The sequence below is a fragment of the Accipiter gentilis genome, unplaced genomic scaffold, assembly GCF_929443795.1.
Source record: "Accipiter gentilis unplaced genomic scaffold, bAccGen1.1, whole genome shotgun sequence".
Taxonomy (NCBI): domain Eukaryota; kingdom Metazoa; phylum Chordata; class Aves; order Accipitriformes; family Accipitridae; genus Astur; species Astur gentilis.
Genome location: NW_026060956.1, coordinates 122,973 through 183,920, shown reverse-complemented (window position 1 = coordinate 183,920; position 60,948 = coordinate 122,973). Strand labels below are relative to the sequence as shown.

Sequence of the window (60,948 nt, the reverse complement as noted above, 5' to 3'; positions counted from 1 at the left end):
GGGCCATGAGGAGCAGTGTTCAGCCACCCCCAGCAATGGGCGTTCCCCATCTGCCAGGGTGAGCCATGATGGAAAATTCTCAGGTAACCCCTGGTTTGTGCAGGGTCCTGCAGCCACACTCCCAGGGCACACCTACTCCTCCTCCACCTACAGACATCAACTGCTTTCCCTTGCTGGGCTCAGGAGTGGTTGTAAGGATTTGCTAAAGCCCTGAACCATCACTCTGAATCTCAGTGACTTCCCTCCACCCTCTCTCCCCTCACTACACACCTCCAATCACTGCCTAGTCACTACTGAAAAGTTAAGCAGCTCTCAAGGCTTTCCTCAGTTCATGACAATGTTTCTCCATTCACCATGCATGGATCTGAGAACGACCAGTTGTGGAAACACCCCAAGATGTGTTAGGTGAGGACCTCCCTGAGGCACCTCTGCACTCTTGGAGGGCTGAGTGCTTTTGCAAGGCTCCAGGAGTTCATTTAGTGCCATGTATTTGGTGTTCCTTTCTTGAAACACAAAGCCTTTGTGCTGATCCAGACTCCCTCATGGTGTCCGATTGTACCATAGCTCTTCTTCATGTCAGTAAACTTAAGTTCTTTAATTTTATTTACTTCATTCCTGTGATTCACTGTTACTTGACAAGGTAGCTCTCAGTTCCATGGTGTATAACCTCTGGCATGAACTTTTCAGACTGTGGTGGGTTGACCCTGGCTGGATGCCAGGTTCCCACCCAAGCCGCTCTATCACTCCCCCTCCTCAGCTGGACGGGGGGGGAGAAAATATAAGAAGAGGCTCGTGGGTCAAGATAAGGACAGTTTAATAAGGTGATAGCAAAGGTCGCACACGAAAGCAAAGAAAACCAAATGATGTTATTCTCTATTTCCCATCAGCAGGTGATGTCTAACCACTTCCTGGGAAGCAGGGCTTCAGTACGTGTAGTGTTTGCTCCGGAAGACAAAAATGCCCCCCTTCCATCTCCCTTTACTTAGCTTTTATATCTGAGCTGACCTCATATGTTATGGAATATCTGTTTGGTTAGTTTAGGTCAGCTGTCCTGGTTGTGTCCCCTCCCAAGATCTTGCCCTGCCCCAGCCTGCCATTGGGGGTGGGGGGGTTGGGGGAGGGCAAAAATGTTGGAGAGACAGCCTTGATGCTGTGCCAGCACTGCTCAGCAGTAGCCAAAACACTGGTGTGTTATCAACACCTTTCTAGCTACTGATGCAGAGCATAGTGCTATTGTTACTGATTTGGTATTGATTTGTTATTAGTTAGAATTAATCATATTCAATTTTAATAGGAATGTAGAATTATAAGAAATATTTTAGCAAAAACTATACATATCCATTATATTCTACACATTTAACCATGGGAGTGTTAAGTTTGAAATACAGAGTCATAGGAACTTAGGAACTTTAGAAAATGTACTATGTGTAACCATACGAATTCAAGTATTGTCTAAAATCATTTAAGCACAGAAACTTTGACAAAGATCTGTTGATCAGTAGTGTTTTGTTTTAAGAAACTAAGGAAACCGTTATGGACACCAGTTTGCTGCTTGGAAACCCCTTACCCTTCCCACCTCGATCTAATTATCGAGGATTCCAATCAGTAGAGTTAAGTGAGATTAACCAATGAGTGTTTTAACATCAGAATATTAATGATATGCTGTGATGGAAGGACCAATGATTAGAAAGGTTATATTTAAGAACAGACATAGTATGCATTTTTAAGAAAATTAATATAGATGATGGTGAGAATTGTACTATGCAGAATCACCTGAGAGGTCAACTATCGGACAAAGTGAGGAAGACTATGAAAGACCACCAGAGGACTCTAGAAGACCACCAGAGACCTTCACTGCACCTGTGTAGAAGGACATTTGTATATGCTAATAACTTCCCAGAAACCTAATGAATATGCATAACCTTTCTCCGAAACCTAATGAATATGAATGAATAAGTTTAATATAAGGTGTATGATTTTGGTGTTCAGGTGTGCGTGTTTTTTTGAGAGGACTCACCCGCGCACCTGGCCGTCAATAAAGAAGTGTCTGCTTATCTACACTAAATAGGTGTTGATAAATTCTTTATTCCAAATTTTTCGGCCACACCAGGTTCCCATGAAAATGAACTCTATCCCAGCTGAACCCAGGACAGACTGTCCTGGAGGACAAGGGGGCTGTGAGTCCCTCCTGGATCTTCAGGGACAATGTTCTCAAAGCCCAGGAAGAAGCCAGCTCGATGCAGAGAGAGTCAAGCAGGGCCTGGCAAGAGGTCAGCGTGGATGAACAGGGACCCCCCTGACTTAGGAGGTCCAACACCAGAAGGAAGTGCAGGGAGGCTGGAGGGGGAACAGCCTGCCCAGGAGGCAGACAGACACCTGGCCTGTGGGTGCAGGGATGGAGACACTAAAGCCAGAGCTTGGTCGTGGCTGGAAATGGCCACGCATGGGGTGGGGACCCAGAAGGGCTTCTCTAAATGTGTTGTCAGCACAAGGAAGGCAGCTGAGGGAACCCTGGTCCCAGTGGCCAGTGGGGCAGGGGACAGAGTGCCAAAGCCAGTGTAAATACAGCAATTCCTCAGAACCAAGATTCTCCCTGGAGACTGCTGCCACACTGCAGGACTGTGGCCGAGCTGCCAGAGCACTCAGGCCTTGCACGAAGCCAGGGTCTCAGAAGGAGAGTGTGGGAGTGGAAAGAGAGCAGCTCTGGTGCTCCCTTGCAGTGCTGCTGTGCTGAGAACATTTTCCCCTTTCCCTCTTGTCCTGGTTTCAGCTGGGATAGATTTAATTGTCTTCCTGGTAGCTTGTATAGTGCTATGTTTTTGAGTTAGGTATGAGAAGAATGTCAGTAACACTGATGTTTCCAGTTGTTGCTAAGTAGTGTTTAGTCTAAAGTCAAGGAATTTTCAGTTTCTGATGACCAGCCTTTGAGAAAGCTGGAGGGGCACAAGAATTTGGTAGGGGACACAGCCAGGGCAGCAGAGCCAATGGGGTATTCTATACCATGTGATGTCCCATCTAGTATAGAAACTGGGGGGAGTGGGGGCGGGGGATTGCCGCTCGGGCACAGACTGAGCGTCCATCGGCAGGTGGTAGCAGTTGTACTGTGCATCATTTGTATATTCCAATCCTTTTATTATTACTGTTGTCATTTTATTAGTGTTATCATTATGATTATTAGTTTCTTCTTTTCTGTTCTATTAAACCGTTCTTATCTCAACCCAAGAGTTTTACATCCACTCCCAGTTCTCTCCCCCATCCCACTGGGTGGGGGGGGGGGGGCTGAGTGAGCGGCTGTGTGGTGCTTCGTTGCTGGCTGGGGTGAAACGATGACAGCCTGTAATGAGTTACATTATGAATGCTCTGCAAAAGGAAACAGGCAGTTAATTGCTTCTGAGAAGCACCCATTCATCATTTTCCACAGGGCATCCTTGAGCTCCTGATTCCTCATGCTGTAGAGGAGGGGGTTCAATGCTGGAGGCACCACCGAGTACAGAACGGCCAACACCAGATCCAGGGATGGGGAGGAGATGGAGGGAGGCTTCAGGTAGGCAAACACTCCAGTGCTGATAAACAGGGAGACCACGGCCAGGTGAGGGAGGCACGTGGAAAAGGCTTTGTGGCGTCCCTGCTCAGAGGGGATCCTCAGCACGGCCCTGAAGATCTGCACATAGGAGAAAAGAATGAAAACAAAACAACCAAATGCCAAAGAGACACTAAGCACAAGAAGCCCAACTTCCCTGAGGTAGGAGCGTGAGCAGGAGAGCTTGAGGATGTGGGGGATTTCACAGAAGAACTGGCCCACAACATTGCCCTGACAGAGTGCTAGTGAAAATGTATTGGCCGTGTGCAGCACAGCATGGAGAAACCCACTGGCCCAGGCAGCTGCTGCCATGTGGACACAAGCTCTGCTGCCCAGGAGGGTCCCGTAGTGCAGGGGTTGGCAGATGGCAACGTAGCGGTCGTAGGCCATGATGGTGAGGAGAGAATACTCCGATGAGATGAAGAAAAGAAAGAAAAAGACCTGTGCAGCACATCCCCAGTAGGAGATGGCCCTGGTGTCCCACAGGGAACTGGCCATGGCTTTGGGGACAGTGGTAGAGATGGAGCCCAGGTCGAGGAGGGAGAGGTTGAGAAGGAAGAAGTACATGGGGGTGTGGAGGCGATGGTCGCAGGCTATGGTAGTGATGATGAGGCCATTTCCCAGGAGGGCAGCCAGGTAGATGCCCAGGAAGAGCCAGAAGTGCAAGAGCTGCAGCTGTCGCGTGTCTGCAAATGCCAGGAGGAGGAACTCAGTGATGGAGCTGCCGTTGGACATTAGCTTCTTCTGGGCATGGGGCACAGTTCAACAGGGAAAAAGAAGGTGACAAGTTAGAACAGACTTCTCTGAGCAAAACCTAATGCATTTCTCAAAGAAACCCCACCAAAGCTGCCTCTCCTATTTCAGAAAGACCTTTGTCGGGTCCCATTCACGAGCTATGCTTGGTGCTGGCTGAGGCTGCACTGGGAGCAGTAGGCTCTGCTGTGGGCTCCAGGGGACTCAGTCCTGCCCTACAGCAAGAGGTAAATAGGAACGCGGCGTGACCTAATATTGAATCTACTTGTCCTATCACAGAGTTTTTCAGCATTGTCGCTTCCAATTCAACGAAAAGTGGGGAAGAGCCGAGGAGATTTTCTTTGGAGTATTTAGTTCTGGTTTCCCCACCAAACTTACGGAGTGCATTGGGTAGGGAAAAAAGCGAATGTCCTAAAGATGGGGTGTCCTGAAAGGAGACTTTTGTCATTTGTATCCCTGGGAGCCTGGGGATTAGGAGGGGATTGGGATATTTAATTAACATGGACAAATCTCTGCAATGCACCCAAATCCCCTCTCCCCATTCCTCTCCAGGGAAAAGGACAAGAGGAGCAGGGACAGGAGGATGAAAATGGATAAACACTACAGCTGGTGCTGCCAATGGAGGCAGGAGAGGGACAGATGGTAGGGCATTTGATAATTTCTTCTCTTCAGGGCTGAGGCCCCTGAGAGGGTGACGGAGTCCCCCTGGCCGTAAGGGCAGAGGATCTGCTGGGTGGGACAAAAGACCACGGGTTTTCTCCAGTGATGGCAGGGACATGCCTGAATCCCCCTTCCCACAGCATTTCTGGAAGCAGCTCCCTCTCACTGCCTGCCCCTGTCTCTGCTGCATAGAACTGTCCCTGTCAGCAGCTGCTTCTCCCTCCCCTTGGCTGCTCCCTCTCCCTGCTCACAGACCCCATCCCACCCGCTGTGGGCTCAGCTCTGCCCTGCAGACCCCTCCTGGCAGACAAGCACTGCCCAGGGACATCTCTGTGTGTGCAGGGGCTAAGAAGCACCTCAGACAAGTCCAAAGGACAACTGGGGTCTCGGTGCCTTCTCCAGAGGGGAGAATTAAATTCTAGTCTCACACTGCCCACCTGCCCACCAAGATGATAAAAATTTAAAGCAAAACCTCCTTAACTTTCAGGAGAATGCTGCCTTGACGTTCTTCTTGAAAGTCCCCTCGGAAATGCCCAGGACTAAACCTGACCCACGCAGCACCCTCTCGACAGCAGCAGCACCCTGCTCTGCCCTTCCAGGGGTCGTTTCTTTCACCCACACCTTCTCCCCACCCTGTCCTGGGGAGTTCCCCGTGCAGGCTGAGTGCTGACCCTGGCAGGCAGCAAAGTCCCTGCTCCACCACTCAGCCCCTGAAACACCAGGACCCTGCTCTGAAGGACAGCCCTGGGCACCCCTGCATGCACACCCGGCTTCACAGCCCTGCAGCTGGTGCCAGGAGAAGGCAGCCTCATGCCCTGTCCCTCTGACAGGGCAGCAGGGAAGCCCTGCTCTGGAGCACACCCTTCTCCTCTACACCAGAGAAATGAAGAGTCCTCCTGCCAGATCCCATACACTGTCAGCTGTGCCAGTGTTCGGAGATCCCTGCAGGAACTGACGCTCTATTGCCCTGCACCCACAGACTCACCATGCAGAGGGCTGTGAAGAAGATTTCTCCCGCAGTGAGCTCTCAGCATCCTCCCACTCCACACTGCCTTTAAGCTCTCTCTGCCTTGCAGGTCTCCTCTCGATGCCTGCAGGCAGTGCCCCCAGCCCTGCTCCTGGGCAGAGCTGTCTCTCTGCAGCGCTGCCCGCTTGCCAGGAGCTCCCTCTGTCCCAGGAGCCCAGCCCAGCTCAGCAGCAGAGGACCAGCCCACGGTGACACTTTTTCTTCCCTCTCTGGGCTCCCTGCAGATGTGTCCCTGGGCCTCCAGGGGAACCTGCTGGGAAACAGGCTGAAGCAATCACTGATGTTCCCTCCCGCACCTGGGGAGAGACGCTGCTTTCCAGCAGGGTCATTGCTCTGCTGAGAGACAGACTTGGGTCCAAGAAGCAACTTTTCTGAGAATCATAAGAATCGTTGAAGTTGGAAAAAGACCCTTAAGACCACCAAGTCCAATTGTGAACCTAACACTCGCAAGTCCACCAGTAAACCGTGTCGCTAAACACCGTGTCTTTTAAATACCTCCAGTGAGGGTGACTCAGCCCCTTCCCTGGGCAGCCTCTTTCTTGTTCCATCATTGGGCAGGACACCCAGACAGTGACAGGCAGGGATCTCCTTTATCTCTGCTGAGTCCATGGAGGCATCTCATGCTGGGTCTGTAGTCCTAGGGCTGGAAGGGGACTCAGCTCCCTCCCATGCCCTCCACAAACCCACAGGAGGTGGGATCCCTCTTGCCTCAGTGCAGTAAATAGGCACCTGCACGTCAGCTCCTTGTCTCAGCTCCCATGATAAATAATGTTGATAGAGGCCGTGAGTGAGGTGTTCAGATGCAAACGTCTGGTGTCACTGGAGGTGCCAGAGGTGGTCAAAGATGTGTGCAGGTAATAGAGACAGATCTACGATCTGTGCAGGCATATATTGAGACAGGACAACATCTGAGTGCCTCTTAGCAGCTCCTGGGAATTTCCGTTGGCCAACTGAAATGACAGCTGATGCCCAAATTAAGGGCAATGGAACCTGTCCCTCCTCATGATGTTCAGGGTGGCCTATAGAGATATTCCTCCGACAGAATGGAGTCATGTGCCATAGGGAGAGATCAGTCTTTGTCTTCCTCTTCTCCTTCTGTTGGATTTACTAGGTCTTGGCTGACAATATTGGCTGTAGTCTCATGTTCAGCCCCAGAGTGGGTTACAGAATTCAGAGCAGATACTCAATTCCAGGTTCAGATCCAGGCCCACAGAGCTACAGGAAATGTCAGGGCTGGCATGGAAATCACAGTTCCTACACGAAAAGCAATTCTTCAAGGGATGATGTGGAACAAACCACCCAGACGGCATCTCAGAGAGTATGATTTGGTGCCTTTGTGCCATTGATAGTTGCCATCAGTCAGAGGCACCAGTCACCAGATGCCATCAGGGATGCATATTCTGTCCCTTCTTCGACCCGTTAGCTGCTGAAATTGCCTGATCACAAAGCACATCACAAGGGGTCCTTTCTCACTCCCATGATTATCCAACCAAGGAACATCCCAAGCATTTGAACAGTGTTCCTGGGTACATCTTGCCTTCAACGGCAGCACCATCTAGGCACAGCAATGGTTCATAGCAAAACTCAGCTGACACTCAAAAGGCAATTTAAGGCCACCAAGATGAGCTGTTGCTACTTCAGGAAGTTAAAGAAGAAAGAGAAATTCTATGGGACCACTAATACATTAAGTGAGAGTAGGTGTAGAGAGATTTGCAATTGCCTATGTCGTCTTTGGCTCAATTACCACCAGCAAGGTCTCCCAGGCCTTTGTGCTTTCAGGACTCTGGAAGGGAAGGGGGTCAACCAGTGGTGGATGAGGATCATGCCTGGGATTACCTAGCAAACTACACCCTTACCAATCCATGGGACCAGAGGGGTTGTTATCAAAGGTGCTGAGGAGGTGCTGGTCTGTTGTGATCCCAGTAAGGAAGGCACTCAGACTCTGTGAGGCATCATTTAGAATGCTGTGCCTTAGGTCTAGCACTCTAAGGAGAGAATTGTACAGATAATCTTATGTCCCTTTAGATGGCTGGAACCCCAGAAGGTGTAGCAAGGCTACAAGAAGGATGAGGAGGGTGGGTGCCCGGTGTATGAAGTGGTAGCTTGGATTTATGAGGGTACTCTGTGTGACAGGCATCAGGTTGGGTTAGCTTTTGTCACTGAGGATCAGAGGAGTCAGTAAGAGTGACATTGTGCTGGCAGTTACAAACTACCTAATCATGGGAGAGGAAACAGAAAAGGTCTTTTATCAGCAGCCGAGGAATTCCCCAGGTTTATGAGCAGGTGCCTATGGGGGACTGGAAGTGCCCTGGCATTCACTGGCCAGGCAAAGCAACAGGGTGCCAACAGCCTGAAGGACCTTGGGACAACTTCTTAACAGGGCTGCTAGGTGGGCCAACGAGGGTGATGGTCACCTGGACCTGACCCTGGCTCACAAGGAAAAGCTGGTCAGGATGTGATCACCAGCATCTGCCTTGGCTGTCATGACCATGAAACAGTGGGGTCTCAGACCCCAAAGGGCAGTGAGGAAGGCCAGCAGCAGAGCACAGACTCTGGACTCCAGAGGAGAAGTCTTTGTCTTACTTGGGAGACTGATCTGGGTGGTGCCATGGGAAGCAGCTCTGAAGGGTGAAGGAACATGAGCAAATCTGACAGGCCTGACAGGGCAGCCTCCTCCAAGCACAAGAATGATCTCTCCAAGTACCCATGCAAAGAAGCACTCCTCTCAGGAGAGAGCTCTTGCCATTAAATGATAACAGTTAGCAATGAGATAAAAAGCACTGGTGTGAAAACTTCATGACAGAGGTTACACACTGTGAAATTAAGAGCTACCTTGTCAAGAAAAAGGAAATTACAGGAATGAAATTAATTGAATTAAAGAACTTAAGTTTATTGAGGTGAAGAAGTGCTGGGTTACAATAGGCCATGATAACTCAGGCCATCAGGGAAGAGATGCAACATAGAGATGGGCTTGTGATCGAGGGGTGGACTTGACCATGGACACTGTTGCACAGATTATCGATGAATGTGAAACATGTGCTGCAATGAAGCAAGCCAAGCATTTAAAGCCCCTGTGGTATGGAGGGCGATGGCTGAAATAGAAGTTTGGGGAGGCCTGGCAGATTGACTATATCTCACTCCCACAGACTCTCCAAGGCAAGCGCCACGTGCTTACAATGGTGCAAGTAACCACTGGATGGCCGGAAAGATATTCTGTGCCTCATGCCACCACCCAGAACACTATCCTGGGCCTTGAAAACCAAGTCTTATGTTGACACAGTACCCCAGAAAGAACTGAGTCAGACAACGGGACTCATTTCCCAAACAACCTCACAGACACCTGGGGCAAAGAGCATGGCACTGAGTGGGTGTATCACTTCCCCTATCACGCACCAGCCTCTGGGAAAATTGAATGATACAATGGACTGTTAAAGACTACATTGAGAGCAATGGGGGGTGGAACCTTCAAACATTGGGATACACATTTAGCAAGAGCCACCTGGTTAGGCAACACCAGAGGATCTGCCAGTCGGGGTGTGTCGCGTCCCAAAGTTGGAGCTACTCAGGTTCGTGGATTTCCTTTGTCAGAATTAAGGTGAAACGACACCAGGGGAGTTCAAACAACAACCAACATTTATTCAACCCAGCTAACTTTGTCCAAGTACACGTGAATTTGTTAATATGAACCTTGCAACATGTCACTAAGCCGCTATTTGAGAAGAGGAGGGAAGGACAGGAAAATGAAATGGAAAAAGGAACATGAAATGTATCAGAAGGAGAGCCCTCCCGTTGAGTCACGAGGTTCAGAGCACACCCCCTTGCTTTCTGGACTCCTTCTCAAAGAGGAGCTCAGGGGCGGCGAGGTCCACTCTTAGTCTCAGACTTGGTCAACGGTTTATGTTTCAAAGGATGAGGTGTAGGGACTGTGGAAAAGAGAGAAGGAAAAGAGGGGGAGAGTGAGAGAAAGAAAGAAAGAAAGAAAGAAAGAGAGAAGAGAGGGGGTTCACCAGTCCTGGGTCCAGCGTAGAGATCCAGTTCCGGAGGGCGCACACTGAGGATTCGTTCTCTCCTCTTTTATAGCGTGTTAGTTGATGATCTCAACATGCGCAGTTCCCACACCCGGCGTTCACTGGAATCGGTTAGTGAGCTTTGGGGAGGGGTGTTCATTGTGGAGTTGCCTCTCTTTTCCTGCTGGCATGATCACTTAAGATAGAAGCACAGTCCCAACTTCCATGGGGCCTTCTTCCTCCAGGAAGGCATAAATCGTTTTCCTTCTCCTGGTCACTTCAGATAAGGAATTGGGGCTTTGGAGAAGTGCGTTCCCACCCTCCGTGGGGCCCTCTCCTCTGTCCACATTGTCCTGTTCACAAAACTCCAGCATTTTTACAGAGGTCGTTTTGTCCACCAAAGCTCTTTTAGGGGATGCTTGAGACATTGAATTTGTCAGACCGTCACAGGGCGGCCCTGCCCAGTCAGAACTTTTAGGTACTGTAGAAGGGGATAAAGTCCCTGTAGTGCACATAAAACATGTGTTAGGGAAGACAGTCTGTGTTAGTCCTGTCTCAGGCAAAGGCAAGGCCATTGGTGGGATTGCTTTTCATCAAGGGCCTGGGTGCACTTGATGGGTGATGGGAAACGATGGGGAAGTCCAATGTGTGCCTCAAGGGGATTTCATTTTCACCTGCTCACCACACCGCACTGAAGACCAACCCTGCTCTGCCGACGGAGAGGACTTTGCACCATGCCTCCTGCCCAGAAAGGCTGGTATGGCAGATGGAGCCCCGAGTCGGGAACTAAATGAACTCAATGAACTTTCTATGAACTTGACCCATAAACTAAAGGATTGATATCTCTGTGTGTGTATACATGTATATATACACATAATCAGGCAGCAATGAGACCAGCGGCGGCTACAGTATGTCGGCAGCTGAGCGCAAGACTGAGGGGAACGAGGAGGTTCCTGAAGCCCAGGAACCCCGAGGAAGAGAAGAGAGACCCATCCAGAGCCACCAGCTCTCGCAAGAGAGGCTGATGTGGTGTGGGCATTGCCAGGGGCAACCACGGGAGATTTAAACAGCCCTGAGGAGCGCCAGTGACCAGGAGCGTGCTGAACAGGGTGGGCAAACAGGACGTGGCATGTCAGAAAGGGCATGGGCGCAGCAGTTTGTGAGGCAGTTCACGCAGGCAGGGTGTGCAGGCAGGGCCCAGACCCTCTTCCCGGCTCGAGAAGGCTACTCAAGCGGTGGGCATAGGCCTCAGAAGGAGACCCAGGTATGGTTGCCACTCGGGTGAAAGGCATTGTTAGGACAAATGTGGCGATGCAGACAGAGCTCCCAAGCAAACATGCAGCTGTCCAGGTGTCTGGCCGCAGGGAGTGCCTGAGTCTATCCCTGGTGCCGGAGGGCAGCAGGGACATCTCCTCTGTGTGGTGTGACCAGGCGGATGATCTGCTCAGCCTGGTGGCAGAGCTGAAGGAGGAAGTGGAAAGGTTGAGGAGTATCAGGGAGTGTGAGAGGGAGGTAGATTGGTGGACCCACACCCTACCATCCCTGAGGCAGAAGCAGCAGCTGGAGGCTCCACAAGAAGTGGAGGACCCCCTGCCCTCTTGCCACCAGGCAGGATGGGACCTAAGAGATGCAGGGGAATGGATACAGGTCCCTCGTCAGGGAGGCAGATGAATCCCCTCCCAGTCTCCCTCACCTTCCCGGTTGCCCCTACGCAACAGGTATGGGGCTCTGGAACTTGAGGACCAGGCCAATGAAGATCAGGGTGTAGATGAAGGCCTATCCAGGGGGGTGCCCAGGATGAGTCAGGCAGCCCCATGCATTCTCATAGCATCTGAAAAAAGAAAAAAGGAGGGTAATTGTCATAGGCCATCCCCTTGTGATGGGGACAGAGGGGCCAATTTGCAGAGCTGACCCATCCCACAGGGAAGTCTGCTGCCTCCCTGGGGCCTGGGTAAAAGACATTGCTAGGAGACTCCCTGGTGTGGTTCGGCCCTCTGATTATTACCCGCTATTAGTTGTGCAGGTTGGCAGTGATGAGATGCAGGGAGAAATCCAAAGGCAATCAGAAGGGACTTACTTCAGGGCACTGGGACGATTAGTGGAAGGATCGGGAGCACAGGTAGTGTTTTCCTCAATCCCTTCAGTGGCAGGGGAATATTACTGAAAGGAACAGGAAAACACACCTGATTAATACGTGGCTCAGAGGCTGGTGCCATTGGTGGTATTTTGGATCTTTTTTGATCAGGGGGAGGTTTACAGAGCACGGGGCTTGCTGGTAACAGATGGAGTCCAGCTATCTCAAAGGGGGAAAAGGATTCTCGCTCATGAGATGGTGGGGCTCATAGAGAGGCCTTTAAACTAGGTTTGAAGGGGGAAGGGGATAAACCTAGGCACACCAGAGATGAGCCTGGGGGCAGCGTGCCGATGTTGGGGGTGAATTCGATAGCCCAGCTCAAGTGCATCTATGCCACTGCACGCAGCATGGGCAATAAACAGGAGGAGTTGGAAGCCATCATGCAGCAGGGTAGATATGACTTAGTTGCCATCACAGAAACATGGTGGGGTGACCCCCATGACTGGAGTGCTGCAGTGGATAGCTATAAGCTCTTCCGAAGGGATAGACAAGGACGGAGAGGTGGTGGGGTGGCTCGCTCTGTTAGGGAGTGTTTTGACTGTGCAGAGCTACATGATTGAGATGTCAAAGTTGAGTGCTTATGGGTAAGGATGAGGGGGAGGGCCAACAAGGCCGATATTGGGCTGGGAGTCTGTTATAGAGCACTCAACTAGGTTGAAGAGGCAGATGAATCATTCTACAGGCAGCTGGCAGTAGTCTCAGAATCACGCAGCCTTGTTCTCACGGGAGACTTCAACTTTCCAGACGTCTGCTGGAAATGCAACACAGCAGAGAGTAAGCAGTCTAGGAGGTTCCTGGAGTGTGTGGAAGATAACTTCCTGAGACAGATGGTAGGTGAGCCTACCAGGGGAGGAGCCTTGCCAGACCTACTGTTTACAAAGAGGGAAGGACTGGTGGGAGATGTGATGGTCAGAGGCCGTCTCGGGCTTAGTGACCCTGAAATGACAGAATTCACAATTTTTGGTGAGTCAAGGAAGGGGGGCACCAAAACCGCCACTATGAACTTCCGGAGGGCAAACTTTGGCCTTTTCAGGACACTGGTTGAGAGAGTCCCTTGGGAGACAGTCCTGAAGGGCAAAGGGGTCCAGGAGGGATGGACATTCTTTAAGAAGGAAATCTTGATGGCTCAGGACCAGGCTATTCCCATGTGCCGCAGGACGAACCGCCAAGGAAGATGACCAGCCTGGCTGAACAGGGTGCTTTTGCTAGGAATCAAGAAAAAAAGGAGACTTTATCATCTCTGAAGGAAAGGTCGGGCAACTCAGGAGGAGTACAGGGATCTTGTTAGGTCATACAGAGAGAAAATTAGAAAGGCAAAAGCTCAGCTAGAACTCAATCTGGCCACTATTGTAAGAGACAACAGAAATGTTTTTACAACTATGTTAACAATAAAAAGAAATCCAAGGAGAATATCTGTCCTTTAGTGGATACAGAAGGAAACATTGCCACCAGAGATGAGGAAAAGGCTGAGGTACTTAACGCGGCCTTTGCCTCAGTCTTTAATAGAGAGACCAGTTATCCTCAGGGTACTCAGCCCCCTGAGCTGGAAGGCAAGGACGAAGAGCAGAATATGCCCCCCCACCCCCACCCCCTTAATCCAGGAGGAAATAGATAGTGACCTCCTATAAGATCTGGATGCTCACAAATCTATGGGACCAAACAGGATCCATCCAAGAGTACTGAGGAAACAGGCGGAGGTGCTTGCCAAGCCACTCTCCATCACCTATAAGCAATCCTGGTCAACAGGGGAGGTCCCAGAGGACTGGAGGCTTGCCAATGTGATGCCCATCTACAAGGAGGGTTGGAGGGAGGATCTGGGGAACTACAGGCCTGTCAGCTTGACCTCGGTACCAGGGAATGTTATGCAGCAGTTTGTCTTGAGCGTGCTCACATGGCACATGCAGGACAACCAGGGGATCAGGCCCACTCAGCATGGGTTCATGAAAGGCAGGTCCTGCTTGGCCAACCTGATCTCCTTCTATGACCAGGTGACCCGCCTAGTGGATGAGGGAAAGGCTGTGCATGTTGTCTACCTGGACTTCAGCAAGGCCTTTGACTCTCTCTCTCATGGCATACTGCTTGAGAAGCTGGCGTCTCATGGCTTGGACAAGTGTACACTTCACTGGGCGAAAAACTGGCTGGGTGGCCGAGCCCAGAAGGTTGTGGTGAATGGACTTAAATCCAGTTGGTGGCCAGTCACAAGTGGTGTTCCCCAGGGCTCACTATTGGGGCCAGTTCTGTTTAATATCTTTACCAATGATCTGGATGAAGGGATCGAGTGCACCCTCAGTAAGTTCACAGACGACACCAAGTTGGGAGGGAAGGTTGATCTTCTCGAGGGTAGGAAGGCTCTGCAGAGAGATGTGGACAGGCTGGATCAATGGGCAGAGGCCAGTTGTCTGAGGTTCAACAAGGCTCAGTTCCAATTCCTGCACTTGGGTCACAGCAACCCTACGTGGCGCTACAGGCTTGGGGAAGAGCGGCTGGAAAGCTGCCCAGCAGAAAAAGACCTGGGGCCACTGGTTGACAGCCAGCTGAATATGAGCCAGCAGCGTGCCCAGGTGGCCAAGGCGGCCAACAGCGTCCTGGCCTGCATCAGAAATAGTGTGGCCAGCAGGAGCAGGGAAGTGATCATTCCCCTGTACTTGGCACTGGTGAGGCCACACCTCGAGTCCTGTGTTCAGTGTTGGGCCCCTCACTACAGGAAAGACGTGGAGCTGCTGGAGCATGTCCAGAGTAGGGCAACCAAGCTGGTGAAGGGCCTGGAGCACCAGTCTTATGAGGAGCTGGGGTTGTTTAGTCTGGAGAAGAGGAGGCTGAGGGGAGACCTTATTGCTCTCTACAACCACCTGATAGGGGGTTGTAGTGAAGTGGGTGCTGGTCTTGTCTGTAGGTGGCTGGAGATAGGATGATAGGAAATGGACTCAAGTAGGTGGCAGGGGAGGTTTAGCTTGGATATTAGGAAAAAACTTCTTTACTGAAAGGGTTGTCAGGCATTGGAACAGGCTGCCCAGGGAAGTGGTGGAGTCACCATCTTGGGAGGTATAAAAAAAGCGTGTAGAAAAGGCATACACAACATGGTTTAGTGGGCATGATGATGGTTGGACTCGGTGATCTGGATGGCCTTTCTTCAAAATAAATGATTCTATGCTGCTGTGATTCTATGAGCTGAATCCTTGAGCTACAGACTTTAGAGGGAAAAACTTAGATTTGAGAAATCGTGATGCAAGTCCTACATGGCCACTGAGAGAAATGATGAATGGGGGTGGGGGAGCAGGACCAATGATGGTGAAGAGACACAAGGACTAAGATGGCCCATACACGGACTGACAGAAACAATCTTACCTTTCCTACATTTTCGGACTTCATCCTGTGATGCTCTGGCTAGATATGAATTGGAAAAGACTGATATCACTTTTTCTGGTAGCAGAAAGACAAAGAAAATTGGAAAAAAACCCAAGAAATCCTGATTTCTTGTTCCTTATCATTTCAATCTCCTCTGCTTCGCCACAGAAGACTTGAAGAGTTGGGGAAAATGATGCACAGAGACCTGGCTTGTTAGGGCGTTTTGCGTGTTAAGGAGCCCTCTGGTGCCCAGTTCCTGAACTGCAGATACTGAAAGCAGGAACAAGGCTCTGACAAAGTGGAAGGCAGAAGAAAACCCCAAGTTTCTGGGGGCGTTGGAGGCCCCAATGAGGGCCAACACTGACAAAGCCATGAAGGGAATGACTAGTCAGCGTGTCAGTCCTGGGGGGCTAATTATGCAAAAAATTGGAGACAAGAGTTGCAGGTGGCAAAGGCAATGTTCTGGTGGCTCTGATCACAAGTAAGCCTTTGGTGTTTGTTCATCATCAGAATGGCCAAGCCCTGACCCCCAGGGCCTGGTAGAAGAGGTCCTTTCCCTCGTGCATTGCTCAGGCCTCTAATGAGGGTCAGTGTGAGTGCGGCTCTGTGTACATCTTAGTGGTAGATTTTGTTGCTTTATACACAAAGCTGTGGTGTTCTGGGGATTTGGCAATCCCTCTGAGTTCCCCATAACCCATCCAGCCTGTTCATAGTCCTGCTGACATTCCTCAGTCACCTGAGATATCCCAGGCCCAGACTTGTTTGCATCCTCAATTTGGATCCATATCCCAGCACTGCACTGCCATTACTATGGCGGCTGCTGCCGCCCTAAAATCACAGCTTGAACTATTCCACAGTATCATGATCCTTCACGTCGTCTTCTGGCCTGTAACACACTCTCTGCTACACACACCCTGCTTTCTCCCTGCACTCGCACGTGTCTCCCAAAGCCTTCTCACTTCCCCTGCAGTAATGAGACCGCACTCCAGGAGGTTCATGCATTCTCCAGGCCCGTGGATGTTGCCTGAATTCCAGGCAAGTGTGGGTAGTGAAGGAGAGGAAGACAGGAAGGTCGGCTCACAGGCCATGAGGAGCAGTGTTCAGCCACCCCCAGCGACGGGCATTCCCCATCTGCCAGGCCGAGACATGGTCTCAGGACAGAAACTTCTCATGCAACCCCTGGTTTGTGCAGGGTGCTGCAGCCACACTCCCAGGGCACACCTACTCCTCCTCCACCTACAGACATCAACTGCTTTCCCTTGCTGGGCTCAGGCGTGGTTGTAAGGATTTACTAAAGCCCTGAACCATCACTTTGATTCTCACTGACTTCCCTCCACCCTCTCTCACATCACTGCACACCTCTAATCACTGCATAATCACTACTGAAAATTAAGCAGCTTTCCAGGCTTTCCTCAGGTAATGACCATGTTTCTCCATTCATCATTCATGGAGCCGAGAAATAACAGTTGAGGAAGCACCTCAAGACTTGTGAGGGGAAGATATCCCTGAGGGACCTCTGTGCTCATGGGGATCTGAGTGCTTTTGCAAGGCTCCAGGAGTTCATTTGGTGCCATGTATTTGGTGTTCCTTTCTGGAAACACAAAGCCTTGAGCTGATCCAGACTCCCTCAGGGTGGCCTATTGTACCACAGGACTTCTTGATGTGATAAGTTTATTCATTTCATTCCTGTCATTCAGTCTTACTTGACAAGGTAGCTCTTAATTTCACAGTTTGTAACATCTGGCATGAGGTTTTCAGAGCAATGATTTTTCTCTCATTCCTGACTGTTATCATTTAATGGGAAGAGCTCTCTCCTGAGGGGAGTGCTTCTTTGCATGGGTACTTGGAGGGATGTTTCTTGTGCTTGGAGGAGGCTGCCCTGTCAGGCCTGTCAGAGTTGTTCATGTTCCTTCACCCTTCAGAGCTGCTTCCCATGGCACCACCTGGATCAGTCTCCCAAGTAAGTCAAAGACTTCTCCTCTGGAGTCCAGAGACTGTGCTCTGCTGCTGGCCTTCCTCACTGCCCTTTGGGGTCTGAGACCCCACTGTTTCACGGTCATGACAGCCAAGGCTGACGCTGGTGATCACATCCTGACCAGCTTTTCCTTGTGAGCCAGGGTCAGGTCTAGGTGACCATCACTCTCGTTGGCCCACCTAGCAGCTCTATTAAGAATTTGTCCCAAGGTCCTTCAGGCTGTTGGCACCCTGTTGCTTTGCCTGGCCAGTGAATGCCAGGGCACTTCCAGTCCCCCATAGGCACCTGATCATTAACCTGGGGAATTCCTCGGCTGCTGATAAAAGACCTTTTCTGTTTCCTCTCCCATGATCAAGTGGTTTGTAACTGCCAGCACAGTGTCACTCTTACAGACTCCTCTGATCCTCAGTGACAGAACCTAACCCAACCTCTTGCCCATCACAAGGAGAACCTCCATAACTCCAAGCTTCCTCTTCGTACAGGGGGCATCCATCCTCCTCATTCTTCTACCTCCATGCTACACTTCTGGGGTTCCAGCCATCTAAAGGGACATAAGATTATCTGTACAATTCTATCTTTAGAGCGCTAGATGTAAGGAAGAGCATTTTAAATGATGCCTCACATTGTCTGAGTGCCTTCCTTACTGGGATCACAACAGACCAGCACCTCCTCAGAACCCTTGATAGCAACCCCTCTGGTCCCATGGATTGGTAAGGGTGTAGTTTGCTTGCTAAGCCCAGGCGTGATCCTCATCCACCACTGGTTGTTCCCCTTTCCCTTCCAGAGTCCTGAAAGCGCAAAGGCCTTGGAGACCTTGCTGGTGGTAACTGAGCCAAAGACGACATAGGCAGTCTCAGATCTATCTACACCTGTTATCAACTAATTTAATAGTGGTCCCATAGTATCTCTCTTTCTTCTTTAACTGTTCCTGATGTAGCAACAGCTCATCTTGGTGCCCTTGCATTCCTTTTTGAGTTTCAGCAGAGTTTTGATATGAACCATGGCTGTGCTTGGAGGATGCTGTTTTTGAAGGGAAGATGTACCCAGGAACACTGGTAAATGCCTTGGGCTGTTCCTTGGTTGGATCATCAAGGGAGTGAGAAAGGACCCCAGTGTGACAGGCTTTGTGATCATGCAATGCCTGCAGCTAGTGGGTAGAAGAAGGGACAGAATTTGCCTCTCTGATGGCATCTGATGACAGTGCCTCTGACCGATGGCAATCGTCAATGGCATGAAGGCACCAACTCATACTCTCCGAGATGCCATGTGGGGTGTCTGTCGCACACCCTCCCTGAAGGAGAACTGCTTTTCGTATAGGTCCTGTGATTCCCAGGCCAGCCCTGGCATCTCCTGTAGCTCTGTGGGCCTGCATCTGCACCTGGAATTGAGTAGCTCATCGGAATTCTGTAACCCAAGGTGGGGCTGAACATGAGACAACTGCCAATACATTCAGTCAAGGTCTCTTAAATCCAACAGATGGAGAAGAGGAAGAGAAAGACTGAGCTCTCCCTATGGCACATGACTCCATTCTATTGGAGGAATACCTCTGTATAGCTCCATATGCCACATTGAACATCTTAAGGAGGGACAGGTTCCATTGTTCTTAATTTGTGCTTGTACAAGCGTGTCTCCACCCTCACTGGCTGTTCGTTGAAACACAAAGCCGTGGGCTTATGCAGACTCCTTCTGGGTAACCTCTTGCACCACACCACTACCGTTCAAGTGACATTTCCTCCTCCTGACATCCAGGCTCCATCTGCCAAGTTCCACTTTGTGGCATTCTTTTTCTCTCTCCTGCTTTTACCTGCTACCAAGGAAATCTCGACCATCTCAGAAACTACCCTTCAAGCAGGGAACCCAACCCATTCGCCTTCTTGTGGTCTTTCACCTGGCCAGAGAGAAGTAACCTCACCACGATCTTCTAAATCACATGACTGCTGCTGGCCTTTCAGCTTCTCGGATAGACACAATGTGTGCCTGCTGCTGTCCCATCATGTACTCAGGTGTATCGCCCTGCTCTGCACTCCTCTGAGGTGCTCCGTTGTCATGAGGAGTGGACACAGGGACCTCAGTTCAAGAAAGCACATGGCACCCAGTGCTGCATTCAGGCAGTTTCCCATGGGATGTTACTCCCAATGTGAAGTGACCTTGAGGCACTGCCTGTGCCACAAGCCTTCATGGAACCCCCAGGTATAGCTGATGGCGTTTGTGCTCGCTTGGGTTCATCGCACTTCAAATACATGATGCGCATGCTTACATCTCCTCTGGACAATGCAAACGTGGACTTTTGACCTACTCATTCAGTGTCCTTCCATGGAGGGACAAAGAACCTCTCCAAGCTGGAGTGAAAGGCCAGTGCTGGAAATGGTGGTTGTGAGGGGCTAGTGGAGGATGATTGCCCAGGGACAGCTTTCCCAGCATGTCCAGCAAACATTGGCAGAGAACAGACCCTGCTCTGCTGGTCCTTCAGATCTCTTGCAGGAGGCCTGGCTGTACGAGGACACTGCTGTTTGCCCCAACCCTGCACACTCACACTGTTGAGCTATACACTTGTGTTTTCATCTGGGAGCCACTTTGTTGGGCATGCTCGTGAGAGAAACTTTGGAAGAAGACCTAAGCCTTCAGGCACTGCCCTAAGGAGATCACGTTTCTTTACAGAAATGCTGCTATGGAGGCCAGCTCTGTCACAGAAGTGTCCATTGCCTGTTCCTGCCTGTGGTCACAGGACTACCACACAGCAGGAGGTTGATTAATCTGCCAGAGCACTCAAACCTTACACCAACACAAGGGATCAAAGAGGGTGTGGAAGTGCTCGTGCTCCCTGGCAGTGGTGCCATGCTGAGACTCTTTTTCCCTCCACCTATACACACAGGAACTGTCCCTGCAGGTCCAAAAAGTCTTTGGAGGAAGGATCTCGGGGAAAAATAACAACTTGCTGCAGGGCCCTTTATTTTGTTTAAGCACACAGGGAGCACAGATCCTCATTTACAGAGCCACTCGGTCAGAAATGTAAAGCAGACAGTGAATTAGAAAGGGAATGACAATATTATCGCAAGTAAAAAGCATGACCAACAACAAAAAATACAGAAGGCAGGCTGGGCTTGCAATGACTCATAGAATCTTAGGATCACAGAATGTTTTGGGTTGGAAGGGACCTTAAAGATCACCTAGTTCCAACCCTACTGCCATGGGCAGGGGCACTTTCCACTAGACCAGGTTGCTCAAAGCCCCGTCCAACCTGGCCTTCATCACTTCCAGGGATGGCACATCCAAAAACCTCTCTGGGCAACTTCTTCCAGTGCCTCAAGACCCTCACAGTGAAGAACTTCCTTACATCTAATCTAAGTCTACCTGCTTTCAGTTTAAAGACTACTATCTTCTACACTTCTATCACTACATGCCCTTGGAAAAAGTCCCTCTCCGCCTTTCTTGTAGGCCCCCTTTCAGTACTGGGAGGCCGCTCGAAGGTGTCCCCAGACCCTCTCTTTTCCAGGCTGAACAACCTCAACTCTCTCAGCCTGTCTTCATAGGAGAGGTGCTCCAGCCCTCTGATCATCCTCGTGGCCCTTCTCTGGACTCTCTCCAACAGGTCCATGTCCTACTTATGCTGGGAGCTGCAGAGCTGGACGCAGCAGTCCAGGTGGGGTCTTACAAACGCAGAGTAGAGGGGGAGAGTCACCTCCCTTGACTTGCTGGTCATGCTTCTTTTGATGCAGCCATAGATATGGTTGGCTTTCTGGGCTACGAGCGCATATTGTTGCATCACGTTGAGCTTCTTGTCAACACCCAAGTCCTTCTCTTCAGGGCTGCTCTCAATCCACTCATTGCCCAGCCTGTATTTGTGCTTGGGATTACCATGACCCACGTGCAGGACCTTGCACTTGGCCTTATTGAACTTCAGGAGGTTCGCACGGGCCCACCTCTCAAGCCTGTCAAGGGATGCTCTGGATGGCATCCCTTCCCTCCAGCATGTCAACCGCACCACACAGCTTGGTGTCCTTGGTAAACTTGCAGAGGGTGCGCTCAATCCCGCTGTCCATGTCACCGACAAAGATGTTAAACAGTGCCAGTCCCAATACCAGCCCCTGAGGAACACCCCTCATCACTGCTGTCTACTTGGACATCAAGCCTTTGACCACAACTCTTTGAGTGTGACCATCCAGCTAATTCCTTATGCACCGAGTGCTCCATCCGTCAAATCCATGTCCTTCCAATTGAGACACAAGGATGTTGTGCTGGACAGTGTCAAATGTTTTGCACAATCCAGGTAGATGACATCCGATGTTCTTCCCTTATCCACCGATGTCTTAAGGTAGTTGTAGAAGGCCACCAGATTTGTCAGGCACAACTTTCCCTTGTTGGCTGTCACCAATCACCTCTTTATTTCCCATGTGCCCTAGCATAGTTTCCAGGAGGATCAGCTCCGTGATCTTGGTGGGCACAGAGGTGAGACTGACTGGCCTGTAGTTCCCTGGGTCTTCCTTTTTCCCTTTTTAAAAATGGGGGTTATGATTCCCCTTCTCGAGTCAGTGGGAACTTCCCTGGACTGCCACAACTTCTCAAATAGGATGGATAGTGGCTTAGCCACTTCATCTGCCAGTTCCCTCAGGACCTCTGGATGCATCTCATCAGCGCCCATGGACTTGTGCAACCTCAGGTTCCTTAGATGGCCTTGATCCTGATTTTCTCCTACTGTGGGTGGTTCTTCATTCTCCCAGGCGCTGCCTTTGCCTTCTGTGACTTGCATGGTGTGGCTGGAGCACTTGCCGCTGAAACCTGAGGCAAAGATGTCACTGCATACCTCAGCTTTTTCCATATCCTGGGAAACCCGCTCTCCTGTTTCCTTCCAGAGAGGTCCAACATTTTCCCTGGTCTTCTTTTTATCACCGACGTACCTACAGAAGCTTTTCTTATTGCCCTTGACATCCCTTTCTGGATTTCATTCTGTCAGGGCTTTAGCTTTCCTAACCTCATGCCTGGCTGCTCAGGCAATTTCTCTGTATACCTCCCAGGCTACCTGTCCTTACTTCCACACTCTGTAGGCTTCCTTTTTGTGTTTGATTTTCTCCAGGAGCTCCTTGTTCATCCGTGTAGGCCTCCTGACATTTTTACCTGACTTTCTCTTTCTTGGGATGCATGGCTCCTGAGCTTGGAGGAGCTGATCCTCAAATATTAAGCAGCCCTGTTCCCTCCAGGGCTTCATCCCATGGTACTCTACCAAGCAGATCCCTGAAGAGGCCAAAGCCTGCTCTCCTGAAGTCCAGGGTAGCCAGCCTGCTGTGCACCCTCCTCGCTGCCCTAAGGACCTTGAACACCACCATTTCACAGTCGCTGCAGCCAAGGCTGCCCTTGAGCTTCACATTCCCCACCAGCCCCTCCTTGTTGGTGAGAACAAGGTCCAGCATAGCGCCTCTCCTCATTGGCTTCTCTATCACTTGGAGAAGGCAGTTATCATCAACGCATTCCAGGAACCTCCTGGATTGCTTATGCCCTGCTGTGTTGTCCCACCAACAGGTAGCAGGGTGGTTGAAGTCCCCCATGAGGACTGGGGCTTGTAAACGTGAGGCTGCTCCCATCTGTCCATAGAGGGCCTCATCTGCTCGATCTTCCTCGTAGCAGACCCCCACAAGAATGTCACCTGTCCCTCCCCTCCCTTTATTCCTGACCCATAAGCTCTCTGTCAATCCCTCATCCATCCCCAGGTGGACCTCCACGCATGCGAACTAGTCACTGGCATTGAGGGCGACACGCCCTCCTTGTCTCCTCTGACTCACCTTCCTAAAAAGCCTTTACCCATCCATTCCAACACTCCAGCCACAGATGCCATCCCACCATGTCTCCATGATGCCAGTAAGATGTCATGTTGTGATAACGCGTTGTCTGTCACATCCCACATCCCACAATTTCTCCTGCCATGTCCCATAGGTTCCCAGATCACATACAGGTGGCTTCACCTCAGGGCAGGGCCTCACCAGGGGCCCAGCCATCTGTCTGCAGCCTTCACAGCTGGTGTCCTCCATGACCTCATGATGCCAACCCATGTAGGCAATCACATTGCTATCATTAGATAACCTCACAAGCAACAGCCCAACCATGTTGCCTTTGCCTACATCTACCCCTCTCCACTGCATGAGCTGTCATCTGTGTCTTACTGTGGTTTGTGATGAGCTTGATGATATCACAGCATCTGCCTGCCTGCCACAAGTCAGTCGTGTTACTCCAACAGAAATGGCCTCACACTCCACCTCCCAGCCCTGCCATCTTCACCTTCCTCTGCATCTCCCCTCTCCCAAGATCTCAGCACTGCTGCGTGGGTTTTCCAACACTCCAGGTGACATCACTGGGCCTGCCTCAGCACCTGGCCAATTGGGCTGCTTCCAAAGGAGTGACTTCAAAATCCACCTCCCACCTCCCATGCCTCTCCTTGCATCATCCTCTTCTGGCAACAGGAGTCACCTCCCAGACAACCTCCCACAACCCTTCCCCTTTACCTGCCTCTCCTCTCTCCAGCACTAACATTTCTGCCGGGCAGGCAGCAAGGTGGTCCCCCACAGCACAGGTACTGCAGAGCCCTGGTGGGACAGCTGGAGTGGTGGGAGGGCAGCCATGGGTGCCAAGGGCTCCTCAAGAAGGCAGGTGGAGGGTGAGGAGGTGGAGGGGAGCTCTGTGCAAAGGGGAGGCTGGCGTGCACAGAGCCTTGCCTTGGGGGAAGCCTCGTGGTCACAGGTCCTCGATGACATGGAGAGTTGAAGCACCCCACAGTCTGCTGGGAGAGCAGAAGGGCTGGGCACAAGCAAACCAGGAGATTCCTGTAGGATGCAAAATATAGCGTTTTGACAGACACACTTGTTGAGCTGTCTAGGGCTGGTCTCTTCCTGACAGACAGGGTGGATCTGGCTGGGGATGGGTGTGATGGGTTGACCCTGGCTCAACACCAGGTGCCCACCAAAGCCTTCTATCACTCCCCCATCCTCAGCTGGATAGGGGAGAGAAAATATAACAAAAGGCTCGCGGGTCGAGATAAGGACAGGAGAGATCATTCACTATTACCGTCACGGGCAAAACAGACTCAATTTGCAAAATTAACTCAATTTATTACAAATCAACCAGAGCAAGGTAATGAGAAGTAAAATGAAATCTCAGAACACCTTCCCACCACCCCTCCCTTCTTCCCGGGCACAACTACCCTCCCGGATTGCACCACCAAGCCCCCCCAGCAGCACAGGGGGACAGGGATGGGGTTTATGGTCATCACAGGTTATTTTCTGCCGCTTCACCTCCTCAGGACGAGGGCTGATCACAATCTTCCCCTGCTCCAGCGTGGGGTCCCACCCACGGGAGACAGTCCTCCACGAACTCCTCCAACGTGGGCCATTCCCACGGGCTGCAGTTCTTCACGAACTGCTCCAGCATGGGTCCATTCCACGGTGTGCAGTCCTTCAGGAGCACACTGCTCCAGCGCGGGTCCCCCACGGGGTCACAAGTCCTGCCAGAAAACCTGCTCCGTGGGCTCCTCTCTCCACAGATCCGCAGGTCCTGCCAGGAGCCTGCTCCAGCGCGGGGCTCCCACGGGGTCACAGCCTCCTTCGGGAACCCACCTGCTCCGGCGTGGGGTCCTCCACGGGCTACAGGTGGAGATCTGCTCCACCGTGGACCTCCCTGGACTGCAGGGGGACAGCCTGCCTCACCAGGGTCTTCACCACGGGCTGCAGGGGAATCTTCGCTCCGGCGCCTGGAGCATCTCCTCCCCCTCCTTCTTCACTGACCTTGGTGTCCGCAGGCTTGTTTCTCTTACATGTTCTCACTCCTCACTCCGGTGGCAGTTTCTCTCCGTCCCAACTTTTTTTTCCTTCTTAAAAATGTTATCACAGAGGCGTTACCACTATCACTGATTGGCTCGGCCTTGGCCAGCGGCGGGTCCGTCTTAGAGCCAGCTAGTATGGGCTCGCTCTCTCTCGAACACAGGGGAAGCTTCCAGCAGCTTCTTACAGAAGCCACCCCTGTAACCCCACCCCCCCCCCCCCGCTACCAAAACCTTGCCAAACAAAAACCAATACAATGGGAAGGAGGAGGGCAGCCATGGCTGCTACCATGATGAGATGGTGGAGAAGTAGGACAACCAGCAGAATGGCAGTGTGGGACTGCAGGAGAGCTGATTTCCATTAGCCGAGGCTCTGCTTGGACAGTCCTGGAGGACAAAGGGGCTGTGAGTCCCTCCTGGATCTTCAGAGACAAGGTTCTATAACCCAGAAAGATGCCTGCCTGATGTGCAGGGAGTCGAGCAGGGCCTGGCAAGAGGTCAGCAAGGATGAACAGGGAACCCCCTGACGTAGGAGGTCCAACACCAGAAGGAAGTGCAGGGAGGCTGGAGGGGGAACAGCCTGCCCAGGAGGCAGACAGACACCTGGCCTGTGGGTGCAGGGATGGAGACACTAAAGCCAGAGCTTGGTCGTGGCTGGAAATGGCCATGCATGGGGTGGGGACCCAGAAGGGCTTCTCTAAATGTGTTGTCAGCACAAGGAAGGCAGCTGAGGGAACCCTGGTCCCAGTGGCCAGTGGGGCAGGGGACAGAGTGCCAAAGCCAGTGTAAATACAGCAATTCCTCAGAACCAAGATTCTCCCTGGAGACTGCTGCCACACTGCAGGACTGTGGCCGAGCTGCCAGAGCACTCAGGCCTTGCACGAAGCCAGGGTCTCAGAAGGAGAGTGTGGGAGTGGAAAGAGAGCAGCTCTGGTGCTCCCTTGCAGTGCTGCTGTGCTGAGAACATTTTCCCCTTTCCCTCTTGTCCTGGTTTCAGCTGGGATAGATTTAATTGTCTTCCTGGTAGCTTGTATAGTGCTATGTTTTTGAGTTAGGTATGAGAAGAATGTCAGTAACACTGATGTTTCCAGTTGTTGCTAAGTAGTGTTTAGTCTAAAGTCAAGGAATTTTCAGTTTCTGATGACCAGCCTTTGAGAAAGCTGGAGGGGCACAAGAATTTGGTAGGGGACACAACCAGGGCAGCGGAGCCAATGGGGTATTCTATACCATGTGATGTCCCATCTAGTATAGAAACTGGGGGGAGTGGGGGCGGGGGATTGCCGCTCGGGCACAGACTGAGCGTCCATCGGCAGGTGGTGAGCAGTTGTACTGTGCATCATTTGTATATTCCAATCCTTTTATTATTACTGTTGTCATTTTATTAGTGTTATCATTATGATTATTAGTTTCTTCTTTTCTGTTCTATTAAACCGTTCTTATCTCAACCCAAGAGTTTTACATCTACTCCCACTTCTCTCCCCCATCCCACTGGGTGGGGGGGGGGCTGAGTGAGCGGCTGTGTGGTGCTTCGTTGCTGGCTGGGGTGAAACGATGACAGCCTGTAATGAGTTACATTATGAATGCTCTGCAAAAGGAAACAGGCAGTTAATTGCTTCTGAGAAGCACCCCTTCATCATTTTCCACAGGGCATCCTTGAGCTCCTGGTTCCTCATGCTGTAGAGGAGGGGGTTCACTGCTGGAGGCACCACCGAGTACAGAACTGCCAACACCAGATCCAGGGATGGGGAGGAGATGGAGGGGGGCTTCAGGTAGGCAAACACTCCAGTGATGACAAACAGGGAGACCACGGCCAGGTGAGGGAGGCACATGGAAAAGGCTTTGTGGCGTCCCTGCTCAGAGGGGATCCTCAGCACGGCCCTGAAGATCTGCACGTAGGAGAAAAGAATGAAAACAAAACAACCAAATGCCAAACAGGCACCTAGCACAAGAAGGCCAACTTCCCTGAGGTAGGAGCGTGAGCAGGAGAGCTTGAGGATCTGGGGGATTTCACAGAAGAACTGGCCCACAACATTGCCCTGACAGAGTGCTAGTGAAAATGTATTGGCCGTGTGCAGCACAGCATGGAGAAACCCACTGGCCCAGGCAGCTGCTGCCATGTGGACACAAGCTCTGCTGCCCAGGAGGGTCCCGTAGTGCAGGGGTTGGCAGATGGCAACGTAGCGGTCGTAGGCCATGATGGTGAGGAGAGAATACTCCACTGCGAACAAGAAGGCAAAGAAAAAGACCTGTGCAGCACATCCCCTGTAGGAGATGGCCCTGGTGTCCCACAGGGAACTGGCCATGGCTTTGGGGACAGTGGTAGAGATGGAGCCCAGGTCGAGGAGGGAGAGGTTGAGGAGGAAGAAGTACATGGGGGTGTGGAGGCGGTGGTCGCAGGCTACCGCGGTGATGATGAGGCCATTTCCCAGGAGGGCAGCCAGGTAGATGCCCAGGAAGAGCCAGAAGTGCAAGAGCTGCAGCTGTCGCGTGTCTGCAAATGCCAGGAGGAGGAACTCAGTGATGGAGCTGCTGTTGGACATTAGCTTCTTCTGGGCATGGGGCACAGTTCAACAGGGAAAAAGAAGGTGACAAGTTAGAAGAGACTTCTCTGAGCAAAACCTAATGCATTTCTCAAAGAAACCCCACCAAAGCTGCCTCTCCTATTTCAGAAAGACCTTTGTCGGGTCCCTTTCACGAGCTATGCTTGGTGCTAGATGAGGCTGCACTGGGAGCAGTAGGCTCTGCTGTGGGCTCCAGGGGACTCAGTCCTGCCCTACAGCAAGAGGTAAATAGGAACGCGGCGTGACCTAATATTGAATCTACTTGTCCTATCACAGAGTTTTTCAGCATTGTCGCTCCCAATGCAACGAAAATTGGGGAAGAGCCGAGGAGATTTTCTTTGGAGTATTTAGTTCTGGTTTCCCCACCAAACTTACGGAGTGCATTGGGTAGGGAAAGAAGCGAATGTCCTAAAGATGGGGTGTCCTGAAAGGAGACTTTTGTCATTTGTATCCCTGGGAGCCTGGGGATTAGGAGGGGATTGGGATATTTTACTCACATGGACAAATCTCTGCAATGCACCCAAATCCCCTCTCCCCATTCCTCTCCAGGGAAAAGGACAAGAGGAGCAGGGACAGGAGGATGAAAATGGATAAACACTACAGCTGGTGCTGCCAATGGAGGCAGGAGAGGGACAGATGGTAGGGCGTTTGATAATTTCTTCTCTTCAGGGCTGAGGCCACTGAGAGGGTGACGGAGTCCCCCTGGCCGTAAGGGCAGAGGATCTGCTGGGTGGGACAAAAGACCACGGGTTTTCTCCAGTGATGGCAGGGACATGCCTGAATCCCCCTTCCCACAGCATTTCTGGAAGCAGCTCCCTCTCACTGCCTGCCCCTGTCTCTGCTGCATAGAACTGTCCCTGTCAGCAGCTGCTTCTCCCTCCCCTTGGCTGCTCCCTCTCCCTGCTCACAGACCCCATCCCACCCGCTGTGGGCTCAGCTCTGCCCTGCAGACCCCTCCTGGCAGACAAGCACTGCCCAGGGACATCTCTGTGTGTGCAGGGGCTAAGAAGCACCTCAGACAAGTCCAAAGGACAACTGGGGTCTCGGTGTCTTCTCCAGAGGGGAGAATTAAATTCTAGTCTCACACTGCCCACCTGCCCACCAAGATGATAAAAATTTAAAGCAAAACCTCCTTAACTTTCAGGAGAATGCTGCCTTGACGTTCTTCTTGAAAGTCCCCTCGGAAATGCCCAGGACTGAACCTGACCCACGCAGCACCCTCTCGACAGCAGCAGCACCCTGCTCTGCCCTTCCAGGGGTCGTTTCTTTCACCCACACCTTCTCCCCACCCTGTCCTGGGGAGTTCCCCGTGCAGGTTGAGTGCTGACCCTGGCAGGCAGCAAAGTCCCTGCTCCACCACTCAGCCCCTGAAACACCAGGACCCTGCTCTGAAGGACAGCCCTGGGCACCCCTGCATGCACACCCGGCTTCACAGCCCTGCAGCTGGTGCCAGCAGAAGGCAGCCTCATGCCCTGTCCCTCTGACAGGGCAGCAGGGAAGCCCTGCTCTGGAGCACATCCTTCTCCTCTACACCAGAGAAATGAAGAGTCCTCCTGCCAGATCCCATACACTGTCAGCTGTGCCAGTGTTCGGAGATCCCTGCAGCAACTGACGCTCTATTGCCCTGCACCCACAGACTCACCATGCAGAGGGCTGTGAAGATTTCTCCCGCAGTGAGCTCTCAGCATCCTCCCACTCCACACTGCCTTTAAGCTCTCTCTGCCTTGCAGGTCTCCTCTCGATGCCTGCAGGCAGTGCCCCCAGCCCTGCTCCTGGGCAGAGCTGTCTCTCTGCAGCGCTGCCCGCTTGCCAGGAGCTCCCTCTGTCCCAGGAGCCCAGCCCAGCTCAGCAGCAGAGGACCAGCCCACGGTGACACTTTTTCTTCCCTCTCTGGGCTCCCTGCAGATGTGTCCCTGGGCCTCCAGGGGAACCTGCTGGGAAACAGGCTGAAGCAATCACTGATGTTCCCTCCCGCACCTGGGGAGAGACACTGCTTTCCAGCAGGGTCATTGCTCTGCTGAGAGACAGACTTGGGTCCAAGAATCAACTTTTCTGAGAATCATAAGAATCGTTGAAGTTGGAAAAAGACCCTTAAGACCACCAAGTCCAATTGTGAACCTAACACTCGCAAGTCCACCAGTAAACCGTGTCGCTAAACACCGTGTCTTTTAAATACCTCCAGTGAGGGTGACTCAGCCCCTTCCCTGGGCAGCCTCTTTCTTGTTCCATCATTGGGCAGGACACCCAGACAGTGACAGGCAGGGATCTCCTTTATCTCTGCTGAGTCCATGGAGGCATCTCATGCTGGGTCTGTAGTCCTAGGGCTGGAAGGGGACTCAGCTCCCTCCCATGCCCTCCACAAACCCACAGGAGGTGGGATCCCTCTTGCCTCAGTGCAGTAAATAGGCACCTGCACGTCAGCTCCTTGTCTCAGCTCCCATGATAAATAATGTTGATAGAGGCCGTGAGTGAGGTGTTCAGATGCAAACGTCTGGTGTCACTGGAGGTGCCAGAGGTGGTCAAAGATGTGTGCAGGTAATAGAGACAGATCTACGATCTGTGCAGGCATATATTGAGACAGGACAACATCTGAGTGCCTCTTAGCAGCTCCTGGGAATTTCCGTTGGCCAACTGAAATGACAGCTGATGCCCAAATTAAGGGCAATGGAACCTGTCCCTCCTCATGATGTTCAGGGTGGCCTATAGAGATATTCCTCCGACAGAATGGAGTCATGTGCCATAGGGAGAGATCAGTCTGTGTCTTCCTCTTCTCCTTCTGTTGGATTTACTAGGTCTTGGCTGACAATATTGGCTGTAGTCTCATGTTCAGCCCCAGAGTGGGTTACAGAATTCAGAGCAGATACTCAATTCCAGGTTCAGATCCAGGCCCACAGAGCTACAGGAAATGTCAGGGCTGGCATGGAAATCACAGTTCCTACACGAAAAGCAATTCTTCAAGGGATGATGTGGAACAAACCACCCAGACGGCATCTCAGAGAGTATGATTTGGTGCCTTTGTGCCATTGATAGTTGCCATCAGTCAGAGGCACCAGTCACCAGATGCCATCAGGGATGCATATTCTGTCCCTTCTTCGACCCGTTAGCTGCTGAAATTGCCTGATCACAAAGCACATCACAAGGGGTCCTTTCTCACTCCCATGATTATCCAACCAAGGAACATCCCAAGCATTTGAACAGTGTTCCTGGGTACATCTTGCCTTCAACGGCAGCACCATCTAGGCACAGCAATGGTTCATAGCAAAACTCAGCTGACACTCAAAAGGCAATTTAAGGCCACCAAGATGAGCTGTTGCTACTTCAGGAAGTTAAAGAAGAAAGAGAAATTCTATGGGACCACTAATACATTAAGTGAGAGTAGGTGTAGAGAGATTTGCAATTGCCTATGTCGTCTTTGGCTCAATTACCACCAGCAAGGTCTCCCAGGCCTTTGTGCTTTCAGGACTCTGGAAGGGAAGGGGGTCAACCAGTGGTGGATGAGGATCATGCCTGGGATTACCTAGCAAACTACACCCTTACCAATCCATGGGACCAGAGGGGTTGCTATCAAAGGTGCTGAGGAGGTGCTGGTCTGTTGTGATCCCAGTAAGGAAGGCACTCAGACTCTGTGAGGCATCATTTAGAATGCTGTGCCTTAGGTCTAGCACTCTAAGGAGAGAATTGTACAGATAATCTTATGTCCCTTTAGATGGCTGGAACCCCAGAAGGTGTAGCAAGGCTACAAGAAGGATGAGGAGGGTGGATGCCCGGTGTATGAAGTGGTAGCTTGGATTTATGAGGGTACTCTGTGTGACAGGCATCAGGTTGGGTTAGCTTTTGTCACTGAGGATCAGAGGAGTCAGTAAGAGTGACATTGTGCTGGCAGTTACAAACTACCTAATCATGGGAGAGGAAACAGAAAAGGTCTTTTATCAGCAGCCGAGGAATTCCCCAGGTTTATGAGCAGGTGCCTATGGGGGACTGGAAGTGCCCTGGCATTCACTGGCCAGGCAAAGCAACAGGGTGCCAACAGCCTGAAGGACCTTGGGACAACTTCTTAACAGGGCTGCTAGGTGGGCCAACGAGGGTGATGGTCACCTGGACCTGACCCTGGCTCACAAGGAAAAGCTGGTCAGGATGTGATCACCAGCATCTGCCTTGGCTGTCATGACCATGAAACAGTGGGGTCTCAGACCCCAAAGGGCAGTGAGGAAGGCCAGCAGCAGAGCACAGACTCTGGACTCCAGAGGAGAAGTCTTTGTCTTACTTGGGAGACTGATCTGGGTGGTGCCATGGGAAGCAGCTCTGAAGGGTGAAGATGCATGAGCAAATCTGACAGGCCTGACAGGGCAGCCTCCTCCAAGCACAAGAATGATCTCTCCAAGTACCCATGCAAAGAAGCACTCCTCTCAGGAGAGAGCTCTTGCCATTAAATGATAACAGTTAGCAATGAGATAAAAAGCACTGGTGTGAAAACTTCATGCCAGAGGTTACACACTGTGAAATTAAGAGCTACCTTGTCAAGAAAAAGGAAATTACAGGAATGAAATTAATTGAATTAAAGAACTTAAGTTTATTGAGGTGAAGAAGTGCTGGGTTACAATAGGCCATGATAACTCAGGCCATCAGGGAAGAGATGCAACATAGAGATGGGCTTGTGATCGAGGGGTGGACTTGACCATGGACACTGTTGCACAGATTATCGATGAATGTGAAACATGTGCTGCAATGAAGCAAGCCAAGCATTTAAAGCCCCTGTGGTATGGAGGGCGATGGCTGAAATAGAAGTTTGGGGAGGCCTGGCAGATTGACTATATCTCACTCCCACAGACTCTCCAAGGCAAGCGCCACGTGCTTACAATGGTGCAAGTAACCACTGGATGGCCGGAAAGATATTCTGTGCCTCATGCCACCACCCAGAACACTATCCTGGGCCTTGAAAACCAAGTCTTATGTTGACACAGTACCCCAGAAAGAACTGAGTCAGACAACGGGACTCATTTCCCAAACAACCTCACAGACACCTGGGGCAAAGAGCATGGCACTGAGTGGGTGTATCACTTCCCCTATCACGCACCAGCCTCTGGGAAAATTGAATGATACAATGGACTGTTAAAGACTACATTGAGAGCAATGGGGGGTGGAACCTTCAAACATTGGGATACACATTTAGCAAGAGCCACCTGGTTAGGCAACACCAGAGGATCTGCCAGTCGGGGTGTGTCGCGTCCCAAAGTTGGAGCGACTGAGGTTCGTGGATTTCCTTTGTCAGAATTAAGGTGAAACGACACCAGGGGAGTTCAAACAACAACCAACATTTATTCAACCCAGCTAACTTTGTCCAAGTACACGTGAATTTGTTAATATGAACCTTGCAACATGTCACTAAGCCGCTATTTGAGAAGAGGAGGGAAGGACAGGAAAATGAAATGGAAAAAGGAACATGAAATGTATCAGAAGGAGAGCCCTCCCGTTGAGACACGAGGTTCAGAGCACACCCCCTTGCTTTCTGGACTCCTTCTCAAAGAGGAGCTCAGGGGCGGCGAGGTCCACTCTTAGTCTCAGACTTGGTCAACGGTTTATGTTTCAAAGGATGAGGTGTAGGGACTGTGGAAAAGAGAGAAGGAAAAGAGGGGGAGAGTGAGAAAGAGAAAGAAAGAAAGAAAGAGAGAAGAGAGGGGTTTCACCAGTCCTGGGTCCAGCGTTGGTCCAGCCAGCGTAGAGATCCAGTTCCGGAGGGCGCGCGCTGAGGATTCGTTCTCTCCCCTCTTTTATAGCGTGTTAGTTGATGATCTCAACATGCGCAGTTCCCACACCCGGGGTTCACTGGAATCGGTTAGTGAGCTTTGGGGAGGGGTGTTCATTGTGGAGTTGCCTCTCTTTTCCTGCTGGCATGACCACTTAAGATAGAAGCACAGCCCCAACTTCCATGGGGCCTTCTTCCTCCAGGAAGGCATAAATTGTTTTCCTTCTCCTGGTCACTTCAGATAAGGAATTGGGGCTTTGGAGAAGTGCGTTCCCACCCTCCGTGGGGCCCTCTCCTCTGTCCACGTTGTCCTGTTCACAAAACTCCAGCATTTTTACAGAGGTCGTTTTGTCCACCAAAGCTCTTTTAGTGGATGTTTGAGACATTGAATTTGTCAGACGATCACAGGGCGGCCCTGCCCAGTCAGAACTTTTAGGTACTGTAGAAGGGGTTAAAGTCTCTGTAGTGCACATAAAACATACGTTAGGGAAGACAGTCTGTGTTAGTCCTGTCTCAGGCAAAGGCAAGGCCATTGGTGGGATTGCTTTTGCTCAAGGGCCTGGGTGCGCTTGTTGGGTGATGGGAAAAGATGGGGAAGTCCGATGTGTGCCTCAAGGGGATTTCATTTTCACCTGCTCGCCACACCGCACTGAAGCCCAACCCTGCTCTGCCGACGGAGAGGACTTTGCACCATTCCTCCTGCCCAGAAAGACGGGTATGGCAGATGGAGCCCCGAGTCGGGAACTAAATGAACTCAATGAACTTTCTATGAACTTGACCCATAAACTAAAGCAATGATAACTGTGTGTATATACATGTATATCTACACATAATCAGGCGGCAATGAGACCAGCAGCAGCAACACTAGTCGGCAGCTAAGCGTGAGACTGAGGGGAACGAGGAGGTTCCTGAAGACCAGGAACCCCGAGGAAGAGAAGAGAGACCCATCCAGAGCCACCAGCTCTCACGAGAGAGGCTGATGTGGTGTGGGCATTGCCAGGGGCAACCACGGGAGATTTAAACAGCCCTGAGGAGCGCCAGTGACCAGGAGCATGTTGAACAGGGTGGGCAAACAGGACGTGGCATGTCAGAAAGGGCATGGGCGCAGCAGTTTGTGTGGCAGTTCACGCAGGCAGGGTGTGCAGGCAGGGCCCAGACCCTCTTCCCGGCTCGAGAAGGCTACTCAAGCGGTGGGCATAGGCCTCAGAAGGAGACCCAGGTATGGTTGCCACTCGGGTGAAAGGCATTGTTAGGACAAATGTGGCGATGCAGACAGAGCTCCCAAGCAAACATGCAGCTGTCCAGGTGTCTGGCCGCAGGGAGTGCCTGAGTCTATCCCTGGTGCCGGAGGGCAGCAGGGACATCTCCTCTGTGTGGTGTGACCAGGCGGATGATCTGCTCAGCCTGGTGGCAGAGCTGAAGGAGGAAGTGGAAAGGTTGAGGAGTATCAGGGAGTGTGAGAGGGAGGTAGATTGGTGGACCCACACCCTACCATCCCTGAGGCAGAGGCAGCAGCTGGAGGCTCCACAAGAAGTGGAGGACCCCCTGCCCTCTTGCCACCAGGCAGGATGGGACCTAAGAGATGCAGGGGAATGGATACAGGTCCCTGGTCAGGGAGGCAGATGAATCCCCTCCCAGTCTCCCTCATCTTCCCGGTTGCCCCATACAACAGGTATGGGGCTCTGGAACTTGAGGACCAGGCCAATGAAGATCAGGGTGTAGATGAAGGCCTATCCAGGGGGGTGCCTAGGATGAGTCAGGCAGCCCCATGCATTCTCATAGCATCTGAAAAAAGAAAAAAGGAGGGTAATTGTCATAGGCCATCCCCTTGTGATGGGGACAGAGGGGCCAATTTTCAGAGCTGACCCATCCCACAGGGAAGTCTGCTGCCTCCCTGGGGCCTGGGTAAAAGACATTGCTAGGAGACTCCCTGGTGTGGTTCGGCCCTCTGATTATTACCCGCTATTAGTTGTGCAGGTTGGCAGTGATGAGATGCAGGGAGAAATCCAAAGGCAATCAAAAGGGACTTACTTCAGGGCACTGGGACGATTAGTGGAAGGATCGGGAGCACAGGTAGTGTTTTCCTCAATCCCTTCAGTGGCAGGGGAATATTACTGAAAGGAACAGGAAAACACACCTGATTAATACGTGGCTCAGAGGCTGGTGCCATTGGTGGTATTTTGGTTTTTTTTGATCAGGGGGAGGTTTACAGAGCACGGGGCTTGCTGGTAACAGATGGAGTCCAGCTATCTCAAAGGGGGAAAAGGATTCTCGCTCATGAGATGGTGGGGCTCATAGAGAGGCCTTTAAACTAGGTTTGAAGGGGAAAGGGGATAAACCTAGGCACACCAGAGATGAGCCTGGGAGCAACGTGCCGATGTTGGGGGTGGATTCGATAGCCCAGCTCAAGTGCATCTATGCCACTGCACGCAGCATGGGCTATAAACAGGAGGAGTTGGAAGCCATCATGCAGCAGGGTAGATATGACTTAGTTGCCATCACAGAAACATGGTGGGGTGACCCCCATGACTGGAGTGCTGCAGTGGATAGCTATAAGCTCTTCCGAAGGGATAGACAAGGATGGAGAGGTGGTGGGGTGGCTCGCTCTGTTAGGGAGTGTTTTGACTGTGCAGAGCTACACGATTGAGATGTCAAAGTTGAGTGCTTATGGCTAAGGATGAGGGGGAGGGCCAACAAGGCAGATATTGTGCTGGGAGTCTGTTATAGAGCACTCAACTAGGTTGAAGAGGCAGATGAATCATTCTACAGGCAGCTGGCAGTAGTCTCAGAATCACGCAGCCTTGTTCTCACGGGAGACTTCAACTTTCCAGACGTCTGCTGGAAATGCAACACAGCAGAGAGTAAGCAGTCTAGGAGGTTCCTGGAGTGTGTGGAAGATAACTTCCTGAGACAGATGGTAGGTGAGCCTACCAGGGGAGGAGCCTTGCCAGACCTACTGTTTACAAAGAGGGAAGGACTGGTGGGAGATCTGATGGTCAGAGGCCGTCTCGGGCTTAGTGACCCTGAAATGACAGAATTCACAATTTTTGGTGAGTCAAGGAAGGAGGGCACCAAAACTGCCACTATGAACTTCCGGAGGGCAAACTTTGGCCTTTTCAGGACACTGGTTGAGAGAGTCCCTTGGGAGACAGTCCTGAAGGGCAAAGGGGTCCAGGAGAGATGGACATTCTTTAAGAAGGAAATCTTGATGGCTCAGGACCATGCGCCACAGGACGAACCGCCAAGGAAGACGACCAGCCTGGCTGAACAGGGAGCTTTTGCTAGGAGTCAAGAAAAAAAGGAGACTTTATCATCTCTGAAGGAAAGGTCGGGCAACTCAGGAGGAGTACAGGGATCTTGTTAGGTCATACAGAGAGAAAATTAGAAAGGCAAAAGCTCAGCTAGAACTCAATCTGGCCACTATTGTAAGAGACAACAGAAATGTTTTTACAACTATGTTAACAATAAAAAGAAATCCAAGGAGAATATCTGTCCTTTAGTGGATACAGAAGGAAACATTGCCACCAGAGATGAGGAAAAGGCTGAGGTACTTAATGCGGCCTTTGCCTCAGTCTTTAATAGAGAGACCAGTTATCCTCAGGGTACTCAGCCCCCTGAGCTGGAAGGCAAGGACGAAGAGCAGAATATCCCCCCCCACCCCCACCCCCTTAATCCAGGAGGAAATAGATAGTGACCTCCTATAAGATCTGGATGCTCACAAATCTATGGGACCAAACAGGATCCATCCAAGAGTACTGAGGAAACAGGCAGAGGTGCTTGCCAAGCCACTCTCCATCACCTATAAGCAATCCTGGTCAACAGGGGAGGTCCCAGAGGACTGGAGGCTTGCCAATGTGATGCCCATCTACAAGGAGGGTTGGAGGGAGGATCTGGGGAACTACAGGCCTGTCAGCTTGACCTCGGTACCAGGGAAGATTATGCAGCAGTTTCTCTTGAGTGTGCTCACATGGCACATGCAGGACAACCAGGGGATCAGGCCCACTCAGCATGGGTTCATGAAAGGCAGGTCCTGCTTGGCCAACCTGATCTCCTTCTATGACCAGGTGACCCGCCTAGTGGATGAGGGAAAGGCTGTGCATGTTGTCTACCTGGACTTCAGCAAGGCCTTTGACTCTCTCTCTCATGGCATACTGCTTGAGAAGCTGGCGTCTCATGGCTTGGACAAGTGTATACTTCACTGGGCGAAAAACTGGCTGGGTGGCCGAGCCCAGAAGGTTGTGGTGAATGGACTTAAATCCAGTTGGTGGCCAGTCACAAGTGGTGTTCCCCAGGGCTCACTATTGGGGCCAGTTCTGTTTAATATCTTTACCAATGATCTGGATGAAGGGATCGAGTGCACCCTCAGTAAGTTCACAGACGACACCAAGTTGGGAGGGAAGGTTGATCTTCTCGAGGGTAGGCAGGCTCTGCAGAGAGATGTGGACAGGCTGGATCAATGGGCAGAGGCCAGTTGTCTGAGGTTCAACAAGGCTCAGTTCCAATTCCTGCACGTGGGTCACAGCAACCCCACGTGGCGCTACAGGCTTGGGGAAGAGCGGCTGGAAAGCTGCCCAGCAGAAAAAGACCTGGGGCCACTGGTTGACAGCCAGCTGAATATGAGCCAGCAGCGTGCCCAGGTGGCCAAGGCGGCCAACAGCGTCCTGGCCTGCATCAGAAATAGTGTGGCCAGCAGGAGCAGGGAAGTGATCATTCCCCTGTACTTGGCACTGGTGAGGCCACACCTCGAGTCCTGTGTTCAGTGTTGGGCCCCTCACTACAGGAAAGACGTGGAGCTGCTGGAGCATGTCCAGAGTAGGGCAACCAAGCTGGTGAAGGGCCTGGAGCACCAGTCTTATGAGGAGCTGGGGTTGTTTAGTCTGGAGAAGAGGAGGCTGAGGGGAGACCTTATTGCTCTCTACAACCACCTGACAGGGGGTTGTAGTGAAGTGGGTGCTGGTCTTGTCTGTAGGTGGCTGGAGACAGGACGATAGGAAAGGGCCTCAAGTAGGTGGCAGGGGAGGTTTAGCTTGGATATTAGGAAAAAACTTCTTTACTGAAAGGGTTGTCAGGCATTGGAACAGGCTGCCCAGGGAAGTGGTGGAGTCACCATCTTGGGAGGTATAAAAAAAGCGTGTAGAAAAGGCATACAGAACATGGTTTAGTGGGCATGATGATGGTTGGACGCGGTGATCTGGAAGGTCTTTCTTCAAAATAAATGATTCTATGCTGCTGTGATTCTATGAGCTGAATCCTTGAGCTACAGACTTTAGAGGGAAAAACTTAGATTTGAGAAATCATGATGCAAGCCCTACATGGCCACTGAGAGAAATGATGAATGGGGGTGGGGGAGCAGGACCAATGATGGTGAAGAGACACAAGGACTAAGATGGCCCATACACGGACTGACAGAAACAATCTTACCTTTCCTACATTTTCGGACTTCATCCTGTGATGCTCTGGCTAGATATGAATTGGAAAAGACTGATATCACTTTTTCTGGTAGCAGAAAGACAAAGAAAATTGGAAAAAACCCCAAGAAATCCTGATTTCTTGTTCCTTATCATTTCAATCTCCTCTGCTTCGCCACAGAAGACTTGAAGAGTTGGGGAAAATGATGCACAGAGACCTGGCTTGTTAGGGCGTTTTGCGTGTTAAGGAGCCCTCTGGTGCCCAGTTCCTGAACTGCAGATACTGAAAGCAGGAACAAGGCTCTGACAAAGTGGAAGGCAGAAGAAAACCCCAAGTTTCTGGGGGCGTTGGAGGCCCCAATGAGGGCCAACACTGACAAAGCCATGAAGGGAATGACTAGTCAGCGTGTCAGTCCTGGGGGGCTAATTATGCAAAAAATTGGAGACAAGAGTTGCAGGTGGCAAAGGCAATGTTCTGGTGGCTCTGATCACAAGTAAGCCTTTGGTGTTTGTTCATCATCAGAATGGCCAAGCCCTGACCCCCAGGGCCTGGTAGAAGAGGTCCTTTCCCTCGTGCATTGCTCAGGCCTCTAATGAGGGTCAGTGTGAGTGCGGCTCTGTGTACATCTTAGTGGTAGATTTTGTTGCTTTATACACAAAGCTGTGGTGTTCTGGGGATTTGGCAATCCCTCTGAGTTCCCCATAACCCATCCAGCCTGTTCATAGTCCTGCTGACATTCCTCAGTCACCTGAGATATCCCAGGCCCAGACTTGTTTGCATCCTCAATTTGGATCCATATCCCAGCACTGCACTGCCATTACTATGGCGGCTGCTGCCGCCCTAAAATCACAGCTTGAACTATTCCACAGTATCATGATCCTTCACGTCGTCTTCTGGCCTGTAACACACTCTCTGCTACACACACCCTGCTTTCTCCCTGCACTCGCACGTGTCTCCCAAAGCCTTCTCACTTCCCCTGCAGTAATGAGACCGCACTCCAGGAGGTTCATGCATTCTCCAGGCCCGTGGATGTTGCCTGAATTCCAGGCAAGTGTGGGTAGTGAAGGAGAGGAAGACAGGAAGGTCGGCTCACAGGCCATGAGGAGCAGTGTTCAGCCACCCCCAGCGACGGGCATTCCCCATCTGCCAGGCCGAGACATGGTCTCAGGACAGAAACTTCTCATGCAACCCCTGGTTTGTGCAGGGTGCTGCAGCCACACTCCCAGGGCACACCTACTCCTCCTCCACCTACAGACATCAACTGCTTTCCCTTGCTGGGCTCAGGCGTGGTTGTAAGGATTTACTAAAGCCCTGAACCATCACTCTGATTGTCACTGACTTCCCTCCACCCTTTCTCACATCACTGCACACCTCTAATCACTGCATAATCACTACTGAAAGTTAAGCAGCTCTCCAGGCTTTCCTCAGGTAATGACCATGTTTCTCAATTCATCATTCATGGATCCGAGAAATATCAGTTGAGGAAACACCTCAAGATGTGTGCGGGGAGGATATCCCTGAGGCACCTCTGTGCTCATGGGGATCTGAGTGCTTTTGCAAGGCTCCAGGAGTTCATTTGGTGCCATGTATTTGGTGTTCCTTTCTGGAAACACAAAGCCTTGAGCTGATCCTGACTCCCTCAGGGTGGCCTATTGTACCACAGGACTTCTTGATGTGATAAATTTATTCATTTCATTCCTGTCATTCAGCCTTACTTGACAAGGTAGCTCTTAATTTCACCGTGTGTAACCTCTGTCATGAAGTTTTCAGAGCAATGATTTTTCTCTCATTCCTGACTGTTATCATTTAATGGGAAGAGCTCTCTCCTGAGGGGAGTGCTTCTTTGCATGGGTACTTGGAGAGATGATTCTTGTGCTTGGAGGAGGCTGCCCTGTCAGGCCTGTCAGATTTGCTCATGCTTCTTCACCCTTCAGAGCTGCTCCCCATGGCACCACCTGGATCAATCTCCCAAGTAAGTCAAAGACTTCTCCTCTGGAGTGCAGAGTCCGTGCTCTGCTGCTGGCCTTCCTCACTGCCCTTTGGGGTCTGTGACCCCACTGTTACACGGTCATGGCAGCCAAGGCTGTCGCTGGTGATCACATCCTGACCAGATTTTCCTTGTGAGCCAGGGTCAGGTCTAGGTGAGCATCAGCCTCGTTGACCCACCTAGCAGCTGTGTTATGAAGTTGTCCCAAGGTCCTTCAGGCTGTTGGCACCCTGTTGCTTTGCCAGGCCAGTGAATGCCAGGGCACTTCCAGTCCCCCATAGGCACCTGCTCATTAACCTGGGGAATTCCTCAGCTGCTGATAAAAGACATTTTCTCTTTCCTCTCCCATCATCAAGTAGTTTGTAAGTGCCAGCACCGTGTCACTCTTACTGACTCCTCTGATCCTCACTGACAAAAGCTAACCCAACCTCTTGCCTGTCACAAGGAGGACCCCCATAACTCCAAGCTTCCCCTTCATACAGGGGGCATCCACCCTCCTCCTCCTTCTTGCCTTCATGCTACACTTCCTGGGGTTCCAGCCATCTAAAGGGACATAAGATTATCTGTACAATTCTCTCCTTATATTGCTAGATCTAAGGAAGAGCATTTTAAATGATGCCTTACAGAGGCTGAGTGCCTTCCTTACTGGGATCACAACAGACCAGCACCTCCTCAGCACCCTTAATTGCAGCCCCTCTGCTCCCATGGGTGTCGTTTTCTGAGTAAGCCCTGGCGTGATCCTTGTCCACCACTGGCTGTTCCCCTTTCCCTTCCAGAGTCCTGCCTCAAAGCCCAAAGACCAGGGAGACCTTGCTGGCAGTAACTGAGGCAAAGGCAGTCTCAGATCTCTCTACACCTGTTATCAATTAATTTAATAGTGGTCCCATAGTATCTCTCTTTCTTCTTTAACTGTTCCTGACATAGCAACAGATCATCTTGGTGCCCTTGCATTCCTTTTTGAATTTCAGCAGAGTTTTGATATGAACCATGGCTGTGCTTGGAGGATGCTGTTTTTGAAGGGAAGATGTACCCAGGAACACTGGTAAATGGCTTGGGCTGTTCCTTGGTTGGATATTCAAGGGAGTGAGAAAGGACCCCGGTGTGATGTGCTTTGTGATCACGCAATGTCAGCAGCTAATGGGTAGAAGAAGGGACAGAATTTGCCTCTGTGATGGCATCTGATGACTGGTGCCTCTGACTGATGGCAACTGCCAATGGCACAAAGGCACCATATCATAGTTTCTGAGATGCCATCTGGGGGGTCTGTCACACACCTTCCCTGAAGGAGAATTGCGTTTTGTGTAGGCCCTGTGATTCCCATGCCAGCCCTGACATCTCCTGTAGTTTTGTGGGCCTACTCTGAACACTGAATTGACTAGCTGCTCTGAATTCCGTAACCCACTCTGGGGCTGAACATGAGACTACAGCCAATGTTGTCAGCCAAGACCTAGTAAATCCAGCAGACGGAGAAGAGGAAGACAAAGACTGAGCTGTCCCTATGGTACATAACTCTATTCCAGCGGAGGAATACCTCTATAGGCCACCCTGAACATCATGAGGAGGGACGGGTTCCATTGCCCTTAATTTGGGCACCAGCTGTCATTTCAGTTGACCAAAGGAAATTCCCAGAAGCCACGAAGAAGAGGTGCTCAGATGTTGTCCTGTCTCTATATCAGCCTGCACCCAGTTCTCCTTAGGACTTGTCTGCTCACACAGAGATGTCCCTCAGCAGTGCTTGTCTGTCAGGAGGCATCTGCAGAGCAGAGCTGAGCACACAGCGGGTGGGATGGGGTCTTTGAGCAGAGATAGGGAGGAGACAAGCACATGGAGAAGCAGCTGCTGACAGGGACAGTTCTATGCAGCAGAGACAGGGGCAGGGAGTGAGAGGGAGCTGCTCCCAGAAATTCCATGGGAGGGGGGATTCAGGCACGTCCCTGCTAACACTGGGGAAAACCCATGGTCTTTGCTCCCACCCAGCAGATCTTCTGCCCTTACAGCCATGGGGACTTAGTCACCTTCTCAGTGGCTTAGCCCTGAAGAGAAGAAATTATCAAATTCCCTACCATCTGTCCCTCTCCTGCCTCCTGCAGCAGCAGCACTGTAGCATTTGCGCATTTTCTTCCTCTTGCTGCTGCTGCTCCTCTTTTTATTATCACTGGACTGGGGGGGGGAGGGGGGGGGGGCGTGGGATTCAGGTGCACTTCACAGACCAAGCCTGTTGTCTTGCCATGCAGATTTGTCCATGGGATTAAAGTGTCCCCATCCCCTCCTAATACCCAGGCTCCCAGTGATACAAATGACAAAAGTCTCCTTTCAGCACACGCCATCTTTAGGACATGTGCTTCTTTCCCTGCCAAAAGCACTCCTTAAGTGAGGGTGGGAAACTAGAACAAAATACACAAAACAAAATCTCCTCAGCTCTTCTCTGTTGTTGCCTGAATTGGGAGCCAAAATGCTGAAAAGCTCTTTGATATAACAAGTGGATTTTATCTGTATATCAGCCAATGTCCCCATTTACCTTCTGCTGTAGGTCAGGACTGACTCCTCAGGAGCTCAGAGCAGAGCGCGCTGCTCCCAGTGGTGCCCTCAGCCAGCACCACCAACTACCCATGGAATGGACTGACAAAGGTCTTCTGAAATACAAGAGGCAGCTTCAGTGGATTATTTTTTGCGAAATGCATTAGGTATAGCTCAGAGAAGTCTCTTCTAACTTGTCACCTTCTTTCCCTGTTGAACAGTGCCCCATGCCTGGAAGAAGCTAATGTCCAACGGCAGCTCCATCACTGAGTTCCTCCTCCTGGCATTTGCAGACACACGACAGCTGCAGCTCTTGCACTTCTGGCTCTTCCTGGGCATCTACCTGGCTGCCCTCCTGGGAAATGGCCTCATCATTACTACCATAGCCTGCGACCACCACCTCCACAGCCCCATGTACTTCTTCCTCCTCAACCTCTCCCTCCTCAACCTGGGCTCCATTTCCACCACTGTTCCCCAATCCATGGCCAGGTCCCTGTGGGACACCAGGGCCATCTCCTGCTGAGGATGTGATGCACAGGTCTTTTTCTTTTTCTCCATCAGCCCACCGCCCGTCCACCCACGACATCTGCCGCAGCGTAGTTGGAGAAGTGGTTGGCCAAGAGCTTGAGGGCCGACTTCTGGTACAGCCCCACCACCATCTTGTTGAGGGGGTCCTTGTTCTTCTCCAGCCACCCCAGGATGTTGTAGCCTACCGTGCCGGCCTAGTGGACGAGCGAGAAGTGGGTCTTTGGCTTCCCCTTTATGTTGCGCAGTTTCCCAAAGTTGGCCGACTTGCCCGGGTGGTTGTTGTAGAGCTTGGCCTTGAAGGTCATGTCTTAGGCCTTGGGGAACATGCCCTCCTCCTCCAGGATGGACATGATCCCCATGCGCTTGGGAGGAGACAACCTCGTCGGCCACGGAGGATGGCGAGCGCCACCCAGCCGGCCGCCGTCGGGGTCCCTGGTGAGCTCCGACAGGAAGGATCCTTCTCCGGGAGCCCCCTCCGCCCCCAGGAGGCCCCAGGGGAGGTGGTACCTTCTCGATGAGGTCGATGCAGGCCTGGAGGTCCATGCTGAAGTCAATGGACTCCCACTCGATCCCCTCCTTCTTGTACTCCTCCTGCTCCAGCACAAACATGTGATGGTTGAAGAGCTGCTGCAGCTTCTCGTTGGTGAAGTTGATGCAGAGCTGCTCGAAGCTGTTGAACTGGAAGGAGGGAGCAGTCCAGAGTCTCAACGTATCGCCCAATGGGATCAACAGGGTCATCGCAACAGCCAATGGGATCAAGGCAACACCCAGTGGGATAAATGGGGCTACCACAACACCCAACAGGGTCAACTGAACACCCAGTGGAGTCAACCAAACGCCCAATGGGGTCAACAGGATGAACTCAAATCCCAACGGGGTGAACACAACACTCAACGGGGTCAACCGAACTCCCAACAGGGTCAATGGGATCAACTTAAAACCCAACGGGGTGAACACAACACCCAGTGGGGTCAACCAAATGCCCAACGGGGTCAACGGGATCAACTCAACACCCAACGGGGTGAACACAACACGCAATGTGGTCAACCAATTGCCCAATGGGATCAATGGGGTCACACCAACACCCAACGGGGTCAATTGAACACCCAGTGGGGTCAACAGCATCAACTCAACACCCTACAGGGTGAACACAACGCCCAAAGAGGCCAAGTTTCCACCAGAGGTCAACGGGAAGCTTAAGGAGATGGCCTCAACAGCCAAGCAGAAGAAGCCAACCCCCAAGAAGAGCGACCCAAATACCCCGTGGCCCCCTCAAGCCTCACGTCAAAGATCTCAAAGCTGGCGATGTCCAGCACGCTGATGAAGTACTGATGCGGCTGCTTGGTCTCCAGCGAGTTGTTGATCCTCACCACCATCCAGTTGAACATCTTCTCGTAGACGGCCTCGGCCAACGCTCCGATGGAGTAGTACACCTGCTGGACATTCTGCCTCTTGGTGACGTACTCATTGCCCACCTTCACCCGAGGGTGGCACAACCCCTTGAGGAGATCGGCCGAGTTCAGCCCCATCAGGTAGGCCGACTTGTCGGCATCTGCAGAGCACAGAGAAGACAAGTCGCGGTCAGGTCCCACCTTGCACCCAGCTCGGAGGAAGCCCAGGGACCCCAAAACCCACGTGTCCTTTCTGCCCCACCTTCGGTGCCATCTGGCTCCGCCTGCTCCTCCTGTTGCTTCTGCTTGAACTTCATGTTGCCGAAGTGCATGATGGCGCCCGTCAGCTTGCAGACGCCGGCCTTCTCCTCGGCGGTGAAGCTCAGGACATCGAAAGCGCTCTGCGGGGTGGGTGGAGGGGGCTCGGGAGAGGGCCCGGCCGCCCCCACAGCCGAGCCCAGGGGACGTCCGTCTGCTGTCTGCTGTCTGTGTGTCCTTCCCATCTTCCTGCTCATCAGCCTGTCCAGCCATCCACTTAAAGGACTCATCCATGGACACATCCATCCATCTTAGGACTCCTCCATCCATCCATCCATCCATGGACTCATCTACCCATGGACTCCTCCATCCATCCACGGACTCCTCCATCCATCTATCCATCCTTATGAGGACTCCTCTATCCATCCATGGACTCATCCATCCATCCATCCATCCTTTTTGGAACTCCTCCATCCATCAAAGGACTTCTCTATTCATCCATCCATGGACTCCTCCTTCCATCCATCCATGGACTCATCTACCCATGGACTCCTCCATCTTTCCGTAGATGCATCTGTCCATCCATGGAGTCATCCATCCATCCACCCATCCTTCCAATGACTCCTCCATCCATCCATGGACTTCTTCATCCATCCATCCACAGACTCTTCCATCGATCCATCCATGGACTCATCTACCCATGGATTCCTCCATCCATCCATGGATACATCTGTCCATCCATGGACTAATCCATCCATCTATGCATCCTTCTAAGGACTCCTCCATCCATCCACGGCCTTCTCCAACCATCCATCCATGGACTCATCTACCCACAGACTCTTCCATCCATCCAGGAACTCCTCCATCCACCCAAGGACTCACCCACCCAAGGACTCATCCATCTACCTCCAACTCCACCCAACCCCCCTCCTCACATCCTACCTACTGTCCCTCACCCACCTCCTCCCCTCCCGTCCACCCTTCCCACCCTTCCCTTCCTCCTCTCCTCCACCCCCCCGCCTTCTGCCAGCTCAACTCTCCACCCGGCCCTTTGCCTTCTCCTCATCCGGGGGACGTCCACCTGCCCACCCCACCGCTTACGTTGGTTGCCAACAGCTCTTCCGAGTCGTCGATGGAGGCCACGGTCACCTCTCCTTGGGAGGTGGGGCAATGACCTTCAGACACTGCAGCTGTGAGCTCCAGCCCAATCAGGCAGATCTTGTCCTGGGACCAACTCTCTCACTTGCTGCTTGGTAATGGTGCTCCCCAACCATCTGCAATACAAATGTGGGTGCCAAATGAGCTCCATCCTCAGGTTTGCACAAGGTCTTGGGACTCACAAAGTGCAGACGTGCCTTGGGGAGGTCTTCCCCTCACCAAAATGTGTTTCCTCAACTGGTAGCTTGGGGTCCCTGAATGTGGAATGGAGAGACATGGTCAATACCCAGGGAGGAAAGGGCAAGTGCTGCTGAGAAACACGGCTGCTGCCTGGTGCAGGCCCAGGGAATCACCCTCCGGGGATGCAGGTGTTGCTAAGGAAGCTGTCCCAAACAAGGTCCCTTGCCCCCAGAGCATGGGGTACCTTGCACCCAAGGACCCATCCTTTTCCTTTGGCTTCTTCCAGGAAGTTCTCAATCCAGACCATTGGCATTCCCCATTGCTCTCCCATGCTGCTTGGTTTTCTATATGGATGGCATCACCCATTCATCTAGAAGCCTCATTTAGATGGTCTTGCTCATTCTGTGGGACTTGTCCTGTAGGTCTAAGACATCCTTAGCAGCATGTCACAGAATGACGGAATGGTTGAGGTTAGGAGGGACCTCTGGGGTCATCTGGTCCAAACCCCTCCTCAGGCAGGGCCACCTAGAGCTGCTCACCCAGGGCAGTGTTCAGATGGCTTTTGAATAGCTCCAAGGATGGAGACTCCACAACCTCTCTGGGCAACCTCTGCCAGTGCTTGGACAACCTCACAGTCAGAAAGTCTTTCCTGATGATCAGAGGGGACCTTCTGAGTTTCACTTTGTGCCCATGGCCTCTTGTCCTGTCACCGGGCACTACTGAAAAGAGCCTGGCTCGATCTTCTTTGCACCCTCCCTTCAGGTATTTTTACAGACTGATTAGATTCCCCTGAGCCTTCCCTTCTCCTGGCTGAACAGTCCCAGCTCTCACAGACTTTCCTGCCAGGAGAGATGCTCTGGTCCCTTCATCATTATCTTAGTGGCCTTTTGTTGGACTCTCTCCAGTATGTCCATGTCCCTCTAGTCCTGGGGAGCCCAGAACTGACCACAGTGCTCCAGGTGCGGCCTCACCAGTGCTGAGTAAAGGGGAAGGATCCCCACCACCAGCCTGCTGGCAACACTTCTCCTAATGCAACCCGGGATACCCTCAGCCTTCTTTGCAGCAAGGGCACATTGCTGGCTCATGGTCAACTTGGTGCCCACCAGGACATTTTCTCCAAAACTCTGTTCCAGCTTTGCAGGTAGCTGGGTTGCCCCCAGCACAGAGTGGTGCCTGCAGTTATTGCCCCCGTCCCAGGGGCAGGACTTTACACTTTCCCTGGTTGTATTTCATGAGGTTCCACTCTCCCCATTTCTGTTTGGCCCTTCCTTTGTTTCTAAACAACAACATTAGCTCACAACCCTACCCCTAAATGGCACCCCCTAAATGGCACCACTCACCCTGTTGGGAATCCACTACTCTAATCCTTTACCTCAAGACTTACCTCTGAGCTAAATCTTACTCTTACCCTCTGAATGTTACCCTATCGCTCCAGCCACTCCCTGACCCTTATAGCTAGCATTAAAAAGTTGCCCTTAAGCCTAGCCCTCACCCCTGCCCTGAAGAACCCTGAGTCCACAAAGTGAGCCCACACCCTAAACACTAACCAGACAGCCAAAGCAGAACACCAGACCATCACCTTAAACCTTTGCCTAATCCCTAACCCTGAAAGGCAAGCTCTAATCCCTAAACCCTAACATGAACACTTAACACCTGAAGCCCTCATTCCCATGCTCTAAGCCACTCCCTTTGAACCCCTCTCCTACCCTAATTTAGGTTGTTTTGTCCCTGGGGGCAGGCCAGGGATGGTGAGTTCCCAAAGCGGAGTCATGGTGTTGGAAGAGGAATGTGAGGTGACCTTTATCTGATCAGATCCTAGGCAAGAAGACATGGGTGGCAATGCTGTGATGAGGTGAGCTGTGCCTCAGGATCTCATGGGCCAGCAGGAGACACATGGCTGGGAAGGTGGCTGTGAGGGCACCTCTGCTGGCATCCCTGATAGGCCCGCAGCAGACTTGTGTGTTGTTTTGCATCAGGAGGTGCTTTTGATCATTGTGCAGCAAGCTGTGTAGATCCCACCCATGTAAGGGTTATTCTGGTTTGGTCCTGGGAGCTCTTTCAGTGTTTTCTTATAAGAAAACAATTCTCATCATCTTTCCGACTATCCCAGAAGGGGATGTTTGTTTCTGCAGTTTTAGATGCCCTTTAGATGTCCTTAACATGCAGGTGGCCTAATTGCTGGTACCAGCTGGGAGCTTCCTGCAGGTTTCTCTGCGACAGTCAAGTTTATCCTGCATTGAGATATGCTTAGCACAACACAGCCTGAAGGCCAAGCTGTACATGGAGCCCAGCCCAGGCCAGGCCTGGGTCTGCTCAGGTTTACTGTTACATGGATCACTAACTCCTCCAGGTACCATGGTCTTCTGGTCAGGACCCCTGAACTGCCTGATGAAGGCTGCGAAGAGGATGAGGTCTCCCTCAGCTGGAGGAAGGGACACAATTTTAGGCCCTCTTAGTCACTGAGGACTTGGGAGACCATGGACCCCTGCTAGAAGGCATCTGTTGAAGGGAAGGTCTGAGGTCTCTGGGACCACAGATCTGTATCTGGGGCAAGAGCGAAGTGATTACTGTTGATGACGGAAATGCCCCTAGCCAAGGTGTAGCCGCCTCCTCAAAACTGACCTTCCAGTCCATGAGTCTTGCAGAGAGAGGCAGGTGGCACACAGCCCAGTACTGATTGTAGGATGTGGCCACCAGCAGGAAACACTCCCTACATGCAAAAGGTACAGAAAGTAGTACTAGCACTGCTGTGAGCAGCGATGGTGCTGTCCCCAGTCAGGCCAGCAGTTGGGACAGGGTGGTGGAGCTGAAGCAGGTCTTCCAGTTGTACACCACCAGCACAATGAAGAGGGGGTTGCCAAGCCCAGTCATGGGGCAGGTCATGAAAGAGAGGAGGTATTCTCTAAGGGTTGGGGACATTCCCAACTCGCAGTTCGGGAAACTCCATCCATGCTGTTTGATTGTCCCATTCCCCTTTCTCCACTGAAGGCTTGAGGTCCTTCTTGTCTGCTCTCTCCTGGTAGGACACCTAGGAGGAAAAACATTTGTTTCTCTGCTAGTGGCTTAAAGAAATCGTGAAGGAAGTTGAGAGGTGAAACATGGAGATGTGTGTGCCTCTGAGGATATTCACACTCCATAGACATGCTCTGTGCTTTGTGAAAGCTGAGAAATGCCCCCGTCTAGAGAGCAATGCTGCTCATGCTTGCCAAACTCCTCCTAACTGCGGAGGTGAGAGACTCCACAGGCAAGCTACTTTCATGCTGTGTATTTGAGGGCACAGGCGAAAAAGTCATGAGAGGGCGATGCAGCAGGCAGGAGTATTTGCAAGGAACGTGTCCAAGGCAGGGGAGATGCATCTCACTGGGACAGTGGGGGTAGTTCCTGGAGTAACAGGGAAATTTCAGGGCTCTGTCAGGCATGCACATGTAAGCTGGCCTTGTGCATTCCTCATCCACAGAGGGGCGTTCAGAAAGAGGTGTCCTTCCTTTGCAGCTGTAGAGGCAGTGCATTGCAGCAGCTGTAGTGTCTCTCTGGCCTCCTGTTGCCACTCCCAGAGGGTGAGAAGCACCTAAGCCCTGTGGTGTAGTGTCCTGTTTTGCACGCCTTTGAGATGCCCCAAGGCACGAGGGATGGGCACGGAAGCTCAGTTCAAGGAAGCACATCTCAATGTGGCATTCAGGTGGTTTCCCCAGGGACATTACTCTCAGTGTGAAGTGACCTCAAGACACCATATGTCCCACAGGCCCTCACGACACCCCCAAGGACAGCTGACGGCATTTGTGCTCACTTAGGTTCATCTCATCACATGCACAAGTGGTCTTCCATCTCATAGAATCATAGAACAGTTTGGATGAGAAGGCACCTTTGAAGACCATCTAGTCCAACTCCCCTGTGATGGGCAGAGACATCTTTCACTAGATCAGAGAGCTCAAAGCCTCACCCAACCTGACTCTGAAGGCTTCCAGTGATGGGGCATCCACAACTTCTCTGTGCAACCTGCTGCAGTGTCTCACCACCCTCATTATAAAAAAAACCCAAACATTTCTTCCTTATGTCCAATCTAAAATTAACCTTTTTTGGTTTAAATCTGTTGACCTGTCTCCTTTCACTACAGGCCTTGGTCAAAAGTCTCTCTCCATCTTTCTTATATGCTGAAAGGCTGCAAGGAAGTCTCCCTGGAGCCTTCTCTTCTCCAGGCTGAACAATCCCAACTCTCCCAGCCTTTCCTCATAGGAGAGGTGTAGCAGCCCTGGCATCATTGTCGTGGCCCTCCTCTGACCCGCTCTAACAGGTCCATGTCTTCCTTGTACTTGGGGAACCCAGAGCTGGACAGAGTGCTCCAGGTGGGCTCTCACCAGAGTGGAGTAGCGGGAGACAATCACCTCCTTTGACCTGCTGGATGTGCTTTTTTTTTAGGCAGCCCAGGATATGGCTGGCTTTCTGGGCTGCCAGCGCACATTGCCGGCCCATGTCCAAGTTTTCACTCACCAATATCCCCAAGGCTTTCTCTGCAGGGCTGCTCTCAAACCACTCATCTCCCTGTCTTTATTGTCAGTGGGGATTTCTCCAACCCACGTGCAGGGCTTTGCACTTGGCCTTGTTGAACTTCATGAGGTTTGCGTGGACCTACTGCTCAAGCCTGTCAAGATCCCTGTGGATGTCATCCCTCCCCTCAAGCAAATCAACTGTCCCACTCAGCTTGGTACCACCTGCAAACTTGCTGAGGGGGCACTCAATCCCACTGATTGCATCATTGATGCAGATATTAAATAGGACTGGTCCCAGAATGGGCCCATGAGGGATACCCCTTGTTACTGGTTTCCACTCAGACATTGAGCCACTGACTGTAACTCTCTGGAGGCACCCAGCCAGCCAGTTCCTTATCCACCTAAGAGTTCATCTGTCAAGTCTGTCTCTTTCCAATTTAGCAGCAAGAATGTTGTGGGGGACCATGTCAAAGGAGTTACGGAAGTCTAGGTAGATGACATCAGCAGCTCTTCCCTTGTCCACTGATGCAGTTACTCTGTGGTAGAAGGCCACTAGGCTAGGCAGGCACAAGTTGCCCTTTGTGAAGCCATGTTGGTTATCTCTAATCACCTCCCTGTCTTCCATACATTTTGACAGCTCTTCCAGGAATATCTCCTCTGTGATCTTACATCTGTACAGCAGAAACATGGACTTCTGGCCTAGGCATTCAGTGTCCCACTGTGGAGGGATAAACCACCTGTATGAGCTGGGAAGACAGTCCAGTGCTGGAAATGGTGATTGTTCTTGGCTCGTCTGTGACCGTTGCCTTGGGGCAGCTTCCCTGGAGTGTACAGCAAACCTGGGCTCAGACCAGAGCCTGCTCTGCTGGTCCCTCCTGTCTCCCTCAGGAGGCCTGGCTGTGCAAAGACACTGCCACATGCTCCCACTCTGAATACCCAAACAGTTTAGCTGTTCAGTCATGTTTTCCTCTCAACAGCACTTTCTTGGGCTTGTTCTTGGGAGAAACGTTGGAAGAAAAAAGGGCCTTTCTTATAGGAAAGATGGGGACAAACTTTTTAGCAGGGCCTGTTGCAATAGGACAAGGGGTAATGGTTTTAAACTAAACCAGAGTAGATTTAGGCTAGATCTAAGGAAGAAAGTTTTTACAGTGAGGGTGGTGAAACACTGGCACAGGCTGCCCAAAGGGGTGGTAGATGCCACATCCCTTGAAACTTTCAAGTTGAGGTTGGATGAGGCTCTGAGCAACTTGATGTAGTTGAGGATGTCCCTGCTCATTGCAGGGGGGGTTGTTCTAGATGACCTTTAAAGGTGCCTTCCAACCCAAAGTATTCTATCATCCTATGATAAGAAGACCTAAGCTTTCAGGTTCTGCCCTCAGGTCATCCCTTTGTGCTTTCTGTTACTGAGGTGTCCTGGTTTTAGCTGGGATACAGTTATTCTTCCTAGTAGCTGGTACTGTGTGTTTTGTATTTAGTGTGAGAATAATGCTGATAACACACTGATGTTTCAGTTGTTGCTAAGTAGCGCTTATCCTAATTTAAGGATTTTTCAGTTTCCCATGCTCTACCAACAAGCAGAGGTACAAGAAGCTGGAAGGGAACATGGCGAGGACAGCTGACCTGAACTAGCCAAAGGGATATTCCATACCAAAGAACGTCATGCTCAGTATATAACCTGGGGGGAGTTGGCCAGGACAGGTGGATTTCTGCTTGAGCATCAGGAGGTGAGCAATTGCATTGTCCATTACTTGTCTTTTCTTGTATTTGTTTTTTTTTTTTTTCCCTTTTTTTTAAAAAAAATTTATTTTATTGAATTCCTTTTCATTACAATGATTAGTATTATTATGTTTTATTATTATTATTGTTAGTGTTCTATTACTTTTACTGCAGTTATGAAAGCATTCTTATCTCAACCCACAGGTTTTACTTATTTTCCGATTCTCCTCCCCACTGGCAGAGGGAAGTGAAACAGTGTCTGTGTAGTGCCTAGTTGCTGGCTGGGGTTAAACCACGACAGTTGATTTTGATGCCCAACATGGGGTCCAAAGGCTTGAGATAATGACAAACCTAACCAGAGCGTGTTAAAACAAATGTGTTATAAGCATTAATTATATTAGCTTAATAGTTGCTGGTCACGGTGTCAATTTATTGGCTCTTTCAGTTGTTGTGCTCATTCTTAGAGTTGTGTTATGTATCACCTTACTTGCCATCTATAGTCCCTGTGCTGCTGCTTATTACCCATAAGCTGAGGTGGATCAAGATTTTCGCTCTGCTGTACTATAGAACACTGGTTTATGGCATGATAAAATTATCATTAGTGGGACGAATCTGGTATTTGTACTGCGGGAGCCCTCTTGCGGAAACTGTTAATAATGACACTTTTTACCTTTTCTCCTTGGAGAGCCAACCTATGGGCAAGGCACCTTTCTTCCCCTTTCCCCTCTCCTCCAGTCTAGTTACAATGGCATTTGAGAATTTTGAAAAATGTGAATCCCTTGGGATGTCGAGACCGGCATGGTCCTATTGCTAGGAACGAGCATGTTCCTGAACGTCGTTCAGGTCTTATTTAGGTTTAAACAACTATTAAGAAGATCACCCAGAGATCAACCCCCACAACACATACTGCAGCTTCTCAGACCCTGGTGGCAGACATGGTGGCCACTCAGATGAGGGCAACAAGCCCTGTAGCCACTCAAACCCTGGCAACAAGCACTGCAGCTACTCCCACCCTGGCGACAAACACTGAGGCTACTCAAACCCCAGGGATGGGTGAGGCAGCTGAACCAGAGCATCAACCTGTGCCAGTATCAGTCGCCCCTATACAGAAGAAGAAATTAAAAAAATTCATTGATGTAGTGAGGGGTGAAGATGAACCAGGGTCATCACAAGAAGAGGAGGAAGAGGCAGAACCAGAGGTAATCAACCGATCCCTATCCCTGAGTGAACTGTGGGATATGCAATAAGATTTCAGCTGTCGTCCAGGTGAGCACCTTATCACCTGGCTGCTCCGATGCTGGGATAACAGAACCAGTAGCTTGGAATTGGAGGGTAGGGAAACCAAGCAACTGGGATCCCTTTCTAGGGAAGGGGGCATTGACAAAATGACTGGAAAAAAGACACACGCCCTCAGCCTCTGGAGGCGACTTCTGTCAGGCGTGAAGGAAAGGTATCCCTTCAAGGAAGATGTTGTATGTCATCCAAGCAAGTGGATTACCAGGGAGAAAGGTATCCAGTACCTGAGGGAATTAGCCATGTGGGAGATGGTTTATAATGAGCCAGACAATGTGCAGTTGCCCACGGGTCCAGATGAAGTCCACTGCACATGACCCATGTGGCAGCAGTTTCCACGGAAAGCACCATCATCATAGGCCAACTCATTGGCAGTAATGGACTGGAAAGATGAAGAGGGACCAACAGTGGATGAATTGCCTGCGCAACTCCTCTGGCAACACAAAGAAAGTCTCTCTTCCTCTCTCATCTGGGCTGTGGAGAAACAGCCAGACATACAAGCTAAGAAACTGTTCCAAGAGTTCTGGTGACTTGAGGATAACTTCTGCCTCCCACCTGTACAGACCAATAGCTCAGCAATTAGGAATAAGCGTCCCTCTGCTCAAGAGAGTGGAGAAAGTATGTACGCACCACGGGATACCCTGTGGTCTTACCTGCATGACCATGGAGAGGATATGATTACGTGGGATGGAAAACCTACCTTAGTCCTAGAAGCATGGATAGATGAATTGCAAGGAAAACCAATCACAAATGGGGTTTCTTCCAGGCAGATTGCTGCTCCAGTCTGCAGTGGGCAGTGTGAGCAGTGTGCCAGACAGAGTGAAAGGACTGATCTTCCTCCTGATCCTATGAGAATGAATTCTAACCAGTTTTTAGAAAAAGCAAGTGGAGAATCCTAGGACCAAGACTAAAGGGGCCCTGCCTCCAGCCAAGTGGAGGAGAGGGATAACTGGGTTTACTGGACTGTGAGGAGTCAATGGCCTGGCACGTCAGACCTACGAGAATATAAGGCTCTAGTGGACACCAGTGCACCGTGTACCATAATGCCATCAAGCTAGGAAGGGGTAGAACCCCTCTGTATTTCTGGGGGGACAATGGAATCCCAACAGTTAACTGTCCTGGAGGCTGAAGCAAGCCTAACTGTGAATGAGTGGCAAAACCACCCCATTGTTGCTGGCCCAGAGGCTCTGTGCATGCTTGGCATAGCTTATCTCAGGAGAGGGTATTTCAAGAACCCAAGAGGGCACCAGTGGGCCTTTGCTATAGCTGCCTTGGAGATGGAAGGAATTGAGCAGCTGTCTACCTTGCATGCTCTCTTGGAGGACCCTTCTGTTGAAGGGTTGCTGGAGGCTGAAGAACAACAGGTGTCAGTCGCTACAACAACAGTGCATCAACGGCAATATTGCACCAACCGAGACTCCCTGATTCCCAGGCATAAGTGGATTCATCAGCTGGACAGCTAGGGGGTGATCACTAGGACTCGCTCACCCTTTTAACAGCCCCATATGGGCAGTGCAAAAATCTAATGGAGAGTGGAGACTACCAGTTGACTATTGTGGCCTGAATGAAGTCACGCTGCCGCTGAGTGCTGCCATGCCAGACATGCTAGAACTTCAATACGAACTGGAGTCAAAGGCAGCCCAGGGGTACGCCACAACTGATATCACTAATGCGTTTTTCTCAATCCCTTTGGCAGCAGAGTGCCGGCCACAGTTTGCTTTCCTTTGGAGGGGCACCTGGAATCGACTGCCCCAGGGGAGGAAACGCAGCCCCACCATTTGTCATGGACTGATCCAGGCTGCACTGGAGAAGCGGGCAGCTCTGGAACACCTGCAATACATTGGTGACATCATTGTATGGGGCAACACAGCAGAAGAAGTTTTTGAGAAAGGGAAGACAGCAATCTAAATTCTTCTGGAAGCAATAACACAAAATAAGGTCAAGGGACCTGCATAGGAGATCCAGTTGTTAGGAACAAAATGGCAAGATGGACGTCATCAGATCCCGATGGACGTGATCAACAAAATAGCAGCTATGTCTCCTTTGACTAATGACAAGGAAACCCAGGATTTCTTATGTTTTGTGGGGTTTTGGAGAATGCATATGCCAAATTGCAGTCTGATTTTTAGCCTGCTCTATCAAGTAACCCAGAATAAGAACGGTTTTAAGTAGGGCCCTGAACTACAAGCTTTTGAAGAAATTAAATGGGAGATAGTTCATGCAGTAGCCCTTGGGCCAGACCGTGCAGGGCAAGATGTTAAAAATGGTCTTTAGATAACAGCCAGGGAGAATGGCCCCACCTGGAGCCTCTAGCAGAATGCACTGGGGGAGACCTGAGGTTGACCCCTGGGGTTTTGGAGTCTGGTATAGAAAGGATCAGAGGCTCGCTGTACTCCAACGGATAAAGAGATATTGGCAGCATATGAAGGAGTCTGAGCTGCCTCAGAAGTGGTTGGTACTGAAACACAGCTCCTCTTAGCACCCTGACTGCTGGTGCTGGGCTGGATGTTCAAAGGGAGGGTCTCCTCTACACATCATGCAACTGATGCCACGTGGAGTAAGTGGGTTGCACAGACAACACAACGGGCTCGCACAGGAAAACCCAGTAGCCCAGCAATCTTGCAAGCTATCATGGACTGGCCAGAAGGCAAAGATCCTGCTCAAAACAGGGTTGCTCTCCCGTGTCAGCTGCCCCTCGGCCCAGGGCTGCTCAACAAGGCACTGATGTACACAGTCCGGGCAGTTTGCCTGTTGACCACTGGGACAGCTGCCCCAGGGGAATGGGGAAATGGCTCTGCTGCATCCTGCTGCAGGAGCTGGGCTCAGCCTTGGTGTTGAGGGCTGGGAGCGAGTGATCTCCAGACAGCTAAAGACAGGACTGGCTGTGAGTCTCCCTTGCTGCTCTCCAGCTCCTCTGTGACCAGGAATGGGAAGTATGCAGCTCCAGCACATGCCACCTGTGGATGTCACAGGTCAAACACGGAGTTCATGCCTGCACCAAGTGAGTAACGAGTCTCCAGCCATTCATTCAGGCAAGGCGAGCACGCTTTCTTTTTGGCCTTTGTTAGTGGGGTCCAAAGTGCTCAGCCCACCCCTTGAGGGAGCTGTGCCTGCTTTCAGGCTGCTGGCACTTCTGCAGCTGTTCAGGAGAGCCCCTCCAGGTGAAATTGCCTCCTCGGCTTGAAAAACAAGCCAGAACTTCATTGCTTCTGCGCTCTTGTCCTCTGCCCGAGGTGATGACTGCCCTGGCCAGTCCAAGAGACACATCTGTAAAGGCCCACCTGTGCAGTGCATGTCCTTCTGTCCCGGGGCCATCAAAGAAGACCTCCCTCCAGGTAAGTGAATGCTGGGAAATGCATACTTTTGCAGCCCGAGTGTCTTCTATTGACCATCTGCTGGTCAGCTTCTTCACCAGGGCTAGTTCAAAGCCTATGCAGCAGCATGCAACTGCTGCCCGACAAGTTTTCTTCCTGTCCTGTAAATGCTCAGCGCTGCTAATGCCATTTCTAGCTGGGCTGGGAGACAAGAGGGAAGCAAAGCTCTTGTACCATCCTTCATCTCAAAGATGAGGCGAGGGGAGGTTACCTTTTATTAGATTTTTTGACAATGAAGTCTTTGTGGGTCACTGACCAGACAATCATGGAGGTGGCGGCTGAGATTCTCTAATGCAAATTCTGCTGTTCTGGAACTGAAGCCTGAATCACCCTCTAACAGTCTTAGTCAGACTAGTGAATGTCAAAGTAGATGGTTTCTTTTCTCAAAAGTGAAGATAATGTAATTAGAGGGAGAGCCTGCTTGGGAGTTTTGGTAGTTTTGGGACAGAGGCCAGTTGGGGGCTGAGGCCCTCAGGGGAGGGGGCGATTCCTGCTCCAGTCCCTCGGCCTGGCACTCACAGCTGGGAACGGGCTTTCCAAAATCCTGCTGAAAGGAGTCAGAGGTGGGACCTGTGGCCACAGTGGGGGACAGGGAGCCCCCCTGGAGCAGCCTCAGCACCTGCTGCCAACCTGCCTTCAACTCAGCTCTTCCCAGCAGGGCACTGCCCAGGAGTAGCTTTGAGTGTTGCTGTTCTCCTTCAGGAAGCGTGGTACGCACCGAGCACACCCAGAGCTGCGCCTGTGCCAGGAGAAGACTTCAAGCACAGCTGGGGCTGATGGTGACAGTTCCCACCAGATGTCCAGCTCCAGAAGATGCAAGTGTGATGCCACAGAGGTGATACCGACTGATTGTCACTTCTTTTGCAGGAACAGGATTTAACAGCAGAAGGGAGGTGGGACAAAGGGTCTTTGAGGTCAGAAAGCACATCTGACAGGTGGCACAGTCACGAAGACAGCAGAGGGAGATGAGAAGGAGATGCAGGTGACCTGGCTGGGATGATGCTTCCGAGGTAACGTCTGCCAGACAAACACAGGGAGAGACAGAGGCATTGGGAGGTGCTGGAGTGGGTGAGAAAGGTGCCTGGAAGGGAGAAGAGCATGGGGAGGTGGGAGACCAGAGATGGAGATGGAGGGGAAGAAGCTGGGGTGTTGGCAGTGGGGACACTCCTGCTGTGCAGGTGCTTATGATGTCACTAGTGGCTGCGTAGCTTATAGAGCTGGAGCATGTAACTTGTTCATGCAGATGCTTGTGATGTCACTGGTGGCTCTGTAGATTTTTGGACAGGATAATGCAGATACTGAAAGCATGAACAAGCCCCTAAAGAAGTGGAAGGCAGATGAAAATGCCAAGATTCTGGGGGTGTTGGAGGCCACACTGAGGGCCAAGACTGACAAAGCCATCTCTCACCCTGCACTCGCTCATGTCTCCCAAAAGTTTCTTACTTCCCCTGCAGTAATGAGACCTCACTCCAGGAGGTTCATGCATTCTCCAGGCTCATGGATTTTGCCTGAATTCCAGGCAAGTGTGGGTAGTGAAGGAGACGAAGACAGGAAAGTCATCTCACGGGCCATGAGGAGCAGTGTTCAGCCACCCCCAGCAATGGGCGTTCCCCATCTGCCAGGGTGAGCCATGATGGAAAATTCTCAGGTAACCCCTGGTTTGTGCAGGGTCCTGCAGCCACACTCCCAGGGCACACCTACTCCTCCTCCACCTACAGACATCAACTGCTTTCCCTTGCTGGGCTCAGGAGTGGTTGTAAGGATTTGCTAAAGCCCTGAACCATCACTCTGAATCTCAGTGACTTCCCTCCACCCTCTCTCCCCTCACTACACACCTCCAATCACTGCCTAGTCACTACTGAAAAGTTAAGCAGCTCTCAAGGCTTTCCTCAGTTCATGACAATGTTTCTCCATTCACCATGCATGGATCTGAGAACGACCAGTTGTGGAAACACCCCAAGATGTGTTAGGTGAGGACCTCCCTGAGGCACCTCTGCACTCTTGGAGGGCTGAGTGCTTTTGCAAGGCTCCAGGAGTTCATTTAGTGCCATGTATTTGGTGTTCCTTTCTTGAAACACAAAGCCTTTGTGCTGATCCAGACTCCCTCATGGTGTCCGATTGTACCATAGCTCTTCTTCATGTCAGTAAACTTAAGTTCTTTAATTTTATTTACTTCATTCCTGTGATTCACTGTTACTTGACAAGGTAGCTCTCAGTTCCATGGTGTATAACCTCTGGCATGAACTTTTCAGACTGTGGTGGGTTGACCCTGGCTGAATGCCAGGTTCCCACCCAAGCCGCTCTATCACTCCCCCTCCTCAGCTGGGGGGGGGGGGGGGGGGGGGGGAGAAAATATAAGAAGAGGCTCGTGGGTCAAGATAAGGACAGTTTAATAAGGTGATAGCAAAGGTCGCACACGAAAGCAAAGAAAACCAAATGATGTTATTCTCTATTTCCCATCAGCAGGTGATGTCTAACCACTTCCTGGGAAGCAGGGCTTCAGTACGTGTAGTGTTTGCTCCGGAAGACAAAAATGCCCCCCTTCCATCTCCCTTTACTTAGCTTTTATATCTGAGCTGACCTCATATGGTATGGAATATCTGTTTGGTTAGTTTAGGTCAACTGTCCTGGTTGTGTCCCCTCCCAAGATCTTGCCCTGCCCCAGCCTGCCATTGGGGGGGGGGGGGTTGGGGGGGGGCAAAAATGTTGGAGAGACAGCCTTGATGCTGTGCCAGCACTGCTCAGCAGTAGCCAAAACACTGGTGTGTTATCAACACCTTTCTAGCTACTGATGCAGAGCATAGTGCTATTGTTACTGATTTGGTATTGATTTGTTATTAGTTAGAATTAATCATATTCAATTTTAATAGGAATGTAGAATTATAAGAAATATTTTAGCAAAAACTATACATATCCATTATATTCTACACATTTAACCATGGGAGTGTTAAGTTTGAAATACAGAGTCATAGGAACTTAGGAACTTTAGAAAATGTACTATGTGTAACCATACGAATTCAAGTATTGTCTAAAATCATTTAAGCACAGAAACTTTGACAAAGAT

The 60,948-nt window shown here is 51.2% G+C and overlaps 3 protein-coding genes and 1 pseudogene across 5 annotated transcripts in view; all 4 read right to left on the bottom strand.

The window, feature by feature from the left end:
• Positions 1–1,376: 1,376 nt before the first annotated feature.
• LOC126037159 (olfactory receptor 14A16-like) lies at positions 1,377–6,293 on the bottom strand. Of its 3 annotated transcripts, none has more exons than XM_049797428.1 (2): positions 3,411–4,315; positions 1,377–1,442 (listed from the first exon to the last, which is right to left on the bottom strand). In XM_049797428.1, exons 1-2 carry the CDS (start codon positions 4,313–4,315, stop codon positions 1,391–1,393), a joined length of 957 nt encoding a protein of 318 aa, XP_049653385.1. In that variant the 3' UTR covers positions 1,377–1,390. The 3 variants fall into 3 exon arrangements, with proteins under 3 accessions (XP_049653385.1, XP_049653386.1, XP_049653383.1); XM_049797429.1 differs by lacking the exon at positions 1,377–1,442 and adding an exon at positions 6,149–6,293 and having other exon boundaries at positions 3,350–4,337; XM_049797426.1 differs by lacking the exon at positions 1,377–1,442 and adding an exon at positions 5,981–6,027 and having other exon boundaries at positions 3,350–4,340.
• A 20,594-nt stretch (positions 6,294–26,887) lies between these two features.
• Positions 26,888–27,822, bottom strand: LOC126037168 (olfactory receptor 14A16-like; annotated as a pseudogene).
• Positions 27,823–44,221: 16,399 nt separating this feature from the next.
• Positions 44,222–47,321, bottom strand: LOC126037185 (myosin-6-like). Its single transcript, XM_049797449.1, is given in 6 exon segments — positions 44,222–44,384; positions 44,512–44,705; positions 45,311–45,579; positions 45,681–45,819; positions 46,778–46,900; positions 47,259–47,321. Coding segments are annotated over 6 exon segments (951 nt in total).
• A 13,515-nt stretch (positions 47,322–60,836) lies between these two features.
• The window catches only part of LOC126037160 (olfactory receptor 14A16-like), a 4,652-nt gene continuing 4,540 nt past the window's right edge, over positions 60,837–60,948 (bottom strand). Inside the window, exon 2 of the mRNA XM_049797431.1 lies at positions 60,837–60,902. Within this exon, the coding sequence (XP_049653388.1) occupies positions 60,851–60,902 (52 nt within the window). The 3' untranslated portion in view covers positions 60,837–60,850. The remainder of the gene's footprint in view (positions 60,903–60,948) is intronic.

Coding starts and splice junctions, on each gene's coding strand:
- LOC126037159 (XM_049797426.1), bottom strand. CDS start 6,027: ATGCTGAGAGCTCACTGCGGGAGAAATCTTCTTCACAGCCCTCTGCA. Junction 4,341..5,980: donor CTTCTTCACAGCCCTCTGCA/TGGTGAGTCTGT, acceptor TCCCTGTTGAAC/TGTGCCCCATGCCCAGAAGA.